This window comes from Hyperolius riggenbachi, chromosome 9, assembly GCF_040937935.1.
Source record: "Hyperolius riggenbachi isolate aHypRig1 chromosome 9, aHypRig1.pri, whole genome shotgun sequence".
NCBI classification, from domain to species: Eukaryota; Metazoa; Chordata; class Amphibia; order Anura; family Hyperoliidae; genus Hyperolius; species Hyperolius riggenbachi.
The window spans coordinates 202,287,822-202,359,910 of record NC_090654.1 but is presented as its reverse complement, the minus strand read 5'-3'; positions in this window follow the sequence as shown (position 1 = coordinate 202,359,910).

Below are 72,089 nucleotides of genomic sequence, written 5' to 3'. Positions count from 1 at the left end.
AGACCAGACTTTGTTGAATTTCAGACAAAAATTGGCTTTATTTAACTACTCCACCGTGCAATTCGTTTTGAAGGTATAACCCGTCTCATCAGGCAACATAGGGAGTAACTGAAATGTGTGTAGTTCAAACCAGGTAAGGTCCCAACTTATTTTTTCAGTGGTTGCCTTAGTGGTAACCCTGGTTTGTGAATATTATTTTACGTACAACATTAATTATTATTATTCAACCTACTACACTATTGATGGTGGCTCCTGCACTTTCCCGTTTTTACTTTTTAGCATGGAAACATTTGGGCAGAAGTCACATGTCTGCTGTATTTCCATTCACACCTCTACTGCAACTTTCCCCCCCTCTCCCCCCCCCCCCTCTCTCCTTTATTTTTTTCCCCTTCACCTCCCCCCCTCTTCCCCCGTGAAGAAAACCCACTCGTACACCTATTAAGCAAAATATGGTAATATTATTCCTGTATCATATCCGTAACCATTTATTTACATATGTGTCTGATGTAGCCATTTCGTCTCTGGTTTTTACAATTATATACTCCTCCTTTTATTGCCTGATGAAGCAGGATCACACCTGTGAAACGCATTGCAACGTTGTATTCAGAGTATGTCAATAAATTTGTCTTTTTTTATCTGACAGTCTATGTATCAGCTTCAAGGAGGTAAGTCCACCACTGCCTCCTAAGACTTTTAAAGAATTTTAGCAAATTTTATCCTTTTGGCACCTCTGTACATTATATACTATACCAAGGTCCTGTAACGATTGGTATCAGCAATTAACAGAGTTCTGATCACCAATAATGCAGATACTATGTCTGATTATATGGTGATCTGCAGAATCACCAATAATACAAATATAGCAAACACTAAGGTAAAAACGTGACCTTAGTCACCACTTTATTGCACTGAGTGTAGTGATTGGTGCAAACAGTAAGTACTGATAGGTTTAGCAACACCTCACCAGAGGAGCTGGTGGGTACTAACAGTACGGAGCCCCTCACCAGAGACAAGGGCTTCCTGGTGAGAGTTGAGTGGTCAGACTAATCGAGTTGGCAACAGACAGGTAGATCAGGTACAAGTTCAGAAGGCAGAGGCAGAAGGTTAAACAGGCAGAGTCGGCAACGAGATCAGATGGGCAAAAGTACAGAAGCGTAAAGCGGAAGCGTAGTCAGAAACGAGCCAGAGTCATACACAGATAATATAATACAATCAAGAATACTAACTAGAGATAGATGTATATCGCAAACACTGCATATACATCTATCACAGCAGGAACCTGACTAGGTCTGAGTGCTAACACGAGGTATTCGCAACAGCAGACAGAGAGCAACTGACAGCTAGCTCTTTTATGCAGGGAAGGCCCTGCAGAGCCGCCCAGACGCCCAGCCAATCCAGCAGCTAGGCTGGAGTCAGCTGACCGGCGAGTCAGCTGACTCCCCTTCTTAGTGCATAAAGGTCCTGCCGCTGGGCACGCGCACGCGTAGCCCTTACCCGATGTGCGGCTGAAGGACCTGGGGGAGAGAGCGCGGCGGGGACTGCCGCCAGCTGAGATGCGGAGGCGGCTGACATTCCGCTCTCCGCCGCGGCGGGGATACCGCCCGCTTGAGGAGTGGACTCTGGACTCTGTTACAGATCCCAACCCATTCTTTCAGTGGTTGCCTTAGCGGTAACCCTGGTTTGTGAAAATTATTTTACATACAACATTATTTATTATTATTTAACCTACTATACTATTGATGGTGACTCCTGGACTTCTCCTGTTTTACTTTTTAGCATGGAAACTTTTGGGTAGAAGTCACATGTCTGCTGTACTTCTATTCACACCTCTACTGCAACTTCTGTCATGCCATTTATGAATAATGTTTATTTTTCAAATCACACTGTTCACTACTTTTCCAAAGGGTACCTGAAGAGACATAATTAGATAAATGTGTATTTACAGTCATAAGCCTAGAACTAGTGTTCCTTTTTATCTTTCTCATTGAAAGGTTTAAGAATTCAGGGTTCAAAATGGAAATGGTGTGTACCCACGCACAATGGGGTCAGGACTCAACAGTTCAGGAACGAGTACTGTACAGATGCATCCCTATGCCGCAGCCTACCAATGTGTACTGTTGTGGATGGTAGAGGAGGGACAAAGGTACAGCTCACAGCACACAATGGAGCAGCTTCCAGTGCCAGAGGTAAAGAGAGGGACAATCCACTTGCCTGACATGATCCAGCACTCTGGATCTTTTAGCGCAGTGCATTGGGCAGTTGTATATATGCTAGATTTTTGGTGGACCGGCTACCTATGCTCAGTTCAGACTAACATGTGTACTTTGAGTCCTATGGGAGAAAAGCGCTTTACAAATGTTATTGTATTGTATTGTATTGTATAAGACTTAAAGAGACTCTCTGAAGCGAGAATAAATCTCGCTTCAGAGCTCATAGTTAGCAGGGGCATGTGTGCCCCTGCTAAACCGCCGCTATCCCGCGGCTAAATGAGGGTCCCTGACCCCCTAAAATCCCCTCCGAGCAGCGGGAGATCTCTTCCTGGTTGAGGCAGGGCTAACCGCCGCAGCCCTGCCCCACGCGCGTCTGTCAGCGCGTATCTCCTCCTCTCCCCTGCCCCTCTCAGTCTTCCTTCACTGAGAGGGGCGGGGGAGAGGCGGCGATGCGCCGCTGATAGACGCGACTAGAGGCAGGACTGCAGCCGTTAGCCCTGCCTCTAGGAGCAGCAAAATCTACGACCAATTTGGTCGTTGATTTTGCGTGGGGGGGGGGGGGGGGGGTTGGGGGTGAAGGGACCCCCGTTTAGCCGCGGGATAGCGGCGTTTTAGCAGGGGCACACGTGCCCCTGCTAACTATGAGCTCTGAAGTGAGAATTATTCTCGTTTCAGTGTCTCTTTAAACGATACCTGACCCGAGACAAAGCTAGGGAAGGTAAACACAGAGGTATGTTCATGTTGGATCCATATAACTCTGTGTGTTGTCCTTTCCTCCCCTTGTTCTGCCTGACCCCCATAATCACTGCTTGAAAAATAAAATTTGACTTTTAGCTAAAGTTGATTTTTTAGACAGGAAGATGCTCCACTCTGAGGGTGTGGGTGGAGCAGCACAGATGCAATTGGTTTCGAGCAGAAAGGGAACACCAGCGGGGAAAAGTATTCAGGCGAGTTGCTGCACTGCCAGCTCTGATGTCACCAGGGTACATACCGTGGGCTTGATTCACTGTGACAAATAGCACGCCTTATCAAAGTTAGCACGCCTTATCAATGTTAACAGAGTAGCATAGCGAGCTCTATGAACCTGCAGGGGCTCAGGGCAGGACGAGTGGAGCTCTCATCATTGCCAATTGGCAGGCATACGTTTGCTATACTACTCTGATAAGGCATGTTAACTTTGATAAGGGGTGTTGTCTCTGATAAGGCATGCTATTTGTCTTAGTGAATCAAGCCCCGCATGTGTAGTCCGTGTGCACTCTTATTTTAAACCTTTTATCTTGTGAAAGGTGTACTTTAATATTAGCACTGGAAAATTAACAATGCAATCAAATTAGAGGTTAAACAAAGATCAGAGCAAGATGTAAACTTTTTGTTAGTAACTAAAAAGAAATACAGTTATATATGCAGATCTTTATATCACACTGTAGTCTACTCGTCAATCTCTTTCTCCTCTCCTGCTTTCTGGTTGTTCACTGTAATTTATGGAATTCTCATTTTAAAATGGCAATGACCCCATAACAGCTTCTGGGTCAGCACTTCGTTAATCTGTAATAGTGCCCACTTAAGCCATAGAGAAGTGTACACATTCCTTTGCACATCAGTTGTCATTTAGTTAAAACTGAAAGCAACTGATATAATGGAAAAGAGCCCTAAAGCTTTCAGTTTCCAGAGAAACAAGTCTGACGAAATCTTGTGTGAACTGGAAGGAATTGTTAGAAGACAGTGGTGAGCTTCTGAGAGGAACTGAGAGCAAGGTAAGTATGACATATTTTCTATAGAAATGGCAGCACATCCTAAGAACAAGCTTCATCTGAATGACTACCAACAGAGGCGTGCAGAGTCCCCTAGAGGAAACATACATACCTTGTATTCAAAACAAATGTTACAATTATGCACTAAAGCCCTAACCTCTGATAGCAAATGTGTAAACCATTTTATGGCTAGATGCTCCCAGGTTATGCTTGTTTGTTAGTTATGGGCTAGGGTCCCTTCCAAACGGATTGCCTCATTGTGGTGGAAGGGTCCAGTACAGATACTCTGCATGCAAACTGTTTTGGAAGCTAACATCCTCTATTAATGTACATTTGGTGCATCTGATTTGAATGCAAGATGTGGTAATAATTAAGCTCTGAACACCTTTGCTGGTAGTCATTTAGATGCAGCCTGTATTGGGAAATGCCGTCTAAGTATGTCATATTCACTTACAGGTAATATTAATATTTACTTACACTTTAATGTGTTTATTTGAAATAATTTTACTCGTTCAGGTACCCTTTAAAGGCCCACTGTCGTGGAAAATTGTAAAATGTAAAATACATGTTAACATATACAAATAAGAAGTATGTTTCTTACAGAGTAAAATGAGCTATAAATTATTTTTCTCCTATGTTGCTGTAATTTACAGTAGGTAGTAGAAATCTGACAGAACCGACAGGTTTTGAACTAGTCCATCTCTTCATGGGGTATTCTCGGCAAGGATTTTATTCTTTAGAAAGACATTCCATGAAAAGGATATATACAATGGTGCTGGCCAGCCTCTCTGCACTCTGCACACTTTTTTGGCAAAACCCTGAGAATCCCCCATGAGAAGTTGGGCTAGTCCCAAAAACCTGTTGGTTCTGTCAGATTTCTTCTACCTACTGTAAGTGACAGCAACAGAGTAGAAAAGTAATATATAGCTCGTTTTACTCTGGAAGAAACGTACTTCTTATTTCAAAGTGTTTACAGGTCTTCCTTAGCTGTCTTTCATTCCTCCTAACAATGTGCCATAAAGAGCATGAGTAAAAGTTGAACAGCAACAGCAGTTTTTGAGGGTTAAACTTTTCATAAAGGATCAGAAAGACGCACGCTTGACTAGTTTAACTGCGCATCATCTCACTGCACTGAATCTGGATTAGCTTTGATCGGCTTCGTTTAAGTGAAACAAAGAAGGCATCTGTTCGCTGTAGCAATAGGTTAATGGGCATTGTGCTCCCTTGCACTTTGTTTATATATAACCTCAGAGCCTTTTACTGCACATTCTGATGGATCATCTGTTATGCTGTCACACCAGAAATTCATATAGCGATGCACCACCATGTAATAACACTACAGCGCCAGTTGCACGTCCTCCCACTATCTTTTTACAAGCCCTGTTTCCCTTTTGCCTCAATGAAGACCAGCAGACTGTGCACTGCATCATATATTTCCCATTTCCTTCCAACTTCATTATCTTTTTGATGACCTAGTAATTTCCTCTTACATCTTTTATCTTTTTTTTTTTTTTGTTTATATATTTTTTTGCTGAGAACTTCACTTTCTCCTCTCTATAAAGCCATGCCTCCTTCAACAAATTACACAAGAACACATTTAATGGCAAATTCACTTTTTATTGACTATATCCCAGTGTTTTAGCTACATTAAATTTCCCGGTGCAGGCTAGATAATCTGCTTTTGGATTTTTATGGCACTTGAAGGAGAATTTCATTTTTTTTCTGGTCTCTGTTTGCGACAGAGTCACAAATATACGTAGTTGGAGTGAACCGCGCAACCTCGTCCGCCGCTTCCTGTGGCAGATAGAAGATACGGGCAAATAAATACACTGGTGTTATGAAAATCTTTATAGGTCTTATTCTACACTAGTGATGCTCAGCTACAGGCCTTTAAAGTGTCGGAGTCCATGAATCCAGCTCTTTTACAGTGGCTTTTTACTTTGGCCATTAAAGGACATCTAAACCTAAAATACCAGTTATCTTACATGAGAGTCCAACTGGTAATAGTCACAAGTAAATGTGTAACATATCTCTGGCTGAATTCAGCTAAAAATGTTATTTCGATTTTATGTGCATGTTAGCAGCACAGCCGAGTTCAGTTGCCATTAGTCATTTCAGGAAAAAGAATTGTCCATTGTCATTGTAACCATGCAGGGCTCCACTGTTTTCCTACATTCGTTTTCTTTGAATGTTCTCTCTAGAATGTGGAGACATAATGGGAACCCCAACAAACAAATAAAAGGGCTGTAATGGATTATTTTGGTGTTCCAATTCGGCACCAAGTGCTTCAGAACCTGAACAGCCGCATTCAGCACCATTTCAGCACTGGACAGCAGGACGGGTGTGTTTCATTTAGCGATGATACTTCCTCCTTTCAGCTTGGAATCAGGAAACATCAGCACTAAATGCCACGCACCCGTCCTGCTGTCCATTACTGAAATTTAGCTTAATGCGGCTGTTCGGGTTCCAAAAAAAAAAAAAAAGAACAGTTATTGTCAGAGGTACAACTACTGGGAGAGCAATCCCTGCAGCAGTGGGGGAGGGGGGGAGGTCTGTTGGGGGCCAAAATATTCTCCAATGTTGGGTCACCCTTCTGTAAGTGTTTATGTTGCCACACTTGTTATAAGTGGGAGGAGTGATGGAGGCTGTGCTGTTATGGGAGGGGATTTCAGTGTGAATAACAGAAGGGCACCATCACAATTTTGCTCAGAATCCCATGATTTGCTGTTCCACTTTTGTTTATTGTACAACAAATAACTGGCAAGTTATGACCATTTGGAAAAAAAATGAAAATATTAACCCTCCTGGCGGTTTGCAAAAAAATCGCCAGGGGGCAGCAAATCTTTTTTTTTAATTTTTTTTTTTTTTTTTCATGTAGCGAGACAAAGTCTCGCTACATGATAGCCGCTGCTCAGCGGCATCCCCCCAGCCCCTCCGATCGCCGCCGGCGATCGGAGATCCGGAGATCCCGTTCAAAGAACGGGATCTCCCGGAGGGCTTCCCTCGTCGCCATGGCGACGGGGCGGGATGACGTCAAAGGGGATTCCGATCCACCCCATAGAGCTGCCTGGCACTGATTGGCCAGGCAGCGCACGGGGTCTGGGGGGGCGGCTGCGGCGCGACGGATAGCGGCGAATCGGCGGGTAGCGGCGGCGATCGGGCACTGCACGCAGCTAGCAAAGTGCTAGCTGCGTGCAGCAAAAAAAAAATTATGCAAATCGGCCCAGCGGGGCCTGAGCAGTGCCTTCCGGCGGCTTACCCCGAGCTCAGCTCGGGCTTACCGCCAGGAAGGTTAAGAAAAAAAACAGGGACTCTGTGGCAGTGCACATATTTCCGATAGACAATATTCTATACAACAAGACCCCCGGTGTCCGGCAACGGAGCCGCCTGATGCCGGATACATGTGCATGCCAGTTGTTTGAGTGACCAGCTGAAAAAACTACCAGATCTCAGTATACTTAAAGAGACTCTGAAGTCTCTCCCCCCCCCTGCTTTTGTCATATAATCCTGTTCAGCATAAATGCCCAAGTGAAATCGCCTCATCCCCATGACAGATTAATGATTTATTACAGAGGATTAGCCCTGCTCTTGGGCTCGCAGGGCTTTACTTCCTTGAAGAGGCAGAGCTTTACGCTGTAACTCTGCCTCCTCCGCAGTCAAACTCGGATCGCCGCCTCTCCCCACCCCTCTCAATCTTCTTTCACTGAAAGGGGTGGACAGGAGGCGGAGATAGATTGCGGAGAGGCAGAGCTACAGATCAAAGCTCTGCCTCCAGGGCAACACGATCTGTGACCTGCAAAGTTGTGGAACTTTGCAGGTCACTTTCTCTCTATTAAATCATTCATCTGCTGCGGGACATCACTTGGGCATTAATGCTTAACAGGATTATATGACAAAATCAGGAAAAAAAAGAGACTTCAGAGTCTCTTTAACCAACTCATCCACAAATATGTCCTTTATTCTCTCATAATGCAGGACTACTCTCAACTCCTGCGCTGAAGGTCCTTTCTGACAGGACCCTTGAGGCAGGGCAAGACAGAAGTTGGATAGCAAATTGTGACAGCTCTGGCCACAGGTCAAGCCTGCGCACCCAGTAGTCCAAGGGTTTATCGCTGCTCACAGTGTCCACATCCACACTTAAGGCCAGGTAGTCGGCTACCTGCCGGTCCAGGCGTTGGTGGAGGGTGGATCCGGAAGCGGTAAGGTGAGGCGTTGGACTACAGAATGTCCACATGTCCAACATCACCATGAGATTGCTGGAGAGTCCTGTCCTTGCCTGCGTGGACATAGGAGAAGGATTATTGGCAGTGGTACCTTTATTGCGTTGTGCTACGACATCACCCTTAAACACATTGTAAAGCATAGTTGCCAGCTTGTTCTGCAAGTGCTGCATCCTTTCTGCCTTCATGTGATTTGGAAACATCTCTGCCACTTTGTGCCTATACCGATGGTTTAGTAGCGTGGCCACCCAGTACAGCTCATTCCCCTTGAATGTTTTTATATGGGGTTCCCTCAACAGGCTGGACAGCATGAAAGATGCCAGATGGCTCCAGACGTACTATCCATCTCCTCTTGCTCTTCCTCAGTGACGTCAGGTAAGTTCTCCTCCTCCCCCCAGCCACGAACAATACCACAGGAACGTTGAGCAGCACAAGCCCCCTGAGACACCTGCTGCAGTTGTTCTGCCGCCGCCTCCTCCTCCTCTAAAAAAAAAAAACACCTTCCTCATCATCCAAGTCACACCTCTTCCCCACATGACTCTTCCTCTTCCTCCTCCTCCCCCCTCTGTGCTGCCGCAAGTGTTGAGGAAACATCTGGTTCTGATGAGAATTGATCCCACAACTTTTCCTCCTGTTCCTGTTCACGCTCCTCCACAGCTTGATCCACCACTCTACGCACGGCACGCTCCAGGAAGAAAGCGTACGGGATCAAGTCGCTAATGGCGCCTTTACTGTGACTCACCAGGTTGGCCACCTCCTCAAACGACCGCATTAGCCTGCAGGCATTTCGCATGCGTGTCCAGTTCTTGGGCCAGAACATCCCCATCTCCCCAGTGTGTCCTTCTACTGTAGTTGTAGAGATACTGGGTGACGGCTTTCTCCTGTTGTAGCAGGCGAGAGAACATAAGGAGGGTCGAATTCCAGCGAATCAGGCTATCGCAAATCAGGTGTCTCACTGGCAAGTTGTTTCTCCGCTGAATATCGGCAAAGCGTGCCATGGCCGTGTAAGACCGCCTGAAATGCCCACACAACTTCCTGGCCTGCTTCAGGACATCCTGTAAGCCTGGGTGCTTCGACACAAATCTCTGAATTATGAGATTCAGCACATGTGTCATGCAGGGTACATGTGTCAGCTTTCCCAAATTCAAAGCGGAAATGAGATTGCTGCCATTGTCACACACCATGTTGCCGATCTCCAGTTGGTGCGGGGTCAGCCACTGATCCACCTGTTTGTTAAGAGCAGCCAGGAGAGCTGCTCCAGTGTTTCTCTCCGCTTTGAGGCAAGACATGTCTAAGATGGTGTGACACCGTCATACCTGGCATGCAGCATAGGCCCTGGGGAGCTGGGGCTGTGTAGCTGGAGAGGAGATCGCAGCACCAGTAGAGTTGAACTGCCACTCAGCCAAGGAGGAGGAGGATGATAACAGCGAAGAGGATGTAGCAGGAGGAGAGGAGGTGGCAGGAGGCCTGCCTGCAAGCCATGGAGGTGTCAATAGTTGGTCCACTGCACAGCCACGTACTCCCTGCTTGTCAGTGGTCACCAGGTTGACCCAACGGGCTGTGTAAGTAATGTACCTGCCCTGACCGTGCTTGGCAGACCAGGCATCCATGGTCAGATGGACCCTTGACCCGACGCTGTGTGCCAGAGATGACACCACTTGCCTCTCAACTTCATGGTACAGTTTGGGTATCGCCTTTTTAGAGAAATAATTGCGGCCTGACATCTTCCACTGCGGTGTCTCAATGGTCACAAATTTATGGAAGGCCTCAGAGTCCACCAGCTGTTATGGTAACAGCTGGCGAGCTAACAGTTCTGCCAAGCCAGCTGTCAGACGCCGGGCAAGGGGGTGACTGGCAGACATTGGCTTCTTCCACTTTAAGATTTCCCTCATGGACACCTGACTGCTGCTGTGGGCAGATGAGCATAAACCGCTCAAGGTGAGAGGCGGATTGGAGGGTGGCTTTAATTGTGAAAGCGCAAGGGAGAAAGAGGCTGAAGATAATGCACCTGAAGGAGGAAGAGGAGAAGGAGGGTGGCTTTTCTTTTGTGTGCTGCTTTTCCTCTGGTGCTCTTTCCATTGCTGTTTGTGCCTTTTCTCCATGTGCCTTTGTAAGGCAGTTGTCCCTACGTGGGTGTTGGCCTTTCCATGGCTGAATTTTTGGAGGCAGAGAGAACAGATGGCATTGCTCTGATCTAAGGCAGACACACTAAAACATTTTCAAACCGCTGAGCCCCCCTGGGGTGATGGCACTATGGTGGCATCAGCAGCTGATGTTGAAGGGCATGTTGACTGACATGGCGCTGGACACTGCCACCAGCTGTTTCTGATGACGAGCTCCCCCTGCTTCTTTCAGGAACTCATCTTCTCCTACTCCTCTCTGACTCCCCCTCTGAACTGTCCCCTTGTTCATCTTGTTTCTTAGGATCCCACGTGACATCCGTATCATCGTCATCATCATAATCATCCTGTCCAGCTTCACTTGCCTCAGACACCTCATAAACTGCACCAACAGCAGGTACTTCATCATCCTCCTACTCACACTTTACGTCCATAGTGTCGCCTAACACAGACATATGAGGTGGTGTAACTGGCTTAGCGCCTTCATCTTGTTGTAACAGTAGTGACTGTGAATCAGTGATTTCCCCACCAAATAACTCCTGCAAAGTGTCAAATGCAGTTGATGTGGTGCTTGTAGTAGCGCTGGTGGCTGCGCAAGAGGAGGTGTTCTGTGTTAGATAGTCAACCATGTCCTGACAATGTTTGGAGTTGATGGGACGTGCCTTCTTCTGAGCACTGTACTTTGGTCCATGGCCGCATGAAATCACATCAGCACGACCTCAAACAGACCTGCTCGGTGGCCTATCTCTGGGCCTGCCTCTGCCTCTACCTGTTTTGTCCATATCGGGGGTGGGGATGAAGTGAAAGGTATGCACTGACTTGACTAATACAATGTGCAGTCACACAGATGCAGTTAACAGGTATGCACGGAGTGGTATATCACACTGCGTGTTCTCACATAGGTAGGTGGGTGCACTGAACAACAGGTAGGTATATGAAGTGATGGGTATTACAAATGTGCACCTGTCACACACACGTATCGTGAACAGGTACTGTGACTGGTGGTATTAAATAGCACACTGCGTGCGCTCACGTGAGTAGGTGGGTGCACTGAACAACAGGCAGGTATATGCAGTGATGGGTATTACAAATGTGCACCTGTCACACACACGTGCTGTGAACAGGTACAGTGACTGGTGGTATTAAATAGCACACTGCGTGCGCTCACGTAGGTAGGACGGTGCACCGAACAACAGGTAGGTATATGCAGTGATGGGTATTACAAATGTGCATTACGTCACACACACGTACCGTGAACAAGTGCAATGACTGGTGGTATTAACAATGTGTGCACTCATGTAGGTAGGTAGGTAGGTGCACTGAACAGTGAACAGGTGCAGTGATTGGGATGGGATTACAAATGTGCAGCTGCCAGTCACACACACAGGTAGTCACTGAATGTGCTGGACCTGGCAGTGGCACAGTAGAAATTAAGGGGCCAAAGCTGCGACTGACTGACCACACACAAAAAAAAAAATAGATCACAAGAACAAGATTAGCTCTCAAAAGAGCTGTTGAGGGGTGCTTTTTTAGCAATAAGAATCAGCAAGGAGCAAGCTAACAAGCCTACAAGAGCCTAACTAAGCTTTCCCTATAGCTCTCTCTTCAGCAGCTCTCCCTTCTCTAATTACTGCAGGCACACGAGTGAGTCCAATGCCTGACCCTGCCTGCATTTTATAAGGGGGGGGAGGCCTCCAGGAGGGAGGGATTGGCTACAATGTGCCTGATGACTGTGATGTACAGGGTCAAAGTTGACCCTAATGATGTAGTATAGGAGGCGGGTCGAACCGTCATAAAGTTTGCAGTCGTTCACGGACGCGAACCACGGAAGTTTGCGCAAATAAGTTCGTGTTCGAACCGCTCGGGCCATCTCTAAACAGGTGTGTTGATGGAATTCTCAACACTTTCCCTAAATTTTCCTGGACACTTTGACCATTTATGCTCCAAGGGGCCGTAACATTACACCATTTAAAGAGGAACTCCAGTAAAAATAATGTAATAAAAAAACTGCTTCATTTTTACAATAATTATGTATAAATGATTTAGTCAGTGTTTGCCCATTGTAAAATCTTTTAAATCCCTGATTTACATTCTGCCATTTATTACATGGTGACATTTTTACTGTTGGCAGGTGATGTAGCTGCTGCATGCTTTTTCGGCAGTTAGAAACAGCTGTAAACAGCTATTTCCCACAATGCAACAAGGTTCACAGACAGGAAAGTGCCAGAAGTACCACAGTCCTTAGAGTTTCTTGTGAGAGGGGTTTCACCACAATATCAGTCATACAGCGCCCCCTGATGGCCTGCTTGTGAAAAGGTACAGATTTCTCATGTAAAATGGGGTATCAGCTACTGATTGGGATAAAGTTCAATTCTTGGTCGGAGTTTCTCTTTAAGATGCTATATTGCAAACCTTTTGTGTATTCTTGAGAGATTAAATCTAGAAAGCAATTTGAAAGTATTTTTATTTAGATCTAAATAACTAGTAATGAATCATAATTGCATTATCGATCAGATCACAGTTTGGGACTAATTTACATTATGGGTGTATTCATCCATACCCTTGACTAATTTTCACAAACATTAAATGTGTTACTAAAGTCTTGAGAGAGACATGAATAGCTGTGTCGATAAAAGTTAATTTTGCAAGGATGTTACAGCAGTTTAAAGCAGCAGGGATAAAAGCAAAACAAATATATAAGTAGATAAATACGTGTTCTACTTACATAACATATGTATTGTACTGTCCACATTTTAATTTCAGTGAATCTTATGTAGTATATAAAGAGAACATTTTTCAAGGCATTTTCCATCTTTACTGCTTCTGACTAAAGCCAATCCCGATGTCATTTCCTCCCTTATGCTTTTTTTCTCCTAGAAACTACATTGCCATATCTAACGTGCTTTGTAAACACATGAGCACAGCATAGATTGTATTTCAGGAGCTTCTGCAGAGGGGTGAGGTGTATTTCCCTTCTCAGCCTGACACACTGAACTGCCCTCAGCCAATCAGGAATGTTGGAGGGGAGATAACAAGCTTGCTTCACCTCTGGAATATGCCAGAACAGAGCCAGTATGACTGAGATAAGATTGATTACAGCAGAAACATTTATGATTATATTGGAATGCTTGCAATGCAGACTGCATGTAGACTACATAATAAACACAGAACAGTGGGTAAATGAAATTTTGTACTTGGTCCTAATTTGCTTTGAAAAATTATTTAAATTGACTTTTTATTTCATTGGAAAAGCTATTAACTTAGAGCATGTTTCCACTTCACATCACAATAAATAAATAAATAAAAAACAAAAGAAAAGTACAAATTATATTTTTCTGTAAGCTTGCTATGACAATTCTGGTTTCCTTGTATTTTTTTTTTCTTAATATAATTATTTTTTATTGATACAAAATGTCCAATAATACAAAAAAATAATTCCAACTACCGTATTTTGCGGAATATAACACGCTCCGGCATATAAGACGCACCTAGATTTAGAAGGCAAAAATCAGAAAAAAAAACAAAAACGAAACCTAGGTGCGTCTATGGTGCAGAGGTGTCTTATGGACCTTTAAACCCCCCAAAACTGTCTCTATCTAAGCTGAACTGCTCATCTACACTAAATCCTGCTACACTACACTTCACTTACTCCTGCTGCCCCCACCAACTACACTACACTACACGAACTAACCCCTGCAGCCAACCCAAACTACACTACACTACACGAACTAACCCCTGCAGCCAACCCAAACTACACTACACTTCACTAAGTAACCCCTGTAGAAACCCAAAGTACACTACACTACTACACTACACTTCACTAACTAACCCCTGCAGCCAACCCAAACTACACTACACTAACTAAATCCTGCACCCAACACAAACTACACTACACTTTGCCCCTGCAGCATCTCACCTGATCCTGCTGCCGCGATCCTGTCCTCCTCCGCCTGACTGCCGCCTTCCAAGGGTCATCCGAGGGTCCCAGCTGTGGTCATCTGAGGGTCCCAGCCATCCCATCCAGAATCCCGGCTCTTCAGTGTCCCAGTCGCCAGATCGTCTTCACTGCAGACAGCAGTCATGCGGTAATCGCGCTGCTGCCTCGCCGACATCCTCCATGGTAACGGCGTCCTCTTCCTAGTTACGGTGCCCCCTTCTGTGTGACGAGCAGCGCATGTGCGCCTGACGTCATGCGTGACCCCGGCGCACGTGCGCCTGAAGTCATGCGTGACCCCGGCGCACATGCGCCGCTCGTCACACAGAAGGGGGCACCGTAACTAGGAAGAGGACGCCGTTACCATGGAGGATGTCGGCGAGGCAGAAGCGTGATTACCGCATGACTGCTGTCTGCAGTGAAGACGATCTGGCGACTGGGACACTGAAGAGCCGGGATTCTGGATGGGATGGCTGGGACCCTCAGATGACCACAGCTGGGACTCTCGGATGACCCTTGGATGGCGGCAGTCAGACGGAGGAGGACAGGATCGCGGCAGCAGGAACCGGTAAGTATGTTTTGGGGCCCAAATACCGTACCTTTAGAATATAAGACGCACCCACTTTTCCCCCCTAGTTTTGGGGAAGAAAAAGTGCGTCTTATATTCCGAAAAATACGGTAAATCAACAAAAAACAAAAACAAAATAACCAATCTCTGTAACGAGCGGCGGGGATACGGCGGTCACGGAGAGCAGTGTGGCCGCCGCCGCTATCCCCGCCGCTCAGCTACGGACGCCGCGCACGGGACTCTCGCCCGCGCACAGCATCAGAGCTATGCACATGCGGCCAGCGGCGAAGCCTTTACGCGTCTCGGAGACCTGCAGGTCGACTAATGTCAAAGGGAGCGCTCCTCGCCCCTAATTGGCCGGGCTGGCGGGGGCGTGCCTGGGAGTCCCCTGCCAGCATAAAGACAGCGAGCTGCCAGTAGCTCGCTGTCTGTTGTTGCGAATACATCGTGTTAGCCCTCAGACCTTAGATCCGGTGTGCTTTGATCCGGGAGGAAACCGAAGATTTCACACAGTGATAGGATTTGTGCATTATACGGTTTATTATCTGTTTATGACTCTGGCTCGTTTCTGACTATTCTTACTCTCAAGTGATTCTGTACCTTTGCCCATCTGATCTTGTTGCCGACTCTGCCTGATTATCGTTACCTCTCTCTGCTCAGTGATTCTGTACTTTAGCCTATCTGATATTGTTGCTTACTCTGCCTGTTAACCGTTTCTTCTCTGCCTTCCGATTCTGTACTATATCTGCCTGTCCGTTGCCAACCCGATTAGTCTGACCCTTCTACTCACCAGTGAGCCCTTGTCACTGGTGAGGTGTTCGCTGTGCTGACAGTGCCCACCACCTCCTCTGGTGAGGTATTGTCAAATCTGTCAGTACTTACGGTTTACACCAATCACTACACTCAGTACAATAAAGTGTGACTAAGGTCACGATACTTGCTATTAAGCTATCACATCAGCTGTCTTGTATACTTGTATTATTGGTAATTCTGCAGATCACCATATAATCAGGTATATATCTGCATTATAGGTGATACTGCAGATCACCTAATAATCAGAACTCTGCTCTTGCTGACACAAATTGTTACAGAACAACAGACCAATATGTCTATGGGTGCTTTGTGCAGCCAGGTTGAGGCCTTGACCACAGCGGTGAACACTTTAACCGAGACGGTCAATAACCAACAGGCTCAGATCAACCAGCTGTCTAAGGTCGTGCGGACCTTCCAGACTGCGGGCGCACCAGGGCAGTCCCCTCAAGTCGTTGAACCCAGAATGCCCATGCCCGAAAAATTTTCTGGGCATAAATCTGATTTTCAGAATTTTAGGAACCGCTGTCTTTCTTATTTTGAGATAAGACCTGTTTCTTCCGGTTCCGAGAGCCAGAGAGTGACTTTTATTAAGACACTGTTATCAGGGGATTCTCAGTCATGGGCTTATAGTCTACTCCCGGTCATGAGGCTTTGTCTTCGGTACAGGATTTTTTCAAAGCCATGGCGATAATATACAACGGTCCTGACATTGCAGTTACTGCTGAAAGGAAGCTTAAGACCCTCAGGCAGGGGCATAACACTGTGGAAACCTATGCCGCAGAATTCAGAAGGTGGTCTGTGTCGGCTAGATGGGGATCCTTTGCTTGATTAGATTGTTTTTTATCGGGTTTGGCTGATCCCGTCTCTGATGTGATGCTGAGTCACCCGGAACCTAAAACCGTTGACGAGGCCATCTAATTAGCAGTTTGTAACGATTGGTGTCAGCACACAGAGAGAATCTGATTATTGATGATCTGCAGAATCATCAATATTACAGATGTATACCTGATTATGGATGATCTGCAGAATCACCAATAATACAAGTATGACTAACCTCTGGACACCTAATGAAGTGTAAGTGTTTGGTGTAACTGTAGGCTATCTCCCGTGAGGCGGGAGACACAGGCAGCTCGGCCAGGAACCACCTGAGGGGCAGGTGGCCCTCGGCTGTGCAGGGACTATCTCCTTGAGAGAGGGAATAGTGAGAACCTGGCAACCAGTGACACTTGGTAATCAGATAATAGACTGTAATGCAGCCAGGGGACTCCAGAGGAGTAGAGGCCACTGGCTGCTAGCAGGCCGGACTCTCTGAGGAGCAGGGGTCCTGACCCTTGGTGGAATAGTGTCACAGCTAGTACAGATAGACTGAGCACTCAAGGGATGAGTGACAGCCTGGAGGGTCGGGCAGGTCGGTCGGCAACACACGAGCAGATAAGGTACAGAGACAGAAGGCTGATTCGGTAACCGGGTACAGGCAGGGTTTGGCAACAGGTAGGCAGATATGCAGAGGTACCGAATCAGAAAGCAAGAGAGAGGTCGACAGAGCAAATAGTCATAACAGATATAAAACACAGTCCTAGTCTGAGGTGTGAGGTCCTTGGCCTCGACACCCAGGAACTAGTCTAGAGAATAACTCAGCAATGACACAGTAATCCTAAGCTTGGGTGTGAGGTCCTTGGTCTCAACACCCCGGAACTGGTCTAAAGTATAACACAGTAATGACACAGTGATCCTAAGCTTGGGTGTGAGGTCCTTGGTCTCAACACCCCGGAACTGGTCTAAAGTATAACACAGCAATGACACAGTGATCCTAAGCTTGGGTGTGAGGTCCTTGGTCTCAACACCCTGGAACTGGTCTAAAGTATAACACAGCAATGACACAGTGATCCTAAGCTTGGGTGTGAGGTCCTTGGTCTCAACACCCCGGAACTGGTCTAAAGTATAACACAGCAGTAATCTGGCTAAGTTTGAATTCCCAGGTCCACCTGGTTCTAACACACTGTGGGATCTGACTGAGGTCTGAGTGCTTACACGTAAGTATTCGCAACGACAGACAAACAGAGACTGACCAGCAAGATCTATAGATACTGCAGCGCTCCTCCGCGCTGCCCTGCGCCACTCAGCCAATCAGTAACCACGCTGGGATCAGCTGATCGACCTGATCAGCTGATCCCTCTCCTACTGGCATAAAGGGCTTGTCTTCTAGCGCGCGCACGCGTAGCTCTCCATCTGTGTGCACTAGAAGGCCCAGGCAAACCAGACGCATGCTGCTGTGCGGAAACTGCCGATCTGAACGCGGAGACAGCCGCCCCGCTGCCAGACCGCACGGCGGCATCTCCGCAATCCATTACACAGTTAAGATTGATCGCCGCATTTGCTACCAAAAGCAAACTCGCTGTAGATACTCCGGGAGATCCGTTCCCACCGCCTCTCCTTCTCCTCCTCAGGATGAGCCGATGCATGTCGGACATTTAAGGCTTTCAGAGGTAGAGAAAAATTGGAGACGAACGGAGAGGCTTTGCTTATACTGTGCGGAAAAGGGTCATGTAGCACACAATTGCCCGAAGAAGTCGGAAAACTTTGCCGCCTAGGTGTAGCTAGAGGTATTATCCTAGGCGAGCCAGCTTTACCTCTAACTGATAATCGTTTATTACTCCCTTGTTCTATTACCTGGGAAGACCAAGTTTTGTCTACCCAGGCATTTATAGACTCGGGTTCTGCCGCCAATTTTATTGATTATGATTTTGTTAAGAAATGGGGTATACCTCTACTCACTGGCGTACCAATAGGGGATGCGACCCCTGCCATCGCGGGGGGTCCGGGGCCCCCCTAGGGCCCCGCTCAGTGAATTTTGGGGGCAGGAGGGGTCGCAGCATAAGAGGAGAGTGTGGCAGATCAGTGGGGAGGGGGGAAATCCCCCCCTCACCTCGGGCTCTCCTCTCAGCGCTCCCCCTCCTGAAATCATTGGTGGCAGCGGGCAGGCAGCAGCAGCAGCGGTGGCGACAGGATGAATCCATTACCTCCTTCTTGCTGGAGGACTTCCGTACTCTAAGAGCAACTTCCTGTTTAAACAGGAAGTTGTAAGAAGCTCTCTTAAAGAACGGAAGTCCTCCAGCGAGAAGGAGGTAATGTATTCATCCTGCCGCCACCGCTGCTGCTGCTGCCTGCACGCTGCCACCAATGTTTGCAGGAGGGGGAGCGTTGAGATGAGAGCCCGAGGTGGGGGGGGGGATTTCCCCCCTCCCCACCAATCTGCCACACATTTGCAGGGGGGCCCGGGGATTTCAAGGTACGCCCCTGCCTCTACTTCCTTTAGACAGGCAAATTTTTGTTACAGCAGTTGACGACTCACCATTACAGGGCAGTCAGGCCCTTTCACAAACACCCAGTCTCCGGTGTCACGTGGGAGTATTACACAAAGAGACTTTACAGTTTTTTGTACTCAGGATGGCCACTTCCACCGTGATTCTCCCCGGATAGATTGGAGTTCTGGCCAGTTGTTAAGTTGGTCTCCATTTTGCCATCAACATTGCATAGAGAGAGTTGCGATTTGAGCCACCCAGGTTCAGTTGGAAGGCTTGCCCTCCCAATATGCGAAATTCGCTGACGTATTTTGTCCCAAGTCGGCAGACAAACTTCCTCCGCACCGGAGTTTTGATTGTCCCATTGAATTAAGGCCAGGTTGTATGCCCCCTAGAAGTCATTTGTTTAACCTTTCCGGTGTAATGTCAGATATTGCAGCCCGGAAGCAGCCCTCCTCACTGAGTATCGCGCATGCTCAGTGGGAAGTTAGACATTATTTAGCTGAAATATCTCAGCTTCCGCACCACGTACACTCCCGAAATTTTCAGGGGAGGGAGGGGACCCCCAGATCCAGCTCTGTGTCGAATTGCAGCCCCCTAGCCCCGGTAGTTCCCGAGATAGGTTTGCTGCAATCAGTCTCGGGAACCAGCGGGGCTCGGGGGCTGTAATTCGGCACAGAGCTAGATGTGGGGGTCCCCTCCCTCCCCTGAAAATTTCGGGGGTGTACGTGGTGCGGAAGCAGAGATATTTAGGACATTTCACACCTGGCTGCACAATGTAATGGGGCGCAGGCTCCTACTGCGCATGCGGGGCTGCAAAATCTGAGAGGCTGCAATAGCTGACATGACACCGGTCCTGAAAAACTTGCTATGCAGGATTACATAAAGGAAGTCTCCGGCCGGAGCAGGATTCTGTTTCGTCCAGAAAAAGGAGAGCAGTGTGGCCGCCGCCACCATCCCCGCCGCTCAGCTGCGGATGCCGCGTACGGGACTCTCGCCTGCGCACAGCATCAGAGCTATGCGCACGCGCGGCCAGCGGCGAGACCTTTACGCGTCTCGGAGACGCGTCAGCTGACCTGCGGGTCGGCTGATGTCACAGGGAGCGCTCCTCGCCCCTGATTGGCCGGGCTGGCGGGGTGTGCCTGGGATTCCCCTGCCAGCATAAAGACAGCGAGCTGCCAGTAGCTTGCTGTCTGTTGTTGCGAATACATCGTTTTAGCCCTCAGACCTTAGATAGATCCGGTGTGCTTTGATCCGGGAGGAAACCGGGGATTTCACACAGTGATAGGATTTGTGCATTATACTGTTTATTATCTGTTTATGACTCTGGCTCGTTTCTGACTATTCTTACTCTCAAGTGATTCTGTACCTTTGCCCATCTGATCTTGTTGCCAACTCTGCCTGATTATCGTTACCTCTCTCTGCTCAGTGATTCTGTACTTTAGCCTATCTAATATTGTTGCCGACTCTGCCTGTTAACCGTTTCTTCTCTGCCTTCCGATTCTGTACTGTATCTGCCTGTCCTTGGCCAACCCGATTAGTCTGACCTTTCTACTCACCAGTGAGCCCTTGTCACTGGTGAGGTGTTCGCTGTGCTGACAGTGCCCACCAGCTCCTCTAGTGAGGTATTGTCAAATCTGTCAGTACTTACGGTTTGCACCAATCACTACACTCAGTACAATAAAGTGTGACTAAGGTCACGATACTTGCTATTAAGTTATCACATCAGCTGTCTTGTATACTTGTATTATTGGTGATTCTGCAGATCACTATATAATCAAGTATATATCTGCATTATAGGTGATACTGCAGATCACCTAATAATCAGAACTCTGCTCTTGCTGACACAAATCATTACAATCTCACCCCCCCCACCTACCCCTCCCCTCCAGACTCTTCAATCCTCCAATATTCTTCAGAATCCATAAATTCAATCCATACTCTGCCCGCTTCCATTTGCGGGAGCTCTGACCCGGTCCCCGGCGATGACGTCAGAGCGACCTGGAGGTCGCTCTGTACTGCGCCTGCGCAATCGGAGCTGTCAATCACCGCCACATGGGCTGCTGCGGCCCACGTGGCGGTGATTGACAGCGCCGATCGCGCAGGCACAGTACAGAGCAACCTCCAGGTCGCTCTGACGCCATCGCCGGGGACCGGGTCGGAGCTCCGGCGAACGGCTGCGGGCAGAGCTGCGGCGAGGAAGGTCCTGGGAGCTTGGGGCTGGAGGAGACCCCCCGGTAAGTACCACTCATTTTACTGTATTTTCCCTGATGACTCCTTTAAAGCAAACCTGAAGAAATTAGCTGATCTGCCGAGATTCCGGAGCTGGTACAGCTGAGAGATCAAATTACACTTGTGATTAGTTTCTATATGAGGGGGAATTAGACAGGCTAAACTCTCTAAATCTGCCTTTGACATGGGAGACCAGGGTTCGAATCCTGGCTAGGGTCAGTACCTATTCAGTAAGGAGTTCAAGGCAAGACTCCCTAACACTGCAGGGTGGCCTCCTAAACGCGTCCCAGTGGCTGCAGCTCTTGAGCGCTTTGATTCCGACAGGAGAAAAGCGCTATATAAATGTTCGGATTATTATTATATTATTATTAAATACATACATCATCAATCATATGACACGCAGAGCCACAACCTGGTTTTCAAGGATAGTGCAGTATGTTTATTACCAATTAAGTGACTGTGGAATTCTCTTTTAACAGAACGCACTTGTTTTAATGCTGGTTACTGTTTATCAAACTTCCCCTGAAAACACTTGTTGGCTTGGCATTCTCCAGCTGCGTGATATCATGTTCTGTTTGTGTTTTATTTTTGATGAGGATTTATTTTAGAGCAATTCTAAATGTAAATTCCTTTGCTGGTGGGCTAGTTTGCTAATTAAATAGTTGGTTTTAGAGCCATTTTCATGACTGCTGAACACTTTGTCACTCCCACCTGTGATTCATATTCTACCTTGATAGCAATTTTCAGTATGGAATACAAAGGCAACGGAACCTACAGAAATGGCTAGCACTGAACAATAACAGATGGTAAAAATAGCATTCTGTATAGTGAGTACATTGGTTATAGTGCTGATATTTGTATTAAAGCCATCCCTGTGAATATCAGTCATTCAGGGTCACAAACAGTGGGCAATCCTGCAATGTTCTCTGCAACACTCAGTCAGTGGCCAGGGATAATCAAGTGACTCTGAAAAACCATGTTTGCAATGGCAAGTATTCTACTGAACAGGTTGTTAAAGTGGATCTGAGATGAACTTTTACTAATTGCATAATTGTGTTCCTTTCCTAATGTTTATAGGGCAGTCCTCAAGCCAAATATGTTTTTGTTTTCGTTGTAATACTCTAATTCCCTATAAACTAAACAAGCCTCACCCACAGCTTTTCAGAGAGTCTTGGCATTTTCAGTAGCAAGGGCTCATGGGAGCTCAGTCTGGGCAGGAGGAGGGGGGGTTATTACTAGCCAGAGATTGCAGAGGCAGAAGGGAGGAGGGGGGGGTGTAGGTTTTTTTTTAACAGGCTGAGTGCTGAAGATGCAGATAAGCTTGCCTGTGTGTAATGTTTACAAACAACATGGCTGCTGTCAATAACAGGAAGAAATAATCATATACTATTGAAGCTGTTTGCAGCTAGATTTGCTGTGTAAACTATCTAAACTTTAGATAAGATATATAGACAAGTTACCTGTTATTGTTAGTTCTTCATCTTGGTTTTGCTTTAACCTAGTATATCCCTCACTCAGACCCCATAAGTGGCAACTTCAGAAGCCATACTGGTGATCAGTGTTGCTAAGGAGATTGACTGATTTAAATTAACCACTTGACCACTGCAGGTGGTGTTCCCTTTATGGACCAGAGCAATGTTTACATTTCAGCGCTCCTCTCATTCACTCGCTAATAACCTTATCACTACTTATCACACCAAAATGATCTATATCTTGTTTTTTTCATCACCAATTAGGCTTTCTTTGGGGGGTATTTTTTGCTAAGAATTATTTTATTCTCTATGCATTTTAATAGGAATAATAAGAAAAAAAATGGAAAAAAGTCATTATTTCTCAGCCCTTACAATTAAAATAAAAACGTGCTACTATGGAAAAATCCCACACATTTTATTTACCCAGTTGTCCTAGGTATTCCAACATTTAAATTATGTCCCTAGTATAATGTATAGCAAAGGTATATTTTTTTCAGTGTTGTTGTTCGTTTAAACTAGAACACTAATTACAAGCCCTTATTTGCAAAAATAACGGTAGTATACTTTCATGACGTACAGTCCCTAAAGTAACTATTTATGTATATTTTATGTAATTTTTTTACAAGTGTTTTATTTTGGTAGCTATGGGGGTGGAGGGAGGTAAAGGTTAGATAATGGGGGATTTATTTATTTTTCTTTAGGTTAATGCATGTAGGTGTCTTTTTACTTTTTGGCCACTGAATGTCCCCCCATTTTATTCCTGTGTACTAGAAAACTGTTGTCTTACAAGGCCAATCCTTTTTATGTGGGTACATGACCATGCTTACACCACTTTAGTCCTTACTGATACATGACACTGTATGATGAACAAGCACACTCAGGAATAGGCAGGTGTCTTATCACACACCACACTTAGCAAGATATTTGCCCATATGCGGCCCCCTTTGATATTCTATTATGTCCATCATGTATATTTTTACCACATGTATTAATCATTTGTCATATACGGATGCCAAAATAATTTGTACTGGATGAATTTTTGAACTGCATGACTTGCACACACTGACCCTATTTTTAATGTTTGCTGACCACATCATACAAAAAGACTGATCGCATAGATTGTGCAAGATACTAGAACACACCTCTAATAAGAAAAGAAACAGGCATTTACTATCCAGTCACTTTTAACTCTAAACTGATTTGTGATAGTTTCACCATCTTCTCATTTTCTATGTTCATGTGTAAAAGGCACGCACAGAATTTTGGAGCAGTGCAAAAGAACTGGGCACTGTTGTAATGTTATTGTTTGAGACACATTTATGGCAGGCATGGTGACTCTCAGAGGAATACTCAAGTGGGATCCAGTTCCTTGGGAGAGGAGCTGGAGATGTCAGTCACATCTTTCTCCAACTCTAGATTTTGCTCTTGCTTCCACCCCATCTGTCTCCCATGTTTGGGCCTTTAAACTTTCTCTCTGGTACTTGTTTCCAGCATCCCAAACTTAGCCTCCACATGCTATTTCACAGCACGCTGAAGTGTTTCTCAGTCATCAGTGATCATCACCAATGATAGGCTGATCGGAGCACCAGGCACAGACCTGATTAAGGCCTGGTTCACATGGAAGAATGCAATTGCTAAGTGCTTAGTGAATGTGATTTTGCAAAGTGATTTTTCTGTCATTGCAGTTTGGAGATTTTCATTTGAGGAATGAGAATTGTGGTGCAATCACTTCCAAAAGGCTGCATTCAGGGCGTGTGCTATTTTATACAAATCACCTGATATTTAGCTTTTGGCTATAAATGATAGATAGCTCTTTTTTTTATAGGGCCCCCCAAAGCACTCTATACACCACAATTGATACGGTGCACCAGAACCTGCCAAGGACAACCACAGTGTTAGAGGTGCAAGAAGGGGATGGGGAACAGTTAGTTAATAATTACTAATATTTTAAGCATCTATAGAAGTGATTATAACCAGCACAGGACCAATAGAGAGCTAATACCGTGGTTGGGGGAGGGCCCCTCTAGCCCAAGGGCCCCATTGTGGTCGCAGCCTCTACATTTCTATTGCTATGCCATTGGTCTTAATAATACAATAATAATATCACTGAAAGGAGTTGTATTTGTTTTCAGTGTAAAGGTGGCCACTAACTTTCATCCATTCTTACCATTTCTATGTAATATAAGGTAACTTCCTGAAGTATCCTTTCAGTATATTCACTCAATTTACCCTTATACTACATAGATTTGGTAAGATTGGCTGAAGAAGATTGGATCACTATTGGCCACCATTAGCTTGATGGGGATATGTAGTTCCTCTTTAGTAATGGCAGCATGTCTGCATGATGATAATATAAATCCTAGATCATGTATTGCAATGCAAATCTGAGTTGGAAGATTTAACACAATAGCTAGAAAAGCTCAGTAAATGGTGTGTCTACCTATAAATAAAAAGGTCTGTTTTGCAGGATCAATAACTTCCTTCTGTAGTTATTTGTAGATAGAACGAGCCAGTTGTTTCTTTCATAAAAGAAACAAAGAGGCGGGTGTGAAGCAAAGGTCAGTAGAGGAGCAGCTATACATCACCACAGGCTGCACATGGGAGAGTATCCAGCTGAATCACTGTTATACAGCATACTTCCTTTTTTCTAAAGTATATAGAGAATGGTAATATGAGGGTTAGAATAAACGGACTCCGCTACAGAACTCCAGGGAATCTTAAACTGGACCTAAACCCAGAACTTCCTCTCTGCTCTAAAAGATAAGCAATAGCATAGTTACCTTTAAAGAAAAACATTTATTTATTACAGCTTACAGAACTCCTACAATAAATCTGCAGTGTCTACTTCCTGGTTTCATGGGAGCACAGAAAGAGTTAGCCTCCTGTGTTTACATCCTATCACATAACTCAACCCACCCGCGGCACAGAGCTGACAGAGCTGCTCAAATTATAGTTGTGAATACTTGCTGAGAAAGAAAAATTAGACAGGCTGTTCAATATAAACACACACAGGGTGAACACGGTGGATTTCTCTGTGTTTTAGTGTCTCCTGTGCAATAGTTTAGGTCCGCTTTAAGGGCTAGTATACACAGGAACATCTGCAGATGATCTTTTGGACAATTCATAATTCTGATTGATTTTCTAATTGGCCATGCATCAGAGAGAAATGCTATACCACCATTCCTATGTGTACAATGTCCTTTCCATTGAATTATTTGTTTCTGGGCACGTTTCTGCTCCCATCACATTGAGTTAATTGATGGTTTACACATGTATACAACACAGCATGTGTGTGACTGATCAAATGTAACCATCACGTCCAATACCTCAACACCACCTCAAATGCTAGCTTGTCGGTTGACTGAATGGTCTGCAACAGAATTCAAGTTTAATTTTTAGACAGCCGCATTCTTTGGTCGCATTGCCTTTCAGGTCAGAAGTAAATTTTGGCTTGTGTGCACTAGGACTGAAGGAGTGTACACACATGCACAAAGAATGTCACCTGCAGGGTTTGGGACTTCATTCCCTGAGGGACAGTTGGGGCTAAGTGCTTTACAGATGTGATGCGATTTTTGTGGCCACAGCCATTGCCAGGGGGGAGGAGGGATTATGGGGGGAGGAGGGATGACTTTGTTCCTTCAAGTAGAAGAGGTGTGGACAGGGGTGTTGCTGGGTCCTAAGAGATCCGGGGCACTTTTAGGCACTTCAGCAGAAATGGGTGTGGCCATGCACCATAGTGTGGGTGTGGTCATGGGTGGAGCCAAATTTACATGAGCTTAACAGTGGTCTAAGTGGGCCTGCCAAGTAAAATGTTGGATGAAGCCCTCCTCCATTAATACAAAAACAAAACTAAAATGCAGCATATCACATAAATAGTCAATGTCACTTAAACACTAGGCATAGTTGCCTCACTTCTGTGTTGGCTGGTCGGGCTTTCTGCTGGGTGGGCTGGCCTGCTGCCAGGTTATCTGGCAGTCCCCCATAGCATTCCCTGACTGTCAAGTGAACCCCCTTCCATGCTCCCATGGGCCTTGCATTGAGGAACCCCAACTCCCAGCATGCTCCCATGGAAGAACCACAGCTCCCTGCATGTCCTCATAAGCCATTTATTTAGGAAAGGGTTCTTTAAAGTAAGAGTGATTAAGATGTGGAATGCATTGCCACAGGAAGTCGTTATGGCAAACTCTATACCTGCATTTAAAGGGTGCTTAGATGCTTTCCTTGCGTTGAAAGACTTCCATGGCTACAATTACTAGGTAATGCCTAATGATGTTGATCCAGGGATTTTATCTTATTGCCATCTGGAGTCGGGAAGGAATTTTTTTCCCTTTTGGGGCTAATTGGACCATGCCTTGTAGGTGTGTTTTCGCCTTCCTCTGGATCAACAGGGATATGTGAGGGAGCAGGCTGATGCTGTACTTTGTACTGGTTGAACTCGATGGACGTATGTCTTTTTTTCAAACAAAATAACTATGTAACTATGTTATTTTTACTACAGTTCCTCTTAAGAGGTTTTTTTTTTCATTTAGAAGATGCTTAAAAAAGTTATTTTTAGGTAAGATAAAAAAAATTATATCCTAGTAGAAAACACAGGAGAAAAGTTAATTGAATAGAGGCCCTTTGCCATTTCATGTTAGTGGCTTGCTTTGTAGAGCCTCTGACTTGTCACCTATTGAATGGGGCCAATATATCTGTATGTGCATCTATTATTTATGTCTAAAGGTTTCTACTACTGATCCAATTTCTAGCGAAAAATCGTTCGAGCGATCAGATAATTCTGATCGGAAGAAAAATCGTTCACTACACCATTAACAAATCAATCTTTGCTTCCTATCTATCACAACCAACAAGAAAATCCAAATTTTGTTTTGATAAAAATCCAGTCAGACAACTATTATTATAATCATTCATAATCGATTGTGCCCATCAACGAAGATTATTTACAACCAATTCCATCAAAATTTCTGATTGCTCAAATGATTTTTTGCTAGAATTTGGACTGTTAGTGGCCACCTTTAGATTTGCTGTCAAGTAATTCTGTAAGGGGAAAAAGTGCCCCTGGGGAGTACTTACCTCAGGAGGGGAAAGCCTCTGGATCCTAATCAAGCTTTCCCCAGTCTCTTCAGCCTTCGGGATCCAGCGCTGGCAGCCCCCAACAGTGTGCAGCAATATTTACCAATCCGCGCTTCTGCACAAGTGCAGTACAAGCTTCCCCTCACAAATAGCTGAACCCGATTGGGTCCGCTCTACTACGCATGTGGGAGTGCCTTGTGCAGTTGAACGGACCCAATTGGGCTTGGCTTTTTCCGAAAGTGCCCAAGGGAAGCTTGTACTGCAGCTAAGCAGGAGTGTGGGTCGGTAAATATTGCCACGCCCTTTAGCCTTTACTAGCACGGAAACTCTGAAGCTGAAGAGGAGGGGGGGAAGCCTCATTAGGATCCAGAGGCTTCCCCCTCCTGAGGTAGGTACCCCATTGGGGCACTTCTTTTCCTTACAGGTTCACTTTAAGTAGTGGTTTTCTATTTTGCCTAGGGTTTAAAGGGACTCCGAGCTCACCCAAAAAAAGAAAGTTGTACTCACCAGGGGCTTTCTCCAGCCCAGTGCTGGTCGGGAGGTCCCACGCCGGCGTCCTGGCTCCTCTCCTTCTCCCCGCTCCGGAATGGCTGACAGGCCGCAGCCCGGGCGACACTCGGCAGAGTGTCGGGCTGCTCCTTCCGCGTATGACGCGGCTGACGTCACACACCGGCCGCCTCGCATCATCACGCCGGCCGGCGTGAAAGTACTGCGCATGCGCACTTTAATCGCGCATGCGCAGTACTTTCACGCCGGCCGCCGTGATGACGCGAGGCGGCCGGCGTGTGACATCAGCCATTCCGGAGCGGGGAGAAGGAGAGGAGCCAGGACGCCGGCGTGGGACCTCCCGACCAGCACTGGGCTGGAGAAAGCCCCTGGTGAGTACAACTTTCTTTTTTGGGGTGAGCTCGGAGTCCCTTTAAATATTGTATTAATGGAAAGGGAACAGTACTTTTTCATTGTAAATTTATTTCTATTTAATATTCTTGTGACTCATGCTTATTCTCCATTAGTATTTCATCAATGGTTCACACAGCATAACACTTTGCTATTCACATAAAGATTTTTTTCACAGTCACAAATAACTCATCTGAAACATTTCTTGTAAGATGACTAACGCTTTCTCTAATAAACACATGTTAGGCCTACATACCAGCATGGGACATGAAGATGAATCGATTGCTTGGAAGCTTCGATACTGAAATAGAACTGGCCTTCACACCAGGAGCACGCTCACAAATGGACAATGTCACAGCAACAAAGCTTACATTGAGTGTTATGTCATTTGAGTGGTATTATCCTGTGCAGGCAGATCATCTTTCATAGATTGGGTTTCAGAATCGTCTGCCGTTAATATAGCCATCTGTGCAGTATAACAAGGACTAAGTATTTAATTTGAATTTTCCAAAATTAGATATTCTTCTGACACTTATGAAAAGCAAAACACAATAATCCCAAATCCGACGTGCATCACTGAAGAATCATAGCGTTGTCACAACAGAACTGCCTGTGTGGACCAATTTCTTCATTGTGCTTAATGAATACATAGCTGTCACCATAAACATCCTCCTTCTCCAGGAGAATGCCATTAGAAGGTCATCAGGAATGACTTTCCGACTTAACTGTCATTGAAAGAGTGACATAATACATATAAGGACTCTCAAACGGACTTTGACCCATTATTATTTTATATTTTCCCCTGCTTTTGTCATGTATAAATATTATAGTATGCATGTATAAATATTTTATTTCCCAAGGACTTTCCTGTCTGTGATGGGATTAGCGGTGGTACCCACCGAGAGACGATGACAGTCTATGATGACCTAATGCCAGTGGAAGACTTTTGTATGAATAGTAATACAGGTTACAAAAAACTGCTCTGATAAGTTTGCTGGCCTGTTCTAATGTGCAGAATCTGATGAGTGCATGAAATAGGGGCGCAAAGAGAAATTGCCACCCATTTCGTTAATAAAATTATTGTTAATATCTACCGATATTCTTTGTTTTTAGAGTGTAAATAGTGTAAATGATGGCAATAAATATTGGTATATACAGACGAATCTCTTTATGGTAAACTCTGATATAGTAAACCTCTGGCTATAGTAAACATAGTCCCCTTGTCCCAACCATGTGCCTGTACGAATTTACATTGTATGACCACCAATCCTGTTATTGTAAACTTCTTATATAGTAAACTACTTGGTCAAGTCCCTTGGAGTTTACTATAAAGGGATAGTACTGTGTTAACAATACTTTACTACAGCTTAAGATAGCCTTACTATTACACAGATTCCACCCTTCCTGATGCCTAACCCTAAAATCCCCCTTCCTGACTAGCAACCCTAAAACCCCCCTTCCTGACGCCTAACCATAAAACCCCCCTTCTTGATGCCTAACCATAAAACCTACCTTTTTGACGCCTAACCCTAAAACCCCCCTTCTTGATGCCTAACTATGAAACCTCCCTTGTTGACATCTAACCCTAAACCCCCTGCTGTATGCTTAACCCTAAAACCCTTTTTGACGCCTAACCCTAAAACTCCCCTTTTTGACGCCTAACCCTAAAACTCTCCTTCCTGACGCCTAACCCTTAAACCCTCTTCCTGACCCCTAAACCTAAAACCCTCCTTCCTTACCTCATAATATGGAAAATGATACATTTCAAAAGGATATCTTTCAAAAATAAATAATTTATAAATACTAAACATTAAAAATGTCAAAAACAATAATGTTTTAATTTTTAAAATGACAACTAAAAAATTTCAAAAACTATAACATAATAATTTTCAAAATTATAATTATCGAGCACTCAATTTTCTGCTTGATATATGCATTAGCGCCTATGGAGCGACAACTTGTCCATTGGCACTGGGGGCCCAAATTTCATGCTCCAAATCTGATACACCTCTTCTCCCCAGTCCAGTGAAGGATAGTCACATTGTACGCTCAGCTGAGCTGGCAGAGCAAACTTTGCTCTTCATGAGGACATAAGTATGAGTAAAAGGATCCTTTGGCATCCCTTAGCATTTCACCAAATGTCATGCGCCCTTCCTGAAAAGCAGGAGTAAACTCCCTCTCCCTCTTCTGCTAAACCAGCTAAGAGGAGTTTTGATTGTTTATAGGGGTAGCAGATCAGGAACCTGCAGCTAAAAGAGGCTCACAGCAGATTGGCCCACTCTTATGCAACTTCCTTATTGATTATCCTATACAATAAAACATCTGTCCCTGTGTCAGTGCTTTGCGCTACTGCGCATGTCAAGCACTGACAGCCGTTGAGACAGGACGCAGGTCAAGCGGGCGGGCAGCATGGAATTGATGTCTCTCCCAAAAAGAGAAGGGTAAGGCTCCCCAATAATAAGTTGTATTGAATGAGTTTTAATGTGCAGTGCATAAGTTTGCTTCCATTAGTTGTATTGTGAGATGCATTAGTTCTTAATGCACCAGCAGGGCCGGATTTGTGGAAAGGCACCCAAGGCACAGGACTAGGGCGAATTAAATGCTACCTTCCATGGGGCGGCCGCGGGTGACAGGTTAACTAATTGACTGCACGCCTGTCACTGTCAGCTGGCCGCTCGCTAGTGTCCGCAGCCGCCCGCCCGCCCCGCGCTTGCCGCTCTGCTCTGTGTGCAATGTGAGCAGAGGCAATGCAGGGTGGGAGCGGCTACGGTTGCCTGGCTACACAGGGTGCGGGATCCCAGAGGAGATCGGACTCTGAGCAGACTCACTCGGAGGCGGAGCCATGCGAATGATGCGATAGTGGCAGGCCTGGCTGGCAATGGTGTGGTGTGCGCCCTCTCCCCTGCCCTGGACTCGAGCCGAGTGAGCCGGCTGCCTGCATGGCTGCATCAGCATCTGGCAGTGGCAGATCTTCACCTCACTAGCCGGCAGCCGCCGGCCAGTACAAGGTAGGCTGTTAGACTTTCGCTCTCTCGAGTCCCAGCCCAGGCCAGCAGGCAGCTTCAAACTTGCGGCTGGGAGAGCGTTCAGAGCGCATCTTTTCAATAGGGCGCCCCCACTGTCAATCACTCAGTGACATGACGTCACTGAATCACAGGCACGCACAGCGCTGGCCAGGAGTGAGTCTAGGGGCGGTCTCGCGGTGGTGCCGCTGGGGCTGATGGACATGCGTCTGGCTTCCATTTTCTGTTGCCATGAGAAAAAAGATGCTGTTACAGTGCCCGGTGTAGAGATGACGGAGCGGCTGGTGCGGACAGAGTGTGTTTGTATGTGTGTGCCTTCGGACTGCGGTGCTGGGCAGTAATGTTGGATGATGGCAGCAGGTTCTGAAGGGGGCAGGGAGCTAGAGGACTGGTGGCCCTGGACTGAGCTTTGTCCTCTGTCCCGGGCTGTGATTGCTATTTTTAGAACTTTGAAACAGAACCTGCAGAAAAAATGTGTTGCGGTACATGCTGGGATGATGAGGGACACACAGGGAAGATGATGTCAGCAAAACAGTTAGTGACTAACCATGCTGCAGCATGAAGGAGTAGAGGTTCCATATAAAACTCCTCTCCCCCTCCATGCAGAGTAGATGCAGCATGGTAAGTCGCTTACCTGTTTTGCTGATGTCATCTGCCCTGTGTCTGTCACTTGTGCTGTCATTGTGTCCATCATTTTTCTAACAGGCTGCAGCCCTGGGGTTATAGCAGGCTGCTTGCAATGCTGTGTCACTGTTCCTACTCTTTTTAAAATGGCTTAAAACACCTTCTCCTCCTATACCATGCCACCTATTCCTGATTCCCAAGCCTCTATACTTTGCTGCCTGTTACTACGGTAGTCTCTCTTACTATGCTTTGCCCCCCTCCATGAGTCCTTTTTCATACAATACCCCTGCTCTCTCCTCATACTCTACTCCCATGTTCATGATCCTTCTAATAGTATGCCCCCCTTTCCATCCTGGTCCTCTAACACATACTGTGGCCCCCAGTTCTGCTGCACCTGTGTGGCATGAATGGGAGGAGGGTCATCTGGTTACCTTTAAAGGGGGATCATTTTGGTACCTATACTGGGGGGAGGCGGTCATGACAATATTCAGACCTCTCCACTGCTGCCTGGGACTTTCTTCTTCCTTGTGGTTGCACTCCTCTCTGTGTACCAACACAATCATACTGGACATGTGCGAGCGCGGTCTGCCCATTTCTAGCAGCATTAAGCTGCTTATGTGAGCAGAAAAGCCATGCACAAGTGGCTTTGTGCTGCTGGGCATGTGCAGCCCTTACTCATACATGCCCAGTATAATTGCACTTGTACGCAGACAGGAGGGCTGCTAAGAAAGTCCCAATGCTGAAACAGTAGGCACCAGGAGGCAGGGGCGTAGCAATAGGGGTTGCAGAGGTAGCGACCGCATCGGGGCCCCTGGGCCAGAGGGGCCCCATGGGGCTCTTCCTAAACCAAAGTATAAGCTGTTTATTGGTCCTGTGCTGGTAATGCTCACTTCTATAGATGCTTTGAATAGTAGTAATCATTAACAAGCTGTTCCCCATCCCCTTCTGACACCTCTGACACTGTAGTTGCCATTGGCATGTTTTGTTACACCGTATCAATTGTTACGTATAGAGTGCTAGGGGGGCCCAATGTAAAACTCGCACTGGGGCTCCGAGCTCCATAGCTACGCCACTGCCAGGAGGATTTTCTAAGGCAAGTATCTTTTTTCTTTATTTTGCTTCAGGTTCTCTTTAAAACTATGTTTGGGGAATAGGTTGTGTTAGTTTGGGGGGCGGGGGGGGGGGGGGTTGTTTGGTTGAGATGTTGTTGGTCAGGGGGCGGCTGGTGAGAGTGGACCTTGGGTGGTAAAAAGTAGAAATCCGGCCCTGTGCACCAGTTCTACTGCAATGAGCACAGTTGTGCCTTTGTGAGGCTTGTTAGCCCTATGCAGTGAGTGTTTGTCAGGTGCATCTTGGTTAGATCTGCAACCATTTCATTGAATTTCTTCTTGAATAAAAAAGGGAAAAAAAAGCTTCTAAGTCCATTTAAAAGTGAAACTGATAGTAACTTTGCTGGACTATACGGAAATCATTGGCAATTACGCACGACTTTCCGTAGTGTTCATCACACTTATCACAACACAAGGATCTATATCTTCTTTTATTTGATGACCCATTAGGCTTTCTTTGGGTGGTACATTTTGCTAAGAATTGTTCTATTCTAAATGCATTTTAAAGCGGACTGACACTCAGAACTTCCTCTCTGCAACAGAATAATGACCTTTAAAGAAAAACTTTTTTTTTTGTTACAGCTGATACAAATCCTGCAATAAATCTGCAGTGTTTCTACTTCCTGCTTTTATGAAAGCAGGCATATTGCTAACATCCAGTGTTATGATATGCTCCTATATTAACTTCTGCTCCAAAAGATGTGTAAGGGCTTATCTTCAGGGCATGTCTTATTTTTCAATGAGCAACAATCTACATTTATTCTTGAACCAAAAAATAAAATAAAAAAATAAAAATCAACATTTATTCAAATATAGTCATGCCATTACAATCTGAAATATCATGACTTCCCAAACTCTGCATTCCGTCATGAATTTCTTATTATTGACTCTATTTCCCTTTTCCGTGTACAATAATCTACATTCAGGCCTGGTGCACACCAAAAACCGCTAGCAGATCCGCAAAATGCTAGCAGATTTTGAAACGCTTTTTCTTATTTTTCTGTAGCGTTTCAGCTAGCGTTTTGCGGTTTTGGTGTAGTAGATTTCAGATATTGTTACAGTAAAGCTGTTACTGAACAGCTTCTGTAACAAAAACGCCGGCAAAACCGCTCTGAACAGGCGTTTTTCAGAGTGGTTTGTGGTTTTTCCTATACTTAACATTGAGGCAAAAACGCATCCGAAATCCAAAAAATGCCTCACCCCGGAGGATTTGTCTCTGCAAAACGCCTCTCGCTCTGGTGTGCACCACCCCATTGAGATACATTGACCAAGCGTATCCGCAGCCGCAAGCGGCTACAGAAACGCTGAAAAAGCCGCTCAGTGTGCACCAGCCCTTACTGAGATTACGGCACTTGCCAATCCTTGGGTCTTTTCAGTGCAATTTTTTTGGTCTGCTTTCCGTGGTGAAGGGTCTGTCTTGCTGTATTCTATTGCCAATTGATTTAAATTATTTACATGTATGTCGTAACTGCCTGGACACTATTTAGTTCCAGCGGGGACCCGCAATCGTGTTGCATGTAACGGAGCACCTGTAGTAAAAACTATGCCACATCAAACTTAACTTTAACCCAAGGTTGATCTTCATCTCAATCAGTAGCTGATTCCCTCTTTCCCACAATAAACCTTTACCTTTACTACGACGATCATTAGGGAGGGACATCTGTATGGCCGATATTATGGTGGAACCCCCGCTACTGACGTTCGGGCCATGGCTCAGACAGTTTGCTGTCTTTGCAACCTGTTGCATTGTGGGTAATAACAGCTATGTCCAACTGCCAAGCAAACAGTATCTCCATCTGTGCATAAAACTCACAGTAAATGATGAACATTCCACAGAGATCACCTGGCAGGACTAAAGATATCACCACCTTTAATACACTTCATAATGTAAATCAGGGAACAATTTATTGTCCAGCCATTAAGCTGTCTCTGCTAGTGTTTACTCTCTTGATTTGCTTGGAGTGCTAAGACCACCTGAACTCAGTTTGATAATTAGGATGCAGGCAGTCTGCTGCATACAATTAAACCTGAAGGTAAGTTATGACTTCTGTGGTCAGCTCTAGCCTCGTAACCATGACTATAACATTAGTACCAGAAGTAAATCAGAACTAAACCAGAACTGGAACAGAAGCGAACTGGGACCAGACTTCAAGATGGTTTGCTGTTTTTTTTTTCTACAATGCTCTACCTCATTTTTACTATGTACACACAAAACTTACCTTTTCAGACAAGAACACATTCTCCTTCGGGCTCTGATCAAGCTCTGTCTCTTGCAACTTGCTGTACAGTTTGCTAGTCAAATTGTGTTAGTCACAATGGACCATATTCCCTAAATATTGCTAGGGTTATTGAATGCAGGAAGCACACAGCAACTTTGCCATTACTTAAACCAATTATGCAGCATGTGTTGTGCAAGTAGCACAACCCTTCTACGTTACATGGATTTCGCGCAGTACCTTAGCAACACTTACCGTAAGTTACCTGTGTAACACAGATTGTGCTCATTGCACAACACGCATTACGTAGTTGACATGAGTAACAGTAAAATTGCTATGCTTTTACTGCGCGTTGCAACTTTACCAATATTTTAATGAATATGGCTGTTTGACATTTATGCGGCTTACCAGTTCTGTATTATGTACCAACGTCTGTACTTTTATTTTGTTTGTTACTCTGTAGAGCACCACAGAAGATGGTGTGATATAAATATATAATTTGGAATCAGACAGTTGAATTACTATGTACTAATGCTTTGTAAAATTAACATGAAAATCACCCACAAGAATTTAGTGATTGTCTATGGTAGACATTTACTACTATGCACATTTTTCGAAAATGACACCACTCAAAAAGCGTTTCTTCACATTGACGTAGTGCTTTTATTAAAGGCAAAACAACATTCATGGGTGGTAGGGAAGTGAATAATAATGCCTCTAGCGAAACAACTGCCATAATAAAGTTCTCTAGGTTAAAAGGGCAGTTTGGGGCCTTTGCAGTCCTATAGGGCTATTGCTATTGTTCACTGCCTTACTACTGTGTCTTGATTGTAATAATATTTCTGTGAGAAAACGCGGAAAAGCCGCTGCGTGTGCTAAAAGCAAGGCGGCTGATTCCGCGTCCAACGCGGCAGTTTGCACGCGTAGGCGCGCGTCTGGTAGTGTGGCAGAACGTGGAAAAGCCGCCGCATGTTCTAACAGCAAAGCGGCTGTTTCCGCGTCCAAAGTGGCGGTTTGTACGCAGCAGCGTGCCTTTGGAGTGGCTGGGTCTGTTAGTCCACATAGATGGATGAAGAGCTACGCGCGCGCGGGCCAGAAGTCAGGACCTTTATACCAGCAGGGGAAGTGTCAGCTGATCAGGACGATCAGCTGATTCCTGCTGGACTCATGATTGGCTGAGTGGCTCGGGCGGGGCAGCAGAGTTCAGCTACTATATATTCTGCTTGCTTGTCAGTTGCTGGTCTGCCATTGCAAACACTTTGTGGAAGCATTCAGACCATAGTCAGATCCTTACAGTGTGTTTGAACCAGGTGGACCTGGGAAGTCACACTGAGCCAGATTACCTTGTACTGTGTATTTGTTAGACCAGTTCCAGGGTGTTGAGATCAAGGCCCTCACACCCCAGACTAGGAATACTGTGTATCTTCTGTGTATTCTCTAGCATAGTTCCAGGGTGTTGAGATCAAGGCCCTCACACCCAAGACTAGGGAACTGCATTGTCTGTGTGTTATTTTCCAGACTAGTTCCAGGGTGTTGATGATCACGGACCTCACACCCAAGACTAGGGAATTGTATTATTATTTATGTTATTTTCCAGACTAGTTCCAGGGTGTTGATGATCACGGACCTCACACCCAAGACTAGGGAATTGTATTATTATTTATGTTATGCTCCAGACTAGTTCCAGGGTGTTGTGACTACGGACCTCACACCCCAGACTAGGATTGTGCTATTACTGTATTACGTTAGCCCAGTTCAGGGCAAAACCTTTCATATTAGCTGCAGGGCTTCCTGCAACCCAGCCTCGGTCCCTCGCCCAGGGGTCCCCAGGCTGCAGGAATATCACCCACAGTCAGGGGTGAATTCCTCAGAAGTCTTAGGTCGCCAGCTCCTCTGGTGGTCTCCACTCAAAGTATTACTGTTGCACCAAACACTCATAACACTCTCACTATTCTGGTGTCCAGAGGTTAGTAATACATCTGTATTATCGCTGATTCTGCAGATCATCGATAATCAGGCGTATATCTGCATTCTTGGTGGTACTGCAGATCACCAATAATCAGATTCTCTCTGCGTGCTGACACCAATCGTTACAATTTCTAAGACAGTACTAATTAGGGTTGAGTGCACATTTTGCTAAAACTGTTTTTTTTCTGTGAAATTTAGGATATTTTGGGGGAGTTTTCATAAAAACAGTTGCTCGTTTTGCCATGCACAATCAGTTGGTAAAATGTTTTCAGCTGTAAAACATGTGCAGGTGAATGTGCAACACGCCTCAGAATTGTGCCACTACTGCTGATCAGGATGTCTATGGCCTCAATTCACTAAGCTTATCTCCTGTCTTTAATAATGTTTCTAGAGTTATCACCATGCTGATAAGGCATGTAGTATTACGGAAACATTTTACCTCAGGCAAACCTAAAGTAAACTCTTCTGTCTTTAAGTTAAGGAGAGATCGCTAAAGTTAACGTTTCAATCCTTAAAATTAATACAGAATTCTAAAGTTAAAGACAGGTTGTTAATTAACTGCATGGGTTAAAAACTACAGAGGAGGTAACTTAAAGACTGAAGTGATAAGATAACTCTCTCACTGAAAACGTATCTCTACACCTTAATAAGGCAAGATTAATGTGTGGTGGTAAGTTTTATCTTGCCTTATTATCTCCAGCATGATCTTAGTGAATTGAGGCCAATGTTTGTGAGAGTAGACCATCTTTGGTATACAAACCTTGGACTGACTGCTGGGACAATGATAAAAGCACTTAATTTTATGGTTTTGCTCCTGAAAGGCTGTGATGGGGTTGCTTGTTCTGATCTTTTACTACCCTCTTGGGCAAACCATAAAAAGTGAAATACTAATGGTTTTCTTGTATCATGTACCAGAAGATGGGATTCCGTGACCTGGTAGAGTTGTAGATTGAGTTGGCAATTAGATGACAGACCTCCAGCAAACTGATTTTGTAAAACTTAGTAACACTTTTAGTATATATCACTAGGGAGATCCAGAGTTCACTTTCTGATGTAATTTGGTACCCAACTGAGCGACACTGTAATTGTTTCACCTTGTTGCCACCCACAAGGTAGTTACATTTTGCACATCACTGTAAGGAGTGGTCATCAGAGGCAAAAAAAAAACAACCCTCTGATTGACCAACTTAATGACAACAAAGGTGACAGGTGAGAGTTTCCTGTAGTAATGTATGTAAACAGCCAACCTTTTTTTATATTTTTTTTTTCCAGCTTTCAGCTGTCACATAAAACTAGTAAGGTACGGGGTCAACCTAATTTGTACAGATGGCGCAAGACATCAAACTAAATGAGCCATGCTCACAGCCAGTACATTATGGTGCCAACTTTGTATTACATTACGAGACTGTTAACTCCTAATTCAGGCACATTTTTCATAATCATTACTGAGTTTCATAGAAACACAAATATAAAAAAATGGGCATTTATATACATGGTATTTTGCAGTATAAAATAGTAAAATGTTTGCCACAAGGGCCCATATGCAATCAACTTTTTTTCCTGAGTTTTCTCCTAGGCGATAATTTTTCAACTTCGATTTATAATACCTTTTCAGAGCTTTGAAATGGAAAAAGTACAAAAAAGTAGGGTAACGAGTACCATCAAAATTATTTTGAGCATTTTTTTGGGCTACTGGTGGTTTAAAAGGCATTTTATTGACGAATTTGAAAATATCACGCTGGAGAAAACTCAGGAAAAAAGTTAATTGCATATGGGCCAAGCTGTTATCTGCACCATTTAGAGCTTGGCACTTCCCCCCACTCCCCCTCCCCTTCCTGATCCACAGTCTGCCACTCACTTATCCACAGCAGTCAGGGCCGGTTCAAGTAACAATTGGGCCCTAGGGTAAAATTAGCCTGGGGGCCCCCCAACAGACACCCCTGACCAAAAAGCATCATTAGAGGCTCTTTGTTGCAGCCAAATTTCCCTCCTGGGCCCCTGAGCTGACTGCTGACCCTCCCCCAATCATCTCCCAACTTAACAGACTCTGCAGAGTGCTTGGGAAGCAACAGTTAAGATGGGGAGGGACACCTCAGGGGCCCCTAGAAGCTCTGGGGCCCTGGGGCAATTGCCCATTTTTTCCTATGGTAGCTCCGGCCCTGGTTAGTGTTAGGGTCTTGGGTAACTTTACTTGGTGTAGCATTTTCTCTGTGGTGGTAAGAACTCTGTGCCAAAAGCAGCAGCACCAACCTCTGAGCACCGAACCTAACATATTGCCAGATTGATCATCCCACCAACAGGATGATTCTGTTCACTATAATTTTTGTTAACATTTCACATTTTCATACAGATGAGAAAAATATGTAGGCATGAGAACATTTGGAAAAAAAATATGGGCGCGAGAAAACACATGTTCAAGAAACATATACACTCTTTGCAAAAGTGTGTATCTTATGAAAATGTAATATATTTTTGTGAAAATTTGAGGTTCGGTGAAAATGTAAAGGCAGCTGAAAAAATGACTTTGGCGAAAAAAATCTTATCTCCACTCACCAGGCAGACAGTGACAACCGTGACTTCATTGAGGGGATTGGTGAGGCCAGTGGTGATCTTGGCCAAAGCCAAGCCTACCTCATGATTGACAGATTGACAGATAGACTGTCCGCCAGTAAAAAAAACATATTTTCAATGGGGATCACATTTGGGCCAACCCTCCATCATGGGGCACCCAACCGCCCAAATGTTCCAGTTTACACAGCAGTCTTCCTGATTGATGATAGCTTGTGAAGACTACAAATGGACATATCACTTAAATGAAGCTTTTTTCAATAGAATTAAATACACAATTTTAAAATCATTATTAGTAATTATTCAGTATTTATATATTAACGACATCTTCCGCAGCCCTTCACAGAGTATATACAGTATAGTCTTGTCGCTAACTGTCCCTTGGAGGGGCTCATAATCTCATCCCTTCCCTACCGTAGACATAAGCCTATTGAAGTCTAGGGCTAATTTAGGGAAATTCCAAATAAATTATCTGTATGTTTTCAGTAAGAGGAAGGAAACCGGAGTTCCTGGAGGAAACCTATGCAGACACGGGGAGAATATACAAACTCTGTGTAGATAGTGCCCTTGCTTGGATTCAAATCGGGGACGAAGCGCTGCAAGGCGAGATTGCTATCAGGAGGGGCGTAATAATGAAAGTCTGGTAAAATTACTATGCACACATAATGATTTGCTATTATACTGAAATGTATACCACTGATGTGGAACCGCACATCTCATGTTACCTAGATAATATACCTAGACATTATAATACTACTACCTAGGTAACGCAAGTCATGCTACTTGCGCAACTAGCAGTACATCTGTGGTGTAAATACAGGTAAAATCGCTTTGTGTTCTGTGCTATTTCCTTTTTAAATAAATTTTATTCATGAGGTTATATCAGGGCATGAAAACATTTAAACATTTAAGCATACATTAGGTGATTTAACACTGCTTTTTCTATATTCACCTCCTTTTTCTGTTTATAAAGAAGTGATAAATGGGAGAAGGTGGACAGCCTGGCTGCTCTGCTATCTTCACCACTTTATTGCTGCAGGTGCTGTTTGACATTGGCCTGCAGCTATTTATAAAGCAGCAAAACAAAACAGTTGTTTTGCTGCTGGAAAAGCTCTGCATTTACTTTACTGAGGAGGTAGTGATGGCAATGCAGGTGAATGGGAGTGAATGCCAGAGTTTCTTATACTGCTGTAATTTGACTGTGCTTTTTGACACTTTCTTTTTCAGAAGATATTTTTCTAATGACATTTTTTCTTTTCACTGCACGTTGCCAGGCACTACCTATGAGTAAAACAATCAACTTAAGCATTCAGCAGACAGATTATGTAATTAGAAAATCAAAGCTTCCGTTAGCTTATCCCTTTAACCAGCAGCTTTGCTTGTATTTTTTGGGTCATAAGATGCACCTAGGTTTAGAGGACAAACGTCAGGTGAAAAAAAAATATACTACACCTGGTGCGTCCAAGGTCTAGGAGTGTCTTATGGATAATTTTTCCATTACTAATGGCTGCGATAGCTCTGTGGGCGGAACCTAGAAGTCCCACCTCCGCCAATCAAAATCAAATGCAGGGCCAGGCAGCCAGTCAAGGAGGGGGCGTTGTAGCCCCTATGGTCAGGCATTGAGAGGTGGACCAGGAAGTTATAGGAGCCTTAGCACTTGTCTTGTCCTGCTACGCTGCATCGGCTAGGCTCTTCTGCGCCTCCTCATTGCCTTCCGCCTACATGGCAGACTCATCATCCTTCTCCTGGCCTGGATCAGAACACCTGACATCAGGTGATGTGGAGATCAGGAGATGGTGGGAGGGGAGGATTTTGCTGACACCTCTGCAATCGATCTGTGGAGACACTTTGGTGCCAGTAGTATTCGGACCATAAAACGCACTGACTTTTTCTCCCAACTTATAGGGGAGAAAAATGTGTCATATGCTCCCAAAAAATACGGTACTCAGTGATTTGCTAGCCCCAAAATTCACCTCTTGGTTGACACTAAAAGTTTGTTAGGAGTTTTTCTTCACTCATCACAACCATCACTGTTGATTTTAATTTGTTTAATGAGTAGGATGAAAAATCTACTGTGATAGGTAAAAAAAAATATTGTCATTTTGTAAATAGTCCCTTTATACCTGTTGTTTTCTCCATTATTGTGTGGCTGAAATCTTCAACATGCAGTGACTTGCAAGTCTTCTACTTCTGTTAATCTAAGGCAGCCTTTCTCAACCTTTTTACCTTGGAGGAACCCTGTAAATAACGTTTGGGTCTCAAGGAACCCCTGCAAACAATTTTTTGGTCCCGAGGAACCCCTACATTTATTTTTCTGGAGGCTTGGTCTTTAACCACTTGCCGACCGCACGCTTATACCGTGCGTCGGCAAAGTGGCAGCTGCAGGACCAGCGACGCAGTACTGCGTCGCCGGCTGCAGCCTAATTAACGAGCGATCGCGCGGCTACAGCCGCGCGATCGCTACGTCACACTCTTCGGCCCCCATGTGACTTCAGCCCGCCGGCCAATCAGCAGCGCCGGCGGGCTGTAAAAATTCAAATTGGCCAATAGAACAGGTATAATACAGTTTGTTTACGTAACAAACTGTATTATACTGCCTGCCTCCCGCTGGTGGTCACACTTAGCGATCGACCACCAGCGAGGAGAGCAGGCACAGTAAGCAAACACACACACACACATTAGGAGCCCCACAGACCACCCGATCACCCGCAGCACCCATCAGACACCCCCCTGTACCCCCCTGCAGCACGCAAATCAGACCTAACCAACCCCCATATCACCCATCAATCAATCCCTGTCACCACCTGTCACTCCTATTGATCAGATCAGACCCCTAACTATCCCTTAGGGTTATCTGATCACCCCCCACCCCTTCAGATCTCCCCCCCGACCCCCCCCCCCCCCTGTATACTGAACCTATCTATCTCCCCTGCATCTGTCTATCTCCCCAGTGATCAGCTGCCAATCACCTATCAGTCACCTGTCAATCATCCCTTGTCACCACCTGTCACTGCCCCCCATTAGATCAGACCCCCAACTGCCCCTTAGGGGTATCTGATCACCCCCCACCCCTTCAGATCTCCCCCCCCCCCGAATACTGCATCTATCTTCCCTGTAATTGCCCGCTGATCAGCTGTCAATCACCTATCCGTCACCTGTCAATCATCCCTTGTCACCACCTGCCACTGCCCCCCATCAGATCAGACCCCCAACTGCCCATTAGGGGCTTCTGATCACCCACCCACCCTTTCAGATCCCTCCGAGACACCCCCCCTGATCACATCAGCAGTCCATTGTTTACATCTGTTTTTCCCTGTAAACACCCACTTATCACCCGTCAATAACCCATCTATCACCACCTGTCACTCCTATCCATCAGATTAGACCCCCAACTACCCCTTAGGGGTATCTGATCACCCCCCACCCCTTCCGATCCTCCCCACACCGTCCTAGTTCATTGATTGCGTATACTCTCCCCCCTGCCATTGTGTATCTGATCTCCTGTCTGTAAGGCTTGATTGTGCTTTGTTTGGCTACAATTGTCTCAATTGCACTGTGATTGGCATCGATTGTCGTGTGATTGGCTTCGATTGTCACGTAATTGGGCTTCGATTGTCGCGTGATTGGCTTCAATTGCCCGTAATTGGTTTTGATTGTGCCAATTGCCCACTGATTGGCTGTTTTGCCCTGTGATTAGCATCGATTGTCGTGTGATTGGCTTCAATTGTCACGTAATTGGTTTTTGATTGTCATGTTATTGGATTCAATTGGTCCGTGATTGGCTTTGATTGCGCCGATTGCTGTAATTGTGTTGTAATTGTCTCGTGATTGTTTTTGATTATTTGTGATTGCTCTCTGATCCCCAACCCCCCCTCCCCCCCTCACCATCACCATCACTATCACTATCCTAGTGATCTAAAAACTTTTTTAGTATCACTAGTGGTAACAAACAGTTAGGCCAGTTAGCTAAGCAAAAGGGTTGTTAGTGTCAGTTAGTGCTCAGCCCACTGCACCACAGTCACTAATTAGCGTCATCACTGTCGCTAATCAGCATTGGTACTATATAGTATCTGTAAGTGATTATTAGTGATCACAGTCAGATCTATATTAGGGTCACTAGGATCCACAAAAAAACGCAGTGTTTGCCCGATCAGACCTGATCGTTCCCCTGCACTGCGTTCAGCCTGCCCCACCGCAGTGACAGAAATTTTTTTTTTCTGATCACTGCAAAAAACACTGTGGCACTGTAAACATCAGTTTTGATTTTTTTTTAATCTAAACTCAGTGACCACAGCTTTCTACCTCTCAAGTACTCCCTTTCGCTAGGTAGGTGCTCTTTTCCTGGGTAGTCTCAGAGGAATACCTCCTAAATTTAGCAGGCCACCATGGCAAAAAAGAGGTTTTCCAATGAAGACATCTACAGGTACATGGACCAGTCGGATGAGGATGATTGGGTCGACTTATTCGACGAATCTTCGGGTTCAGAGTACGATCCTGTAGACAGCAGTGGCTCTCTGACCGATAGTTCCGATGACGAGGTTGAGGTCCCGGCTAGAGCCAGGCGTACCACACCCCATGTCACTGGACTGCAGGTGGCGGAAGATCAGTCTCAAGGGCAGCAGAGTGGCGCTGATCTGATTTTTCTTGGTGAGGCATGCACCAGCAGCACAGCATCTCCTGGGCCAATCAACACCAGTACTTCCGCAGAAGACCCTGATGAAGTGGCGGACACCATCCTGGAAGTAGAAACTGGTTCGGTGGTACGTGAATTAAGATCCGATCCGCAGCCACCAAGTAGACGGGCCTGTACTCCCATTGGTTTTCCAGAGGTGCTGGCAAACCCTGATTGGCATTCCCCTGATCCCGCCGCACCCATACTGCCCCCTTTCACCGCCCAGTCTGGAGTCCAGGTGGAGACAGTTGAACTAGGATCGGCCCTAGACTTTTTTGAACTGTTCCTCACCCAGGATCTCCTTGACTTAATTGTGGCTGAGACCAACCTATATGCCACACAATTTATAACCGCCCATCCGAAAAGCTGCCACGCCCAGCCTTTTCGGTGGAAACCACTCCAAGTTTCCGAACTTAACATTTTTTTGGGCCTTCTCCTCAACATGGGTATTACTAAAAAAAATGTATTGCGCTCTTATTGGTCTACACGCCAAATACATAACATGCCCGTGTTCTCTGCTGCCATGTCCAGGACGCGATTTGAGATCATCCTGCGCTTCCTGCATTTCAATGACAACGACACCTGTCATGAAAGAGACCACCCAGCTTATGACCGGCTCCACAAAATTCGGCCCCTCATAGACCACCTGTCATCCACATTTGCAGATGCTTATACCCCTGAACAGAACATCTGTGTAGATGAGTCCCTCATACATTTTACCGGGTGCCTTGGCATCAAACAGTACATCCCAAGCAAGCGCGCCCGGTATGGGGTGAAACTGTATAAGCTCTGTGATAGGGCCACAGGCTATACATCTCGTTTTAGGGTCTATGAGGGAAAAGACTCAAAATTGGAGCCGGTCGGATGTCCTGACTACCTGGGGAGCAGTGGAAAGATTGTGTGGGACTTGGTGTCACCCTTGTTCCAGAAGGGGTACCATCTTTATGTGGACAACTTTTACACAAGTGTGGCCCTCTTTCAGCACTTAAAGTTAGAAGGAATCCGATGCTGTGGCACCGTGCGGCCTAGTCGCCGGGGCTTCCCCCAACGGCTCGTTAACACCAGACTTCAACGGGGGGAGAGGGCCGCCTTGTGTACCGATGACTTGCTCTCGGTGAAATGGAAGGACAAGAGGGACGTTTACCTTCTGTCTACCATTCACACAGACACGACAGTACAAATTGCACGGGCAACAGAGGTCATTGAAAAGCCCCTCGCCGTCCACAGCTATAATGCCAACATGGGAGGGGTGGACTTCAATGACCAGATGTTAGGGCCCTATTTAATTTCCCGGAAAACCAGACGCTGGTATAAGAAAGTGTCTGTGTATTTAATTCAATTGGCGATGTACAACAGCTTTGTTCTCTACAGTAAGGCTGGGAGAACTGGATCTTTCCTTCAATTCCAGGAAGACATTGTTTCGGCACTCCTCTATCCAGAAGGTGCCAGAGCCCAACCCCCAAATGCAACTAGCCGGCTGCATGGAAGGCATTACGCCTACCCGATTCCCAGTACCCCAACTCAACGCAACCCCAGAAAAAGATGTCGTGTCTGCAGCAAGGCTGGAATAAGGCGTGACACCCCCGTTTACTGTCCCCGCTGTCCTGACCAGCCTGGCCTATGCCTAGGGGAGTGTTATGAGAGGTACCACCAGAAGGCACACTTTTAGAACCTAGGGAACTACAGACACAGCAGTAGGCACACAAGGGTCTCTCAGTGCTATTTCACACTGGCGCGATGCGTTAGGGCAAATTGCCTAGCAAAAGTCACACTTTGCGGTCCCCCCCTACGCCGGAAGTGCTTGACTTAACGCTAGTGCATGCCTACGTTACTGCGTGGCTTCTGCGGCAATTTGGGTCAGCCCGGAAGTCATGTTAGTCTACGGCGACGCAGTTAATTACTAGGCCGAATGCTACTCTTGTGGTATTCCCTGAAGATCTATTTTGGGCGAGACGGTGCGGCGGGCTCGACCGACCGGATAGGCCAGTATGCAGTGTGAACCCAAACATCAGGTTTTGAGAGATCCAAATACACTGGCCTGCCAGAAACCTCTCCCTTCACTTGGGACAGAATGCATAATGTACTTCGCCACATATCTGTGCGATTTGCACTTTGCACATTGACCCATGGGGGAGGAGGAGTTTATCCTCAGCTCGCAGGTAAAAAAAAACCAAAAAAAAAAAACAGGTAAGCAAAAAAGTTAATATTTGGTTACCAATGTTATTGTTCGGTTTGAACATATTTAATAAAGTTTAAAAAGTTAATGTTATTGAAGTGCTTTGCTGCTTGCTTGCTTTTTTTTTTTTTTTTTTTTCTTATTCTTTCTTTTTTTCCAACCGACCAATCAGCTGCAGCACTGATGATGCATCCTGACAGAAGCATTGCGCTTCTGTCAGGTTACACAAAATCGGTGCATGCAGCGCTGTAGGACGAGATTTCTCCTCCACAGTAAAAAAGATACGTTTGCCAAGGCATATGGGCCAAGGTGTGGTGTTGGGGATTCATATGCTTTGGCAAGCACTTTGTATCAAAAAAGAACTCAAGCAATGATTTCTCCATTCACATCGATCAATGTGGATGAATAAATCAGGATTGCCTGGGCATACGAGCTGGTGGGTTTGGATTTTTGGGGTGGCAGCTCCTATGTCCAGGCGGACGCCTTCCCCTCCTTTTTGTTTTTTTTTCGTTTTTCTTCTCTCTTTTTTCTATCCAGACCGACCAACCGACTGACCGACCAATCAGCTGCAGCACTGATGGTGCATCCTGACAGAAGCATTGCACTTCTGTCAGGTTACACAAAATCAGTGCATGCAGCGCTGTAGGACGAGATTTCTCCTCCACAGTAAAAAAGATACGTTTGCCGAGGCATATGGGCCAAGGTGTGGTGTTGGGGATTCATATGCTTTGGCAAGCACTTTGTATCAAAAAAGAACTCAAGCAATGATTTCTCCATTCACATCGATCAATGTGGATGAATAAATCAGGATTGCCTGGGCATACGAGCTGGTGGGTTTGGATTTTTGGGGTGGCAGCTCCTATGTCCAGGCGGACGCCTTCCCCTCCTTTTTGTTTTGTTTTTTTCGTTTTTCTTCTCTCTTTTTTCTATCCAGACCGACCGACCGACTGACCGACCAATCAGCTGCAGCACTGATGGTGCATCCTGACAGAAGCATTGCGCTTCTGTCAGGTTACACAAAATCAGTGCATGCAGCGCTGTAGGACGAGATTTCTCCTCCACAGTTAAAAAGATACGTTTGCCGAGGCATATGGGCCAAGGTGTGGTGTTGGGGTTCATATGCTTTGGCAAGCACTTTGTATCAAAAAAGAACTCAAGCAATGATTTCTCCATTAACATCGATCAATGTGGATGAATAAATCAGGATTGCCTGGGCATACGAGCTGGTGGGTTTGGATTTTTGGGGTGGCAGCTCCTATGTCCCTCTTTCTTTTCTTTTTGTTTCACATTTTTTGGCAGATATTTGTTCATCCACATTGATCGATGCGAATGAAGGGATGTTTGCCGTTTCCATTTTTCCTTTCAGCCCAGAATGCACTACCTGTATGCCCAATATAAGGAGTATAGCAGAAATACTGGCCATACATGTAATGATTGCAGAGGCCCTAAAATGCCAGGACAGACCCCACAAATGACCCCATTTTGGAAAGAGGACACCCCAAAGTATTCCGTGAGGTGCATGGTGAGTTCATAGAAGATTTTGTTTTTTGTCACAAGTTAGCATAAATTGTTGTTTTTTTTTTTTTTTTCACAAAGTATCCTTTTCTGCTAACTTGTGACAAAAAATAATTTTTTTTATAAACTCACCATGCCCCTCATGGAATACTTTGTGGTGTCTTATGTTTAAAATGGGGTCATTTGTGGGGTTTGTTAACTGTCCTGTCATGTGGGGGGGGGGGCTAAATTGTGAGCACCCCTGTAAAGCCCAAAGGTAGTCATTGCACGTTGGGCCCCTTAGCGCAGTTAGGCTGCAAAAAAGTGCCACACGTGCTATCGCCGTACCCGGGAGAAGTAGACCAATGTGTTTTAGGGTGTATTTTTACACATACCCATGATGGGTAGAAGAAATCACTCTGTAAATGACAATTTTTTGATTTTTTTTTACACACATTTGTCCATTTACAGAGATATTTCTCCCACCCAATATGGGTTTGTGTAAAAATACACCCCAAAACACATTGTACTACTTCTCCCGAGTACGGCAATACCACATGTGTGGCACTTTTTTGCACCCTAACTGCGCTAAGGGGCCCAGAGTCCAATGAGTACCGTTAGCATTTCACAGGTCATTTTGAGAAATTTGGTTTCAAGACTACTCCTCACGGTTTAGGGCCCCTAAAATGCCAGAGCAGTATAGGAACCCCACAAATGACCCCATTTTAGAAAGAAGACACCCCAAGGTACTCAATTAGGAGTATGGTGAGTTCATAGAAGATTTTACTTTTTGTCACAAGTTAGCGGAAAATGATTTTTATTGTTTTTTTTTTACCAAGTGTCATTTTCCGCTAACTTGTGACAAAAAAAAAAATCTTCTATGAACTCACCATACTCCTAACGGAATACCTTGGGATGTCCTCTTTGTAAAATGGGGTCATTTGTGGGGTTCCTATACTGCTCTGGCATTTTAGGGGCCCTAAACCGTGAGGAGTAGTCTTGAAACCAAATTTCTCAAAATGACCTGTGAAATGGTAACGGTACTCATTGGACTCTGGGCCCCTTAGCGCAGTTAGGGTGCAAAAAAGTGCCACATATGTGGTATTGCCATACTCGGGAGAAGTAGTACAATGTGTTTTGGGGTGTATTTTTACACATACCCATATTGGGTGGGAGAAATATCTCTGTAAATGGACAATTGTGTGTAAAGAAATCAAAAAATTGTCATTTACAGAGATATTTCTCCCACCCAATATGGGTATGTGTAAAAATACACCCCAAAACACATTGTACTACTTCTCCCGAGTACGGCGATACCACATGTGTGGCCCTTTTTTGCACCCTAACTGCGCTAAGGGGCCCAGAGTCCAATGAGTACCTTTAGCATTTCACAGGTCATTTTGAAACATTTGGTTTCAAGACTACTCCTCACGGTTTAGGGCCCCTAAAATGCCATAGCAGTATAGGAACCCCACAAATGACCCCATTTTAGAAAGAAGACACCCCAAGGTACTCAATTAGGAGTATGGTGAGTTCATAGAAGATTTAGCTTTTTGTCACAAGTTAGCGGAAAATGATTTTTATTGGTTTTTTTTTACCAAGTGTCATTTTCCACTAACTTGTGACAAAAAAAAAATCTTCTATGAACTCACCATACTCCTAACGGAATACCTTAGAATGTCCTCTTTGTAAAATGGGGTCATTTGTGGGGTTCCTATACTGTCCTGGCATTTTAGGGGCCCTAAACCGTGAGGAGTAGTCTTGAAACCAAATTTCTCAAAATGACCTGTGAAATGCTAACGGTACTCATTGGACTCTGGGCCCCTTAGCGCAGTTAGGGTGCAAAAAAAGTGCCACACATGTGGTACCGCCGTACTCAGGAGAAGTAGTATTATGTGTTTTGGGGTGTATTTTTACACATACCCATATTGGGTGGGAGAAATATCTCTGTAAATTGACAATTGTGTGTAAAGAAATCAAAAAATTGTCATTTACAGAGATATTTCTCCCACCCAATATGGGTATGTGTAAAAATACACCCCAAAACACATTGTACTACTTCTCCCGAGTACGGCGATACCACACGTGTGGCCCTTTTTTGCAGTCTAACTGCGCTAAGGGGCCCAGAGTCCAATGAGTACCTTTAGCATTTCACAGGTCATTTTGAAACATTTGGTTTCAAGACTACTCCTCACGGTTTAGGGCCCCTAAAATGCCAGAGCAGTATAGGAACCCCACAAATGACCCCATTTTAGAAAGAAGACACCCCAAGGTACTCAATTAGGAGTATGGTGAGTTCATAGAAGATTTAGCTTTTTGTCACAAGTTAGCGGAAAATGATTTTTATTGGTTTTTTTTTACCAAGTGTCATTTTCCACTAATTTGTGACAAAAAAAAAATCTTCTATGAACTCACCATACTCCTAACGGAATACCTTAGGATGTCCTCTTTGTAAAATGGGGTCATTTGTGGGGTTCCTATACTGTCCTGGCATTTTAGGGGCCCTAAACCGTGAGGAGTAGTCTTGAAACCAAATTTCTCAAAATGACCTGTGAAATGCTAACGGTACTCATTGGACTCTGGGCCCCTTAGCGCAGTTAGGGTGCAAAAAAGTGCCACACATGTGGTACCGCCGTACTCAGGAGAAGTAGTATTATGTGTTTTGGGGTGTATTTTTACACATACCCATATTGGGTGGGAGAAATATCTCTGTAAATTGACAATTGTGTGTAAAGAAATCAAAAAATTGTCATTTACAGAGATATTTCTCCCACCCAATATGGGTATGTGTAAAAATACACCCCAAAACACATAATACTACTTCTCCTGAGTACGGCGGTACCACATGTGTGGCACTTTTTTGCACCCTAACTGCGCTAAGGGGCCCAGAGTCCAATGAGTACCTTTAGCATTTCACAGGTCATTTTGAAACATTTGGTTTCAAGACTACTCCTCACGGTTTAGGGCCCCTAAAATGCCAGAGCAGTATAGGAACCCCACAAATGACCCCATTTTACAAAGAGGACATCCTAAGGTATTCCGTTAGGAGTATGGTGAGTTCATAGAAGATTTTATTTTTTGTCACAAGTTAGCGGAAAATGACACTTGGTAAAAAAACCCAATAACAATCATTTTCCGCTAACTTGTGACAAAAAGTAAAATCTTCTATGAACTCACCATACTCCTAATTGAGTACCTTGGGGTGTCTTCTTTGTAAAATGGGGTCATTTGTGGGGTTCCTATACTGCCCTGGCATTTTAGGGGCCCTAAACCGTGAGGAGTAGTCTTGAAACCAAATTTCTCAAAATGACCTGTGAAATCCTAAAGGTACTCATTGGACTTTGGGCCCCTTAGCGCAGTTAGGGTGCAAAAAAGTGCCACACATGTGGTATCGCCGTACTCAGGAGAAGTAGTACAATGTGTTTTGGGGTGTATTTTTATACATACCCATGCTGAGTGGGAGAAATAACGCTGTAAATGGACAATTGTGTGTAAAAAAAATCAAAAAATTGTCATTTGCAGAGATATTTCTCCCACCCAGCATGGGTATGTGTAAAAATACACCCCAAAACACATTGTACTACTTCTCCCGAGTATGGCGATACCATATGTGTGACACTTTTTTGCAGCCAAACTGCGCTAAGGGGCCCACAGTGCAATGACTACTTTTAGGCTTTACAGGGGTGCTTACAATTCCGCACCCCCCAAAATGCCAGGACAGTAAACACACCCCATAAATGACCCCATTTTGAAAAATAGACACTTCAAGGTATTCATTGAGGGGCATGTTGAGTCCATGGCAGATTTCCTTTTTTTTTGTTACAAGTTAGCAGAAATGGAAACCTTTTTTTTTTTTTTTTTTTTTTGTGACAAACTGTCATTTTCCGCTAACTTGTGACAAAAAATAAAATCTTCTATGAACTCAGTATGCCTCTCAGTGAATACTTTGGGATGTCTTCTTTCCAAAATGGGGTTATTTGTGGGGTATTTATACTATCCTGGAATTTTAGCACCTCATGAAACATGACAGGTAGTCAGGAAAGTCAGAGATGCTTAAAAATGGGGAAATTCACTTTTTGCACCATAGTTTGTAAACGCTATAACTTTTACCCAAACCAATAAATATACACTGAATGGGTTTTTTTTCATCAAAAACATGTTTGTCCACATTTTTCGTGCTGCATGTATACAGAAATTTTACTTTATTTGAAAAATGTCAGCACAGAAAGTTAAAAAAATCATTTTTTTGCCAAAATTCATGTCTTTTTTGATGAATATAATAAAAAGTAAAACTCGCAGCAGCAATCAAATAGCATCAAAAGAAAGCTGTATTAGTGAGAAGAAAAGGAGCCAAAATTCATTTAGGTGGTAGGTTGTATGACCGAGCAATAAACCGTTAAAGCTGCAGTGGTCTGAATGGAAAAAACAGCGCTGGTCCTTAAGGGGGGGTAAAGGCTGAGTCCTCAAGTGGTTAAATAGGTTAGGTCCTGACCCCCAATTTAGTGCTTCTTGTTACAGTACCACCTATTATATTGAGCTCTATAATACTTCCCCCACGATGAGGTAAAATGCCAAGGAACCTTTGCAGAGTCCTCAAGGAACCCTGGGGTTCCAGGGAACCCTGGTTGAGAAAGCCTGATCTAGGGTGACATAAAATGAAAAACGACGCTTCCTCATCTTTCTTTGTTGCACAAGATTCCACTGAGGGCCATTTTCTAGTGAGCGCAAATCGGCGTATTGCTGATCGGTCTGTAAAAGCTGCCTGACACTGTATGTTTGTACATTCTTGCTTACCACAGAAGCACTGTATTCTTCAGTACTACCAAGTGTGTAAACATGAGTAGGATGAGGAATGATCAATACACAGCAGCTTTTACGTGACAGAGTCTTGCAGTGCATAATGACAGTCACCTGCCAACCACAGAGTCCTTGGGTTATAACTATCATTAAACACAGCAGGTCCCCTGCAGAACCACAGTAAATGAATGATGTTTTACACTGCTCCCTCTAGACACGGACCTGGAAGTGAAGTTACAGGGAAATGCATAAACTGATGCCTTTAGATGACTCTTTGATATACTTGTATTCTCATATATAGGGGAAGAAAGGAAAACTTTCAGCTTAGTTTAAAAGTGCAATATACATAGTATGTCTTTCATGTCCGCAGACTTATATACTTTCACTTAAGAAACCCAAGCTGCAGTAAGAAGAATGGATCTTAGAATTCTAAATGGAATATGTGGGTGCCAGAGGCACTGCAGAAGTATAGGCCACCAACTGTCCATTTATATTCCTAATTAACATAGGCCCTAAACTTTTACTTAAATATTGGCAAAGGTGGAGTGCATATTGGTGGGTTTGTGATGAGGGTAGGGTGGTTAGGTGTAGGCATGGGAACGGGGTCGGTTAGGGTAAGGCTCGGTATACATTTGCATTAAATGGTCTGTTCGCGGATTGGAGCAGAATGGATACTGTACAAACAGAATGGATGCGAATAGAACCAATGTTAACCTATGGATCCGTTCACATCCATCTGTGAAAGTTTACTGCAGCACCAATTTTTCCGGGGCGGAAACGGAAGAGGAATCCCTGCATTGGGGGCAATGAGAGAACGGAACTAGTGTGAAGAAATGGACCATTCCAAGGGGAAAAATCCACTGGGGGTGGGGGGGATGTGTGGACACGAACCGGGCCTACAGTGCATCTGAGTGGGCGGGTGGGAAAGGGTTAAAACGTACCCAGGCTTCCGCCTTCTTCACTGAAGCTGGGCAGTAGGGAGGATTTCTTCTAGGCTCCTGTCTTTTTCCACCTTCAATTGCATCCCACGCTCAGGGCTGGCCCTAGACTATTTGCCGCCTGAGGCAAAAAAAAAAAATTCCGCCGCCACCCCCCCCCCCCCCCCCCGGTGGGGGGCGCGCTCTGGGGGGCCGCCGAGCTGGAGGGGTAGCTGGCAGGACGGGGGTATTGGGCCTAGCGGCGGGGAGGGGGTCGTACCCCCCCCCCTCCCTCGCCTGGGTCCCCCGTGCTCCGCTCCCCTCCAGCCTTAAATACAAGCAGCCGCTATGTGTAAGAGGCACGGGCGGGTAGGACTCACCTCTTCCTCGTTCCAAGCGTGCGCTCCACTGACGTCACTTCCTGCAACGCTGCAGGAAGTGACGTCAGTGGAGCGCACGCTTGGAACGCTGCAGGAAGTGACGTCAGTGGAGCGCACGCTTTGAACGAGGAAGAGGTGAGTCCTACCCGCCCGTGCCTCTTACACATAGCGGCTGCTTGTATTTAAGGCTGGAGGGGAGCGGAGCACGGGGGACCCAGGCGAGGGAGGGGGGGGGGGGTCCGACCCCCCTCCCCGCCGCTAGGCCCAATACCCCGTCCTGCCAGCTACCCCTCCAGCTCGGCGGCCGGCTCCCCGCACCCACGGACGGGCGGGTGCCGCCCCTGGAATTTTGCCGCTTGAGGCAAAAGTTTTACCCCGCCTCATGAGCGGGCCGACCCTGCCCACGCTGCATCATGTGACTCTGTTTCCTCCTTCAACCCGGGGCGGAGGAAGCATGTCACATGACACGATGTGGGACGCAGCTGAAGGCGGAAGAAGACGGAAGTTTGGAAGAAACCCACCCTACCACCTGGCTGCAACTGAAGAAGACGGAAGCCTGGGTAAGTTTTAGTATAAGTTGGATAGGTAGGTTCCCCCAGGTGGCCTGGGAGAGAAAGGGAGGTATAGGTGGGGTCGTCCTCCCTGCGGCTGCGGCTTCCCCTCCATCATGGCGCCCCCCCTTTCCACAGCACTCAGGGCGGCTACACAGGCCGAATGGCCCTAGAAACGGGCCTGCTCCTAAAGCTCACTGTCTGGGGGTAACTCAGGACTCTGAGCTCTCAATCCAATCACATGTTAACACATTAACAACCACCTGCTACTTCTATCTCAAAAATATCTCCAGAATGAATTCCTTCCTTACATAAGAGGCTACTAAAATGCTTGTACATGCTCTAATCCTGTCCCCCCTTGATTACTGTAACACCCTACTCTTTGACCTTCCAAAAACACCTACTGAACACCTACAGATCTGTGCTGCCCATCTCATCCACCTCTCCTCCCGCTCCTCTGATGCTACCCATCTCTGCCAGTCACTCTATTGGCTACCAATCACTCAAAGGAATCGGTTCAAACTCCAAACACTATCATAGAAAGCTCTACATATCCTGGCCATACACTTCCTTATTAATGTCTGGATATCCTCCATCTCGGAACCTTTGCTCCTCCCAGGAGACCATCTTGTTGTCCTGCTTGGTCACCTCCTCTCACTCTCGCATCCAGCACTTCTCTCGAGCAGCTTCTGTAACAAAAACGCCTGGAAAAACGTTCTGATCTAGCGTTTTTTAGAGCATTTTTTCACTTTCCTATACTTTACATTGAGGCAGAAAAGCCTCAGAAATCTCAAAAATGCTGCAGGACCCGAGTTTGTGTTTGGGGTAAAAAACAAGCCGCTCTGGTGTGCACCAGCCCATTGACTAACATTAGCCAAGCGTTTTTCCCCCCGAAAGTGTTTCAAAAAACGCTCAGAACTGCTCTGGTGTGCACCAGCCCTAAGTGTTGATGTGTTAAAAGGGCTGCTGCTGTGTGTAACTAATTAATTCGTCAGTTTCTAGGCAGTCTGTACTCCAGAGTAGTGTTACCAAAGTTGCAAAGAATTGACATTTGAGCCTAATGTCAATTTTGGAAATTCACAGCCGGTTGTAAACCAAAATGGAAAGGTCAGTTTTAATGCCACTTAACGGCTTTGATCAGCGCTGAAATGTGTAATTTTATAATGAAAGCTTAAAGGTACTATTTAGGCACTTTTCAAGCCAAGCAGTTCAGTTAAAACCACAATCTATAACATAATGATTCAAAAATATATAATGGCCCGGTAGCATTCATTATAGCAACTTAAGAAGAAATTATAATGGCAATATTCATCTGGTCAAAAAATCAGGTATGAAAAGACTCCTGCAGACTGACCACAGACACACTTTACATTTGAAATAAAAGCTTAACAGGGACAGAAGAAATGCTGCATCACTTGCTATTGATGTTATGCTTCTGACAGGGAACAGGTTAACCTGTGCTGGTCAGCAAGCATAGGGTTCAGTGGAAATGCTGCCTCCTGCGGACTTAAACAGTTACTCCTGACAGGATTCACATCTCATTTGCAAGTCAGCCCAATTCAGGGTATTGAGATGGTCTCCCCTGCTGTCTGCATCTTTACTCTAACTCCCATAGGTAGCATGCACCTTTCTGCTATTATCTCAGGTGGTGTCTGTAGTAATCCTGTACCACTCTCAACACCCCCGCTGCCCTATCTAGAATGATTCCAGTTATTCTTTCTCTTGAATAGCTTCAAAATTGCTCAGAGCAATCAACAGCAACTGAGACATCACTAAAGAACTTCTTTTTTTATCTCCAAGTTCCAATTTAGATCAGTCGTTAGAGCCGTAAAGGTTCGCTTGGGCTTCCTACATTTTTCGTACCCACCCACAAAAAAGGCAAAGTATGGAACTTCTATATCTGCCTTTGGTCCAGCGTTTACAGCTGTCAGATAGGTAAGAAGGAATAATTTCAAATAGCCTTATACTGCAGTCATTTCTGCATTGAAATACAGATAAACTAAGGACTGGAGATGGCTCGAACCTCCGATTTTAGGTTAGTGAACCTTGAACGCGAACTTCCGCAAAAGTTGGGTTCGCGCAAACTTCGCGAACCGCAATAGACTTCAATGAGGAGGCGAACTTTGAAAACTAAAAACATTTATGCTGGCCACAAAAGTGATGGAAAACATGTTTCAAGGGGTCTAACATCTGGAGGGGGGGGGGCATGGCGGAGTGGGATACATGCCAGATGTCCCGGAAAAAAATCAGGATTTGACGCACAGCAGCGTTTTAAGGGCAGAAATCACATTGCATGCTAAATTGGAGGCCTAAAGTGCTTTAAAACATCTTGCATGTGTATACATCAATCAGGTAGTGTAATTAGTGTACTGCTTCACACTGACAGACTAAACTCACTGTGTAATGCACTGCAAACAGCTGTTTGTGTAGTGACGCACCATGGCCAGAGTGCAGGCAATAGCGGTTTTCAAGCCCATATGGTCGCCGGGCTGAGGTAACTCAATGATAGAGCAACAGTGACTGTCCTGTTGTCCTGTTGATCGAATTTGGTCTGTCCACAATGACGCAACGACCTTATTATCTTGGGTGTGCCCCCCCCCCGAGACACTCATATAGCCGGCAGCGGCCTTAAAAGTTCAGGAATCCACCTGAAGTCCTGGACCCTGTTGGTGGTGGCAGAGAAGGCAGTCAAGCGGCCTGCAGGCAGAGATGCTGTGTGGGAACTGGGGACCGACTTAGTCTTGGAGCAGCCAGTCACACGGCGTGCAGGCAGAGATGCTGTGTGCGGGTACTGACTTATTCTTCGGGTGGGCAGTAGCCCTCTGGGATCCATGCCTCATTCATTTTGATAAAGGTGAGGTACTGAACACTTTTTTGACCTAGGTGACTTCTCTTCTCAGTGAAAATGCCTCCAGCTGCGCTGAAGGTCCTTTCTGACAGGACGTTTGAGGCAGGGCAAGACAGAAGTTGGATGGCAAATTGTGACAGCTCTGGCCACAGGTCAAGCCTGTGCACCCAGTAGTCCAGGGGTTAACAGGTATGCACGGACTGGTATATAAAACAGTGTGTGGTCACACAGGTACAGTAAACAGGTATGCAGTGACTGGTATATAATTTAACACTGCGTGCTGTCACACAGGTGCACTGAACATGTATGCAGTGACTGGTATCAATACAATGTGCAGTTGTCACACACACAGGTACCGTGAACAGGTGCAGTGACTGGTATATAACACTGCGTGCTACGGTCACGCAGGTGCAGTAAACATGAACAGGTATGCAGTGACTGATATTACAAATACGCAGCTGTCCCACACAGGTGCAGTGAAAAGGTAGTCACTGAATGTGCTGCGCCTTGCACAGTATAGCAATTAGCAAGGGCCAGCTGCCTGCAACTGACAGGGCTGTATATGCATTATGCAAGTGTCAGTGGGCCACACACACAAAAAAACCACATCAAAAGAACATTAGCTCTCAAAAGAGCTGTTTTGAACATTAGCTCTCAAAAGAGCCTAACAAGAGCCTAACTAAGCTTTCCCTAATCTGTGCAGCAACCTCTCTCCCTTCTCTATTTACTGCAGCCACACAGAGTGAGATAATGGCCGACGCAGCTGCCTTATATAAGTGGAAGGGGCTCCAGGAGAGAGTGCAGCCTGATTGGCTACCATGTGTCTGCTGACTGTGATGTAGAGGATCAAAGTTTAGCCTAATGATGTAGTATAGGGGGCGGGTCAAACTTGCATATAGTTCGCGGTTCACTACGAATGCGAATCACCGATGTTCGCGCGAATTGGTTCGCCGGCGAACCGTTATGGCCATCTCTACTAGGGACACGTATTTATTTTAGAAAAATATAAAGTAAGGTTTCAGCTATTATTGAAATTAGTACTTAAATTATATACTTGCATATATATTTTTTTTTCTTAAAAATGATCGCTATCACAAAATTTTTTACATTTTCAAAATATATCCATTGTTATATTCAGGGGATCTGGGATCAAGTTCACACAGTTTAGGCAGCCTCACAGTTCAAAACAATAGCTTTGTTTATTTGCAACACAAGACAGGTGTCCGCCAGAAGTCGAGCAGACAACAAAATGCAGCTTCACTCAGCAAACAATACTATGCAGTTCACTTTGCAATTCAATATAAAGAAAAAGTAAATTTCTCTTCAGCATCCCAAACTTTTAAGTCTTTGCAAGAGAGAAAAAAGCACAGACCATTTACTAACACACCTCAGTGTTTCTCTTTTCCTCCTTTTAGCAAGAGGGTTACCTTCCATAAAGCACTGGAAAATCCAGGCAGGAGCTCTGACCCACACCAACTGCAGCCTGCACAGCACATCAGCAATACACCTGCTCAGGAATCAATCTCCCTTTTTACCCAGAGCACTTTGCAAACATATTCCTTCCTGCAACTGGTTAACCCTTGATGCATCGGCATCTGTTTTACTAAGGCTATGTCCGGACAAGCTCAGGGGTGGAATGGAAAGGCCCGGCTAACCTTTTCCCTTCCATTCCAGAGTCTGGGTGCTTACAAATAAAAGAACATGCTACCCTGGGTTGCAAACTACCCCAGACTCCGTACCCAACTGCCTATCTAGAATGAGCCAAAACCAAAAATGGGAGAAATATATCTTTCGTCCTGGACCAATCCATGGAGTCTCGTACAGCAGAGTTCCCCAACCCTGTCCTCAAGGCCCACCTACAGTTCATGTTTTGCAGAAAACCACAAATACAGTATGCACAGGTGGAGTAATTAATGTCTCAGCAGAGCTGATTAGCTACCTCTGTGGACTCCCACAAATCATGCACTGTTGGTGGGCCTTGAGGACAGCGTTGGGGAACACTGCACAGCATATACATTGTACGTTTCTCCCAGAGTAATACACTACATTTTTTTCCCTATGTTACTGTCACTTACAGTAGGTAGTAAAAAGCTGACAGATCTGACAGAGTTTGGACTAGTGTATCTCCTCAGGGGAGATTCTCAGTATTTCCTTTAATTTTTTTACGTAAGTGCTCCCTGGAAAGGATCTATACAAAGATGTCAGCCAGCTTCCCTACTTAGTCTCAAAAAATTAGCTGCGCTGCCCAATTAATATCGCTCCCTAATGAAATATAAGATAAAAACACATAAAAATATTAAATCACACAAAAGTCCAATAAGTGCGCTGTGGTTCCTCCTGTTGAAAATGAATGTCCTTCTGGTGCTATGCACTCCACTGCGCGCTCCTCCACAAACCTAAGTAAAACATCTCCACATAGCGTAATACTGTATGACTAGCAATGTTAATATACTCTCCAGTGTAAGCGCAAGTGATATTTGTGTGCACACGTGATCCCCACTGCCCTAGAGGTCAAAAGGCTCACCAGATGTAGACCACCGTAACTCAGGTGGCAATCTTGCATCAATACATATGTATCACTCAGGACATCAGTGACCATATCCAATCACAGTAAAAAAATTCCTTTAATAAAAATATAAAACAATATCATCGCGCAGCATGTCAGTCCAAATACTAAAACACACTGCGCCTCTCGCGCACTTAGGTAACTTACAAGCTTCCAGTAGGGATAGGAATTAGCGTGTCACAGCGGCAAGACCCTCCGGCATCAGGTACGCTTAGTCTCCACCAGCCGTTCACGGCGTCCCGCTCTCCCGGCTCTCACACCTCCGGACTTCCGCGTTCTGACCCACGTGACCTACGTCAGGCATACTGGCTCTGCACTACGCGTTTCGACCCACATGACCTACGTCAGGCGTACTGGCTCCACCCTACACGTTACCGTGAGGGTAATCCAGTAAGGGGTGATCAATTTGTGGGGAGGAATACCGGGTGGATATTTAAATTAAAACAGTGTGTCACCTGTACTACGGTGGGTGTGGTCTACGTGCTCTGGTGCCCATGTGGCCTGGAGTACGTGGGCCGCACCACGAGGGTGATGCATAAGAGAATAGGGGAACATCTCTATAATATAGCCAGGGGTTTTGAATCCCATAGTGTGTCCAATCATTTTAAGAAGTTTCATGATTGAACCCGTCCTTGTTGAAGTTTATGGGGGTTGAAAAATGGGTTCCAAAATGGAGGGGTTCCAGCAAACAGAGGGATATTTCCAGGGCTGAGGGTAGATGGATCCATAATTTGAAATCTATGGTACCTACTGGGTTAAATATTGAATTCGACTTGAACTGTTTCACTGTGGATGATTGAACAATAGTAGTATGGTAATGGTCCACTGGATGGCAGTATTATGAATATAGGGATTAACATAAAGGTTAATTACACTATGAGAATGTGATTTATTGGGGAATTATTATATGTCATTAATGAATGTATTACTGGGATTAATTGGCAGAGCATTGTGTCTGGTTTTATATTAATTTTATGTGGGGGTATGTGGGTGCTAGCCTGTGCCATGTTTATAGCGCTGTGCGGCATATGACAGTGGCAAGGCTGACTGGTTTAGAGATCCGGAGGGCGGGGTTGACAAAGAGGAGTATATCTTACGGCTGGCGTGCTGGCAACACTAGCCCCTGATGAGTCCTGGTGACGAAACGCGTAGGGCGGAGCCAGTACGCCTGACGTAGGTCACGTGGGTCGGAACGCGGAAGTCCGGAGGTGTGGGAGCCGGGAGAGCGGGACGCCGTGAACGGCTGGTGGAGACTAAGCGTACCTGATGCCGGAGGGTCTTGCCGCTGTGACACGCTAATTCCTATCCCTACTGGGAGCTTGTAAGTTACCTAAGTGCGCGAAAGGCGCAGTGTGTTTTAGTATTTGGACTGACATACTGCGCGATGATATTGTTTTATATTTTTATTAAAGGAATTTTTTACTGTGATTGGATATGGTCACTGATGTCCTGAGTGATACATATGTATTGATGCGAGATTGCCACCTGAGTTACAGTGGTCTACATCTGGTGAACCTTTTGACCTCTAGGGCAGTGGGGATCACGTGTGCACACAAATATCACTTGCACTTACACTGGGGAGTATATTAAAGTGAACCGAGCACCTTTTTTTCACTCAGGACATTTCTATAGCACATGAAAAATGTATGCTGACTATCTGTTTCATTATTAAAATAAACTTTAATTTTACCTTGTATTTTACATTCAAAATTGTTAAATTGGCCTGTTTGAGCAGGCCTGCCGACCGTCCCCATCCGCAGAGAGTTCAGGAACCTCTAATTTTTTTATTGAGCTAATTACCAAGAGGTAAACAATGCCTTTCATCAGCAAAGGGGGTGAATAATTAGGAGTGTGTCTTCAAAGCCAGGGTGTGTGTCAATGTGTCAAGATAGCATCTCTGACTTCTGTAAATAAGGAATGTGAGAAGAGGAGGGGGGAACATGGCAGCTTCTATGTCAGGAGGGATTTCAGTGAAAGAGAATGTGGTCAGTTCCCTTTAACATTGCTAGTCATACAGTATTACGCTATGTGGAGATGTTTTACTTAGGTCTGTGGAGGAGCACGCAGTGGAGTGCATAGCACCAGAAGGACAGCTTCCCTACTTGCTTTCACATTATTTTGGTAGTTGGACTGAGCAATTTCATGTCAGTGTTTTTATAAATAGAGATATAACTGAAGTGAGGTTTTCCCATGAGGAGATGGACTAATCCAAAACCTGTCAGATTTTCTCTAACTAGTGTAAGTCACAGTGACATAGTAAAAAAATAATTCATAGTGTCATTTACTCTGGGAGACATGTACATTTATGTGTATGTTCTTTGTAATAGTTGTCCTTTAAAAAAACAAACTCCACCCAGCCCTATATGATGACAAGAGAGGAGGCATGAGTAAGATTTTCATATTCACCAGATATGATGCATCCCTACACTGAATTTTATTAAAGCGTTCACTGTTAATTGAAAACACAGCGGAATGCGATTTTCCAAAAATTGCAATCAACGCACTTCTAATGTATCTCAATCGTGTTGATATTTTTATGAGTTTGTGTGTGATTTGCGTTTTGCGATTCTTCTGTATTTTACATTTGGGCAGCAGGTCTTAATTTTTTCATGTGCAATATGCAAATCATGGTTCAATGCAAGTCAATGGCAACACAGAAACATTTGCTGAAAAATCTTGGTTTATCATGAACAATTGTGCACTATTTTCAAGTTAATTAATAGTAAATGTAAATTAAAGCATATCCGGGGCAAAATCTTCAACAAAAACCATATACTTACGTAGGTAGAGGGAAGCCTCTGGATAGTCCAGATGCTTTCCCTATCCTCCTTTCCCCCACTGTTGCAATGCACAGACCCCCAGAACATATCCGACAACAGTACAGCCCCACTGTACTGCACAAGTAGAGATGCGCCTGTGCAGTAAGCTGGAGCTGCTTATGCAGGAAAATGTGTGAAGCTGCAAACCTCCAAAGAGGCCCAGGCAGCAGTGGTAGGGTCAAAGAGGACACGGAAAGCCTGCCCTGCGTGAAAATTGCCATAGAAAATACCCTGTATCATTAAAATTATTTTATGTAAACTCTCTTTAGCCCTGCCTGGACCTGGTCCAACATAGTTCCAGGAAGCTTCTCCAACTGTCAGAGGCAGTTTCAAGCCCATTGCATACCCTAGAACCACTTGAATGTACCCACCCATTGACAACACCATGTTTCACCTTACTTTTGTGTTTCCATAGAAATTCTATTATTTCTATGGAAATTCAGGTGGACAGTTAAGCTCATCCCTACAACTAATAGATCAAACACGTGCTTCTCCACTTATTCTCCTTCCAGAAGAAATTCTACAAGGAGAATTGATTATCTGTAAAGGTTACAGAGAGACATACTGTAGATATCATGCCAGCGTTCTCTGCTTCTAACTGTCAGGGTAGCGTCTACCAAAGTCCCACTTTCCTTACAAACACAGTGGTGTGATTCGTTTCCGTCTGGCACTTTATATCTACGTATTTATTATGTCCAGCTGGTTATATATATAGTATACTTTGTCTGCTATAAACGAAGCATGTTAAAAGACTAAAAGAGCAAACCCCCCTCTCTTCGCTTACAGGGAACAAAGCGTGCATGATGTACATTCAGAAACACTGACACACCGTAGTAATGAATTCAGGGAATAGATTTATTGAATCCTTGTGGGTGTTGCTTGCTCTGATGGAGATAGGTGCTCATGCAGAAACGCTGAATCAATAAATCTATTTTCTGCATTTCTTATTGTGATACAATGGTTAGCTTAGATTGCTTTTGCAATACGCCCTCCACAGTTGTATTCTAATGTCAAAATTTCTGTTTGATTTAAAGCAAACCAGACGCAAACCTGCACAACATGAAATAATAATAAGATAACACAAATGCACGTGCGCGCACACACACACACACACACACACACGCACACACACACGCACACACACAGAAACACACACACTCACATACACGATGCCACACATCACACTAATGACCATTCCAAACACTTGAGAGACGGAAGTGATGAAACCAAAATAAAATATAGTATAAAGTATATCCAGGACCGGATTTGTAGTTTTTACCGCCCAAGGCCGCTATGACCAGCCACCCCCTAGCCAACCCTCCCCACATACACACATTTTCACTGGTATGCACAAAAGGATCCGCAAACCAAGCAGTGGTGGAAAAATGCTGGTATTCTTTATTCAGGAATTCCACATGGCAAATGTTATAAAATCACAAGGTTCAACTGACGCGTGTCGGGCTTACAATCTGCCCTTAGTCATAGTTAAAGGTGAACCTGCAAGGGGAGGGCTTTATGTAGGTGGGAAGAAAGAAAACTCCACCCTATACCTCAACCAGCCCTCGCAAAAATTCATAAAAGCATGAGAACTTTGAAGTTGCATATAATAGCCCATAATGGTCTATTATATGCAACTTCAAAGTTCTCATGCTTTTTCCAGTGATGGTCTTTTACATTACTTTTTAACATTTGTTGATGGCTGCTATTAATCATAATTGAGCACATTTATGAATTTTTGTATATTTACTATGTCTCTTTTAAGATAATGTATGTGTATATGTGTAATGTTCCCTTTAAGGCGAGGGCTGGTTGAGGTATAGGGTGGAATTTTCTTTCCTCCCACCTACATAAAGCCCTCCCCTTGCAGGTTCACCTTTAACTATGACTAAGGGCAGATTGTAAGCCCGACACGCGTCAGTTGAACCTTGTGATTTTATAACATTTGCCATGTGGAATTACTGAATAAAGAATACCAGCATTTTTCCACCACTGCTTGGTTTGCAGATCCTTTTGTGCATATCTTTGGACTGGCTTGGCTTCCCAGATCCTGCACCCACTGGTCGAACTGGTAGGGGGTTTGAGCGTTTTGATTTCCACGATTTGTTTACACTTTCACTGGTACCAGATATCACGTGCATGAAAAAAGGCAGCCAAGAAAAAAGGGCCCAGCTGGATAGCGAAATGGCACCGGTGGAAAACAAAATCTTAATAATGATAAACATCGTGGCTGGTTAATTAATAAATACCATTTTAAAAACAGACACAAGATAATAATTAAAATATATTAACTTTAAAAATCATTACGTAATTCAACAATGCAGCTTAACCCAACCCTGCTCTCACACAGAGCCCTACCCTGGTGGTGCCTAAAACTAACCACTCTCTTGGGGGTGCCTAACCCTAACCACCCCCTGGTGGTGCCTAACCCTAACCACCCCCATAGTGGTGCCTCACCCTAACCACCCCCCAGCGTTGCCTAAAACGAACTGCCGCCTGGGTGGTACCTAACCCTAACCACTCCCCCTGGTGGTGCCTTACCCTAACCACGCCCTCTGCAGGAACACCCTTTTTCACGTAGAAATGATAATATCTTTGATAACGTAAAATCTGTACATACAAACTAAATAATATGTCAAAACTATAACGTTGCAAGCTTCTAAAACAATAACATACTTCAAAAACTGTAATGTTCTAATGTTGTTAACAATATTTATCGGGCACCCTTTGTTCTGCTTTTTTTTGCCATATTAACGATAATTGCATTAGAGTCTATGACGTTGCCCTTTTCGTCCACTAGCCACCGGCGCCCTTTTTTCTTGCAACCCAGAAGTCAATGTATTTAAGACACACACAATTTGCCTACATCCTTGTATTTCTCCTCATCTGCTGCAGCTCCAGGCCCATAGTCTTTTATCCACCTGGCGGATCGCTCAGAAACAGCCTTATCAGTTCGCCGACAGACTGAACACACACTGTACTGTCTGCTGAAAACCCGCCCAGCGGGAGGTGCCAACGGACCCGTCGTTGGCTTCAGTATGACGTGTGTACGAACCTTAAGGCTTAAGGAATTGATTGTTTGAATGTGTAGTTTCCATACGGGTGACCCATGATTATACAGTACGTCACTTGCTCAGTTTGGTTCCCAGGTTTGTGCAGGCATACTTTATTGCCCATTTACAGATTTATGGCTTTAGTCACTCATATTAATGGTTTTGTCCTCCAGTTCCAGTGTCAATCTAGCCAATTTCTAGCATAGCTCCCTTCTCCTCTATGCAAACAAATCTACCACCGTCTTTACTATTCCCTCCCCAATAAATAAATAAATAAATAATACAAAAATTCCCAAAAAATCATATAGGTCTGAGGCTCTGACTTTTTATCACCATGAAAGGCACCTATGAACTTCATGCCTGCTTTTATCTTGCCATCTTTGTTACAACCATGAAGGAAACAGCCATTTTGCCCAATTGTTGAAATAGTTATTTTCTTGGGGCAGGTGATCACACACCTAATGCTGTCAAATACTGTGAGGCTACAGCAGTAAAACAAGTCATCAGACTGGCAGTTCTTATAACGTATAGATGAGCAAGATAGGGATCCACAAACCAGGCCAGGTTGAAGTAAAAAGGCTGATAAGATTATTTGAAAAATCCACAGACAGTGCAATAAAATCACAGGATCAACTCACGCGTATCGGGCCTACCATCTGCCCGATTAAGGGCAGATGGTAGGCCCGATACGCGTGAGTTGATCCTGTGATTTTATTGCACTGTCTGTGGATTTTTCAAATAAACTTATCAGCCTTTTTACTTCAACCTGGCCTGGTTTGCGGATCCCTTTCTTGCTCATCTATATACCATGGTCTGGCTCACCTGATCCTGCACTGTCTGGTATGTTTTCGGGGGGTTTAGAGCGTACATGAACTTTCTTATAAAGTATGTTTTATTTTTGTTTGTGGGAGGGGCTACAGATTTTGTGAAAGAACACGTTTGAAATAAAAAATCTTGACATATAGAGTAAACTGGGTACTGTGTCACTGCTAGGAGTCCAAAAAATGTCCATTAGCGATTATGTAACACCATGTGATCCTAAAAAAAAACCCACACACACAGTTTTGGAAATTGTGGCTGCACTGAAATAGAAAGGCAATATTGAGAAGAATAAATGAAACATTTTGGCTGGAATTTCACATGTAACACAAATGGGGTTACTGATCATTTTAATGGCAGGATACGTCAACGAGGACAGCAGAGCAGAGTTCTTTCAATGAAGATAAAAATAAAGAAAAAGCAAGGAAAGAAGAACAGAGAGAAAGACAGAGGGATTACAAAAGATTTAAAGCAGAAGGAAAAACAACCATACAGATGAAAAATGAAGCATACCAAAGAATACAGATGAAAAACATTCTTTTTTTTTTTTTGTATATTTTATTAAAACACTAGCTGATACACTAGTTGGTTGTTGTCAATGACCAAGTTTGTGAGCTTTGAGGTCCTTGGCATCAATAATGTGAGAATGGAAGCAGTATCAATTTTCCCATTGAAAGCAATCAATGTGTGGCTCTGCCCCCTTTTTTGCATTTAAATCCTAGTCACCCAAAGACCGACTGTAGCAGGTTTGAGTACTCTGCCATTAACAGCGTAAGAATGGCAGCAATTTAAATATTGCTCTTTAAAATCAGTAGGTGAATTTGATTGGCTGTTAGCAGTAGGCTTCACTCACTTTCCTGAATATTAATCCCAGTCACCCAGTGACCAACTATCCCAAGTTTGAGAACCCAGCCACTAACAGTGTGAGAATGTCTGCAGTTCATATTTTCCTATGTGTAATAAATGGCCGAAATGTGATGGGCTGTTTTATGCTCCGCCCAGTTTCCCTAATTTTTTAACCAAGTGACCAACTGTGCCAAGTTTAGGGACTCTGTCTTTACTACTGTGGGAATGGCAGCATTTTAAATTTTCCCATTGACATCAATGGGCAAAATCTGATAGTGGTCCTGACTCAGGGGGGCTAGAGACCCCAAGAACATATCTTTCCAGGTAGTAAGGGATCTGTATACCAAGATTCTTAGAAACTGGACAAGAAATTTTCAAGTGATGCCGGCACATACGAACATACATACATACGTCTGATTTTATATTTATTATTATTTAGTATTTATATAGCATCGACATCTTCTGCAGCACTGTACAGAGTATATTGTCTTGTCATTTACCTGTCATTCAGAGAGGCTCTGATCCAATCCCTACAATAGTCATATGTCTATGTATATATTGTGTAGTTTATGTAATGTAGTCTAGGGCCAATTTTAGGAGGAAGCCAATGAACTTATCTGTATGTTTTTGCAGTGTGGGAGGAAACTGGAGTGCCCGGTGGAAACCCACACAGACATGGGGAGAACATACAAACTCCATGCAGATGGTACCTTAGCTGGTATTCAAACCAGGGACCCAGCGCTGCAAGGCGAGAGAGCTAACCACTACACCACAGTGCTGCATATCACATATAGATGTACGTTCTGTCTATTACATTAAATATGTTTTTATGGTATGTGTCTTTTCCTTTTTCTAGGGCTTAAGTTCTGGGGCTTCCCTCATAAAGGGATCTTCCAGATTTTACCAGAAGCCCCTATACTGTTACTCACATCCAGAGATGGATCAAGGTGAAATGGGACGCTAGGCATGAGAGCGACACCTTGTTTTTTTGGTAATATTTGGTCGGGAATAGTGCCAACAAGGCCCCTGCTCTCTCTAGGTCCAGGCACCTGCTTAAGTTGCCTTGTGGATAATCCAGCCCTGCTCATTTCTCTCCCTTGGCATAAGAGATGGAAATAAGCTCATTGTGCATAACCTTAGAAAAAAGGTGCTTTGCAAAGGAAAGGTAAGAGTTGCATTTCTATTTGAGACAGTAGGCCCTATACTATAGACCATGTAGGTTGGTATTGCTCAGGAAGCAGAGCCCCACTCTCAGGGATTTTTAATTCCCTGGGGAATACCAGTACCTTCTTGGGGTAAAAGTCATAACTAAAGTTTGGTGTGTTGAGCATGCTATTTAAGTTTTATTTTATTTTTGATATAAAAACAGGCAAGGATGGTTAGGGGTAATGTATAAGGAGTATTTATGTGTACATTCAGTATGTCCCTGCAATAGCCTGCCCTGCAACTTAGTAGACGTTTGATGTGACCATTGCTGGCAGCAAAATTATGGCTGAAAATCACTCAGACCTGAACTCAGACTGCAATAAATTGAGGCATTTACATGGTGGCGCAACAAAGGTCTCACCAGAGTAACCTACCTCCTCCCTTCCAGAGATGTCCTTGCATGGTCTGACCTTCGTAAGAAATTCTAGCACACTTTGCCCAAAGGGCCTCACCAAAATGTACTCAGAAGTTATTTATCAAAACTCTCCTTATTGGTCAGGGATATTTTCAATATGTTTATTTACCCTTATGCAATAGGTTATAAACAAATAAAATCAATGGCTGGCCTGATAAATGATCAGAGTGGGGAATGATACCGTGAGTGCCTCGTGGTTAGGTACTAGGCGAGGGACTTTGCTTATCCCCCGACACGGACTCCCTGTGGGGACGGAATTTAAGTGTTGGGTTATAACCATCTGTCTGCTTCAACTTGTCTATATGGTGAACAGACACTATTTTCCGTTAACAAATATATATTCAGGAAATTAGGTGGCTTATACTGTACATTGCATTGCATGACCATGACATTAGCTGGATGATGAGGGAACTTTGAGTGTCCTACAATACTGCTGGTCTTTGGGTACAGATGAGCTAGCTACACCCCACAGGGAGTCCGTGTGGGGGGATAAGAAAAGACCCCCGCCTAGTACCTAACCACGAGGCACTCACGGTATCATTCCCCACTCTGATCATCAGAAACACTTAAATTCTGTAATAGGTGTATAAACCTTCATGGAAGGTAACTGGGTATAGAAACAAAAAGAGGGTGCATAAGTGCAATAAGAAAAGCAAGTGCAGCAAAGTTTCCCCCAGCAATAGCCCAAGTTAGAGCGAATGGCCATGTGGCCGGCTTTAAATAGGACTATCTTCCCCGCCCTGGTCTGCCCAGGTAACACCTCCTCATATTGCCAATCCATGTTGCCTGTATTGGTTTGTATTCCCCCACATACCGCCTGTCAGATGCTTGAGCCAGTGCCCCTGTATGCCCCTGTATGTTTCTAGGAGTGCCCGCTATGTTCTGTTGTGAACGCCACTCCAGACCGCGGCATCACTTCCTGTGACGTCATTTCCCTAGCAACGCATAAAGCAACAGTTCAGCCACATAGTATAGGTGTTTGCATGGTGCCCAACCTCAACTAATTACACGTATCGTCAGCCAATTAGACAGCACCCTTTCATAACAGCGTCACCACCCAAACTAGCATTTGTAAACATGCATCTTTGCGTTACCATGGCAACCTAATGCTTTCAAGTGAGATCAGGGCTCGTAACATTGGTAGTAACCATAGATCGCTGACCCATACTACCCCATAATAATCATCTAACATACTACACATCGTAGTTAGATGTCATCACTTGGGATCAGGTGGTATATGCGCTCCTCAACACAGACTAATATAGTTCACAAACTAATAAATGCAGTTACATTGGCTGAGTGGATCGCTATACAATTAGGTGCGTATTAACACCCTGTAAAGTATGTAACTGTTTGAGTACAGCGCTCTACACCAGCCTTAATACAATCTCAAATTCCCACAACACAGTTCCTTGGCATGAGTTACATATAAAAGAGTCCACTTAGAAGTCCGCAATCTCAAGTCTCCAATACAAATGGTAGGTATCACGCTCACCAAATTTGATGGCTGATTAATCATGATCAGCATGAATGGCATATGGTATATGGCACCTCACTTTCCTTTAGCCTTCTCCTTGTATGTTCCTCAGGGCAAAAAACAACAATACATAGCATAATACTGTTTCAAAACGGATACAACACACCTCCACCCATGCAACTGGTCACCCGTGTGTTTGATAATATATACACCACACTCCCGGTGCATGGAATTGTTATAGCTGTGGGCTCACCAGATCTAGATGCTGATCGTATGATAGACCAGCTCTCTGCGCATAAACACTCAAATCCTCTCCTCTGGCAGAGTCTTCTCCCTTAATAGACTTCAAGAACAAAGTCTCTATAGTGTAATACCGTTCATCAAAATCCGTAAGATCAAAGCAGTGCACTCACATTTCTGAACAAAATCATGCGCATATATTCAAAACACATCCGGACGTCCTCTATGCTGCCAGTCTTGCGTCTCCACTCCGTGCTACGAGGCCACGCCCTGTTCGGGTGATGTTCGAGTTCGGCCGAACACCTCATGGTGTTCGGCCTTTTTAGTTCGGATTCGCCCGAACAGCTCAATGCCCAGCCGAACAGGCCAAACAGGGCCCCTGTTCGGCCGAATACTGCCCCCCTATGGGGTTGCAGGCATAAGGGGGGAGCATGCCCCGGTTGCGGGGGGGGGGGGGGGGGGTCGGAAATTCCCCCCTCTGCCCCCCTCTGACCTCACGTCCTCTGCATACGAGGGTACGCGTCACGCGTACCCTCGTATGCGTCATCACGTAGAGGACGTGAGGTCAGAGAAAGGGCGGAAGTACCACAAGGGTACAACGCTGAACCGCCCGCTGCCCGGCCTCAACGCGTCACTCTCCGGACTCCTCCTCCTCACTCACTCTACTGCCAGGCCAGCCACCGGTACTTTCATCAAACTTTTTTATGGGGAAGCGG